Source organism: Dama dama, chromosome 4 (genome assembly GCF_033118175.1).
Source record: "Dama dama isolate Ldn47 chromosome 4, ASM3311817v1, whole genome shotgun sequence".
Taxonomy (NCBI): domain Eukaryota; kingdom Metazoa; phylum Chordata; class Mammalia; order Artiodactyla; family Cervidae; genus Dama; species Dama dama.
The window spans coordinates 59,324,077-59,378,376 of record NC_083684.1 but is presented as its reverse complement, the minus strand read 5'-3'; the positions used below and the strand labels follow the sequence as shown (position 1 = coordinate 59,378,376).

The 54,300-nt window shown below is 52.8% G+C and overlaps 3 protein-coding genes and 1 non-coding gene across 5 annotated transcripts; 3 read left to right on the top strand and 1 right to left on the bottom strand.

Annotated features, from left to right (window-relative positions):
- The first annotated feature begins 2,831 nt into the window (after nt 1-2,831).
- On the top strand, nt 2,832-6,805 carry GNG8 (G protein subunit gamma 8). Of its 2 annotated transcripts, none has more exons than XM_061135970.1 (3): nt 2,832-2,835; nt 6,139-6,224; nt 6,571-6,805. In XM_061135970.1, exons 2-3 carry the CDS (start codon nt 6,141-6,143, stop codon nt 6,697-6,699), a joined length of 213 nt encoding a protein of 70 aa, XP_060991953.1. In that variant the 5' UTR covers nt 2,832-2,835; nt 6,139-6,140; the 3' UTR covers nt 6,700-6,805. The 2 variants fall into 2 exon arrangements, with proteins under 2 accessions (XP_060991953.1, XP_060991943.1); XM_061135960.1 differs by lacking the exon at nt 2,832-2,835 and adding an exon at nt 4,888-4,934.
- Nucleotides 6,806-13,521: 6,716 nt separating this feature from the next.
- Nucleotides 13,522-17,241, top strand: PTGIR (prostaglandin I2 receptor). The gene is made up of 2 exons (XM_061139662.1): nt 13,522-14,628; nt 15,706-17,241. The coding sequence occupies exons 1-2, from the start codon at nt 13,861-13,863 to the stop codon at nt 16,090-16,092; spliced, it is 1,155 nt and encodes a 384-aa protein (XP_060995645.1). The 5' UTR covers nt 13,522-13,860; the 3' UTR covers nt 16,093-17,241.
- Nucleotides 17,242-22,964: 5,723 nt separating this feature from the next.
- On the bottom strand, nt 22,965-32,153 carry CALM3 (calmodulin 3). The gene is made up of 6 exons (XM_061139661.1): nt 31,998-32,153; nt 27,753-27,783; nt 25,453-25,596; nt 25,191-25,297; nt 24,675-24,810; nt 22,965-24,591 (listed from the first exon to the last, which is right to left on the bottom strand). The coding sequence occupies exons 1-6, from the start codon at nt 31,998-32,000 to the stop codon at nt 24,563-24,565; spliced, it is 450 nt and encodes a 149-aa protein (XP_060995644.1). The 5' UTR covers nt 32,001-32,153; the 3' UTR covers nt 22,965-24,562.
- A 14,226-nt stretch (nt 32,154-46,379) lies between these two features.
- On the top strand, nt 46,380-46,451 carry TRNAA-AGC (transfer RNA alanine (anticodon AGC)). Its single transcript has one exon. It is a non-coding gene; the product is annotated as a tRNA-Ala (tRNA).
- The last annotated feature ends 7,849 nt before the right edge of the window (nt 46,452-54,300 follow it).

The following is a 54,300-nucleotide window of genomic DNA, read 5'->3' as shown; positions in this document are numbered from 1 at the left end:
TGTATTCTGGATGTTAATCCCTTATCTTGTACATGGTTAGCAATGCACCCCATTCAGTAAGTTGCCCTTTCATTTTGTTGATGATTTCCTGTGCAGAAACTCTTAATTTGATATAGTCCCACATTTATTTTTGCTTTTAGTGTCAAATCCAAAAAATAAAATAGTATCTCCATATCTGATGTCAAGTAGCTTACTGCCTATGTTTTCTCCTAGGGCTTTTGTGGTTTCAGTTCTTAGGTTCAAGTACTTAATTCATTTGAGTTAATTTTTGCATAAGGTGTAAGATAGGGGTCCAGTTTCATTCTTCTGCATGTGGCTGTTGAGTTTTCAGAACACCATTTATTGAAGAGACTATCTTTTCTCTATTGTATATCCTTGGCTCCTTTATTATAAATTAATTGCCCATGTATGCATCAGTTTATTTCTGGGCTTCCTATTCTGGTCTGTTGATCTATGTGTCTGTTTTTGTGCCAGTACCATGCTGTTTTAATTACCATAGCTTTGTAATATAGTAAGAAATTAGGGCACATGATGCCTCCAGCTTTGTATTTCTTTCTCAAAATTGTTGTGGCTATTTAGGGTCTTTTCTGATCTCACACACATTGTAGAATTGTTTGTTCTATTTCTGTGAAAAATGCCATTGGAATTTTGGTAGGGATTGCACTGAATCTGTCAATTGCTTTGGATAGTATGGATAGCTTAACAATATTAATTCTTCCAGTCCATGAACACAGGATGTCTTTCCATTTATTTCTGTCTTCTTCAGTGTCTTTTATCAAGGTTTTATCAATGGCTTTTATTACAGTCACAGAGTTGTCCTGTGATTATATTATCACCACAGTAAATTTCAGAACATTTCCATCACTCCAGGTAGAAACTCTGCATCCCTTGTCTGTCATCCTACAGTTTCCCCAGCCGGTGGAGATCCACTTTTGTAGATCTATTTTTGTCCTTATAGAGTGGCCTGTTCTGGAAATATACGTGGAATCACGCAATATATAGTCTTTTGTAACTGTGTATTTCACTTAGCATAATGTTTCAAAGTTTATCCATGTTGTAGCACATATCAGTACTGCATTTCTTTTTATTGCCAAATGATAGTCCATTGTTTGAATAGACCACATATAGTTTATCCATTTATCAGTTGATGAACATTTGGGTCATTTCCACTTTGGGGCTTTTGTGAATAATGCTGCTATGAACATTCAAATACAAGTGTTTGTGTTACTACATGCTTTCATTTCTCCTAGGTAGATACATAAGAGTGGAATTGATGGGTTATTTGGTAACCCTGTAATCTTTTGAGGAACTGCCAGAGTATTTTCTAAAATGGCAGCATCATTTTACATCCCCACCAGCAGTGTATGAGAGTGTCAGTTTCTCCATATTCTCACTAGCACTTGCTACAGTTATCTTGGGACTTTGTTTTAAACAGGGTCCCTCTGGCTGCTCTGTGCCTAACAGGCTGAGGGAGACAAAAGTATTAATAGAAGCTGGAGACCCAGTGAGTAGGGACTATAATTGTCCAAGTTGCAGGGCATGGTGCCTGGACCAGAGTGGAGGCAGCAGAGGAGGTGAGAAGTGACTGGATTGTGGACAGACTTTGAAGATGGAGTTAATGGGATTTGTTGCTAGAGCAGTTGTGGGGTGTGAGAAAGGGAGGGAGGATCAAGATTGACCATCAACTGAGATGAATAAGACTGTGGTAGGAAAGGGTTTGGCAGGTGGAATCAGCTCAGTTTTGGGCAACTGAGTTTGAGATACTGCAGACGTTCATATGGAATGTGCGGTAGGGCTTGGGTATACCATGCTAGATTTATCGTTGGCAGTCACCGCACGTTTCTTTAATAATTCAAGTCAGAATTGAATCTGCAATCCAGGGTCTCAGTTTCTCCCTCCAGAAAATGGGATCAGGAGTACCGCTGTCATGAGGTTGGGGAATTCCTCTGCAGCACAGGGAAGGATTGCACATCTGGAAACCAAGGTAATGCGTAGAGTGGAAAGGTCTGCAACCGGGAAGAAAAATGGAGGTTACGCTTGGTTCAGACAGTGTCCGCCTGTCCGTCTCCCCGCCCCCAGCCTCTGGCTGCCATTAGACAGGGAGGGAAGATTGGGTCGTCACCCTGTCTTTCCCCGCTCTGAGCCGTGTTTCCTCCTCTGGGGCTGCCCGGGCCAAAACTGCTGATGGAAACCAGCTGCGGGAGGCGCCGAGGTTAGGCGTAAACCCAGGCCCCTCCCCGGCGCCGGCCGACCCCGCTAAGGGAGGGGGACGGGGGCGCCGTAACTCCCCTCCGCTCTTCCGCAGCCGGGCCCGGGGCCCTGGCACGTCCGGCGCGCCTGATGCTTTCCAGATGTGAGCCTAGTTCCCCTCCCCCCAACCCGGCCCTGCTGCTCCCGCGCGATAGGGTGTTGGGGAGCCAGGGTCCGATATCCCACTATCAAATTGGGGACCCAGGCCCGTATCCGCTGCCGGCCGGTCTCGCTTCCCTGTTCAGGCGGTAAAAACCGAATTGGGATGGAATGACAGCAGTAAAGACGCTTCTCTCCCCGACCTCCACCTCTTCCCGGGGTTCGGCGGCCTCCCCTCCCGCAGCCAGCTAGGGAGGCGAGGTCGGGAGCTGGCCCCAAGACCCGCCCCTCGCGGCAAACCACACCCTGGACACGCCCCAAATACCCGCCCCGAACACGCCCCCTCTAAGCCCCGCCCCCGAACCACCGCGCCCCTTCGGCGGCCCTGAGGTCTTGCCTCCGCGACGCGCGTCTGCAGTCTGGTCCCCTGAGGAGGGCGCGGTCGGTCGTGTCTGTCTCTCTACCGCGTTCTGTCTGTGTCTCGGTGTCCGTATTTCTCAGTCAGTTTCTGACTCTACTTTTCTGTCTGTGTGTCTCTACTGTACCCTGCACGTCTCAATCTCTGCCACCCTCTGCCTGTCTCTGTCTCTCTCCTCTCCAAATTTCCGTCTCTGTGTCCCTATCTCTGACTCTGTCTCTCCCGGCATCTCTCTCTCCCTCTCTCTGAATTTCTGTGTCCCAGTCCATCTTCAGTGAGCTTTCTCTAGCTCCCTCCACCTTCCTGTGTCTCTCCCACCTCTAATTCCCAGCTGGCCGGCGGGGGCGCTTTGCCCTCCGGGTTTCCACCTCCTACGGCTTTGGCGCCGGCTGGGTGGGCGGTTCGGCGGGCCGCGGGCGCCCCCGTGTGGCCGGCAGGGAGCTGTCAGGAGACGACTGCGGGCTGAGTGTGCCGCGCCCGTAGGGGTGTGTTCAGGGCAGGATACTGTGGGCGTCCGTGGGTGACACTCGCTGTGTGAGTGTGTCTACTTTGAGATCGCGCGTGGCGTCCAGAGGTTGTGCGTAGCTGTGTGACCTTGTGAGATTTTCTGTGACAACCATAAACTGGGCGCGTGACTGTGTGAAATCGTGTTCAGTTCAGTTCAGTCGCTCAGTCGTGTCCGACTCTTTGCGCCCCCCATGGACTGCAGCACTCCAGGCCTTCCTGTCCATCGCCAACTCCCGGAGTTTATTCAAACTCATGTCCATTGAGTCGGTGATGCCATCCAACCACCTCATCCTGTCGTCCCCTTCTCCTCCTGCCTTCAATCTTTCCCAGCATCAGAGTCTTCAAATGAGTCAGTTCTTCAGATCGTGTTACATCGAGACATTGTGTGTGACCGTGTATGTGACATATCGGTGACTGCATGTGACATCATGAGTTTGGGTGTCCATGAGACACTATCTGGGGGACTGTGACATCGAGAGATCATGTGTGAGCAAGAGGTCATGTGTGACAATGTGCAATATGGCGAGGATGGGAGAGTTGTGTGTGTCCACGGGGAGATGGTGTGTGAGAGAGGGCAAGAATGAATGAGAATGACCCACCAAGTAATGATGTGAGAAGCAGTGTGAGAGACCTGTGGGGAGGGAAGCTGAGTGTGAGTGACCTTGTGAGTGTGCAACAAAGATGTGTCAGCCACAATGGTGATGTGTGAGATGCCGGGTGTGACTGTGTGTAACACAGATCATGTGGGACCCTGAGAGACTGGCAGAGTGTCATGTCAGTGCATTAGAGAGTGTGCAACTGTCCAGGGTGCTCAGATGAGCGTGCAAGAGAAACCTCATGGGTGTGAGTTGTGACACTGGGAGGCTGCGGTGTGAAGGCAGCACCTGTGTGTGATACAGACTGTGTGAGGCTCAGCAAGACATCTTGAGAGGTTGTGTGTGATCCTGTGTGGAACTGTGTGTGTGTATACACTGGATGCTCAGAGGTCGTCCCTTTGACTGTGGTTGTGTAAGATGTCACTGGTGGTGATGGGCCTCTCAGATTGTGAGGGACTGTGTGACATTTCGAGAAGTCGAGTGACTGTGGCCCTGCGGAAGGTTAGGGTGGTTCAGGAGACTGTACACAGCGAGGAGCTGTGCATCTCTGCGAGTGACTGTGAGTATGATTCTGTGTGCTGAGAGGGGATCATCTGGGATGGGGTGACACGGAGGTTGTGGGTGGGACAGGGTGGCAGAGCATATGTAATGGAGTGTGAGGCTGTGTGGGACCCACAGGAGAGATTTGGATGACTGTGGGATAAATGCGGCAGAGCGGGGGGACTCATCCTAAGAGACTCTTTACCTGTGAGTGTGTGTGTGTGTGTGTGTGTGCGAGTGTGTGAGTGTGACAGAGATAGAGACAGAGATTGAGAAGGGAGACAGACAGAGAGAGAGGAAGGGAGAGAGACACAGACACACAAAGACAAAGAGAGAGATAGACAGACGTAATGAGAGGACCCAGAGAGAAAAGACGCAAGGGTGATGGGGATGCTGGTGGCAGGAGGAGGCGGGTCCTCAGGGGCTGTGCCCCAGGAGAGGGGGCGGGGCAGAACTGAGGAGGGGGGGACCCAGACACTGTGTCTCTGCCACCCGCCTGCCTTCCCAGCCCTGAGCAGCAACAGGTAGGATGCTGTGGTCCTGAACCCTGACAGCTGGTCCCTCTGCCTGGGAATGAATGAATGCGTGAGTGAATGAATGACTTTATCCTTGCTCATCTCCATCAGCCTGTCTTCCCCTCTGTCTCTCCATGTGTCCCCTCCTGCACCTCCACTTCCTTCTGTCTGCCCTGCCCTTTCTCGCCTCTCTCCCCTCTATCACTGTCCCTCCCCCTAGTGCTCTATGTGCCCCTCTTCCTGTTCTCTCCCACCTCCGTCTCTCCATCTCTCCCCAAGCCTTCCATCGCCCCTTCTCTTTCCTCCCTCTGTCCTTTCGTCCGCTCTGTGCTTCTCTCTCCCTGTACCACTCTTTCCTCACACCCCTGTCTCCCTCCCTCCCTCTGTCTCTTCTCTCTCCATCGCTCCATCCCTCTCGCCCGTCTCTCCATCTTTCTCTCCTTCAGTCTCCTTATTCCCCCCTCCCCCTCCGCGTCTCTCTCTGTTTGTCCCCTCTGTTTGTCCCTGTCGCCATCCTCCCTGTCCCTCTCCCAGTCCTGGCTGGGTTGCCCCCCTCTCCAGCCCTTTCTCTGGCTGCTAATGAGCAGAGGAGCCTTTGAGGTGGCCAGGGCTGGGATGGGGGGCTCCCCGAGGGGGGCGGAGGGGGCAGCTGCTGCCAAGGCCCTAATGAGGCCCCCTCTGCGCCCCTCCCGCCGTGATCTTAATTCCTTCTTCTCCCTGGAGCCAGCGCTAATTGGCCTGGGGAGGGCCCCCTTCTGGCTCATGTGCTCTCTCCAGGAGGTGAGGACACCTGGATCTCTGGATCCAACACCTGTGTTCCTTCCTTCTGTCCCTCCCTCCACCTGCTTCTCGGCCTCCCATCTGTGCTTCCCCCCCTTGCCTTCCCTCTCTTCTCTGTTCCCTCTGTCACCTGCCTCTAGGTACCCCATCTGTGCACCCCTCCAAGCCTTCTCTTGGCCCTCTTGGCCCTGTTCATTGGTCCCTCTTTCGGCCGGCTTCTTGGTCCCCCATCTACGCAGATCTCCATCTCTCCCCTTTTCTTCTGTTTTTCTGTCTCTTCCTCCACTCTGGACACCGCATCGGTGAGCCCTTCACGCACGCCCCTGTTAACTGGGTTCCACCACCACCACCAACCCTATCTGGGGACCCAGCTTTGCCCTAGCCTACTCCTTCGCCTCCACTCCCACGGGCTTTTAACCTTTTCCCGCCGCAGCCATGTCCAACAACATGGCCAAGATCGCGGAGGCCCGGAAGACCGTGGAGCAGCTGAAGCTGGAGGTGAACATCGACCGCATGAAGGTGCTGGGTCGGGGTGGGGAGGAAGGCCGCGGGCTCCGGGGCTGGAGTCTGGACTGGTCAGAGTTGGGAGTGGAGCCGGGAGTCCGAGTGGAAAGATCCCCTTCGGAACCGAACTGGACTCCAAGGAGGGGGGTTGGGAGGGTGGGGGGGAGGGGCTGGACCGAGAAGGGGCGGGGCCAGACATGGGGCGGGGCCTGGCCGTGGGAGGGGCCCGGGCAGGGGGCGGGGCCTGACCAGGGCCGGGCCTGACTAGAGGAGGGGCCCAGGCGGGGGCGGGGCCCAGGCAGGGGCGGGGCCCAGGCAGGGGCGGGGCGGGGCGTGTACATCTCCCACTGGGTGCCCGCAGGTGTCGCAGGCAGCGGCCGAGCTCCTGGCCTTCTGCGAGACTCACGCGAAAGATGACCCGCTGGTGACGCCGGTACCCGCCGCAGAGAACCCCTTCCGAGACAAGCGCCTCTTCTGCGTCCTGCTCTGAGCCCTCCCGACAGTTTGACCCCCACCCACCGTCAAAATATGAATCCAATAAACGTGGTGACTGCGGGGCTGCCTGTGCTCTCGGGGAAGCTGAGGCACGTGCAGAACTTGGGGCCACCATGGAGGAGCCCGTGTCCCTTCTCATTCCTTCTCCGTGTGTGTGGAGTGGGGGCGTGGGGCGAGGTTATGTGGATGCGGGGCGGGGGGGATGTCAGAGGATATCCTGCGTCCTGGCTCTGGCCTCCACGGAGTGTTTCCGCAATCCTGAATTGATTTAATCGTCCCAACAGCCCCAGAAAGAAGTTGGCTACTTGTATGAGGAAACTGAGGCAAAGGAGGTCCCTTACTCAGAGTCACAAGATAGGAGATAATGGGGTGAAGACTGGACGCTCCCGCTCTCTGAACCTCTCTGCTGGCAGCTCTTCTCGCCTCTCTCCTGGGTTGGAGGTCCTTAGAATACCCAGTACCCACCTTTCTCTTCCCCCGAATGATTCCAGCCCCTTTTTTCACATGGACCTACTCCCTACCAGAGCCCCACACCCACAAGTACTGAACTTGTCTCTGTTCCTTTTTTCATTCTTCCAAACACTCTTGGTCCTGTAATGGTTGAAACAGGGGTCATGGACACGACCAAGACAGCCCTGGCCCTGGGTTCCTGGGGTTCAGAATCCAGTGGGAGTGACAGACCTGTCCTCGGATAGTGATGATTCAGAGTGGGCAGGGCTGGGATGGGGGAATTCAGAGGGAAGGCCTGACTCAGCTTGAAGGTCAGGGAGGGCTTCCTGAAGGAGGGGACATCTGAGCTGGTACATGGTGGGAATTAAACGTGGGGACCCAGAGAAGAGAGAAGCAGGACTACAGGAGACAAATCAGTATGTACATTCTTTTCTATTTCCTTTTTTTGGGGGGACATGGATTACTGTGACAGCCCTGATTCCTCTTCTGTGTTTCTCACCTCACACACTGGTGATCTCCAGGACCTGTGTTTGTTGTTTAGCCGCTAAGCTGTGTCTGACTTTTGGGGACCCCATGGACTGTAGCCCACCAGGCTCCCCTGTCCATGTGATATTCCAGGCAAGAATACTGGAGTGGGTAGCCATTTCCTTCTCCAGGGGATCTTCCTCACCTAGGGACTGAACCCATGTCTCCTGCATTGCAGGTAAATTCTTTACCACTGAGCCAACAGGGAAGCCCTTTAGGACCTTTATAGCCTGCAGGTGAATGAGAGTGCTTCACATAAAAGCCCATCTTGATGGCTTCTTCCATTTGAAAGGTCTGGGTGACTTCAGAACTGCATAACCTCCAGGGTGACCAGAGGCTATGAGATGGGGCCCTGGCTTTCCAGTTTGCCAAAGTCCCCACCACACCCTATTGTCTCCCAGTGAGGGACACTGGGGGTCAGATACTATTTATCACAGGGTCTGTGCCAGGAGCTTCTTACAGAGAAACGAAGAGAAAGGTAAAATGCCTTGAACCCATGATTCTGTTGAAAATAAAGAAATGCAGACTGGGTGAGCTATGGGCTTAGTTAATTATTTAACTTGGTTGGTCTGAGGTCCACTGAGTTTGTGACCCCTCCCCTCTCCACATGCCCCCTTGTCTTGAGTCTGCACCCCTGGATCTGGTCAAGATGACTCCCTGGGCCTCCCCTTCCCAGAGGGGCTGTGTCTGCGTCTGGCAAGTGCTCCATTATTCACATTGAATTAGGGTCCCCTGGGCCCCAAATCTGAGCTTCCTGTTGAATTGAGGCAAGAGACGCTGTAATTACATCTCCCTCCTGCCTCCCACCTCTCAGCCTGGCTCCGGCCCTGGTTGCATCATGTCTGTGGGAGCCCCGGGGGAGATGGGGGGACAGAGACAGCCAAGGATGAGCTGAAGGGAGGAGGAGTGATGCTGAGGGGAAGTTGCCAGAAGGATTCTGGAATTTCACAGACTCAGCATCCTTGCATCTTAGAACCTGAAATGCAAAGGAATCTCAGAAATTCAGAGGGCTGGAATTCTGGAGTATTTGAACCCTGTGGGGCCAGGATGGTGGGGTCCTGTCCCCTAATTGGGCTAGGAATTGGGAGCTTCACACTTCAGAAGTGTATGGACTTCTTGAGCCTGGCCTGTTAGACCCTTTGAACCCTGGGATCTTGGAGTTGGTCTTGGGGAATGGGAAGCTGGGGAGAAGCAAGTGGGGTTAGCTGACCTAGTGGTGGGGCAGGGAGCTGGAGGAATGTGTGCCTGCCTGGAGGAGCAGGGCTGGGTGAGCCTGTACCCCGACTGAGGCTGGGAGAGATGAGAAGCCAGAAGGGAGCAGTCCTGGGTGACCAGCCTCCAAATCGGATAATCTCATTAGTGGGTATGATTCTGGGGCAGCACCCACTTCTGTTTCCCCTATCCTGCCACCCCCAGCTGTGAGGTCAGCTCTGGGGTCAGGCTCAGGCCTAGTCAGAGCCAGGCCAAAAGGCAGAGGTGAATACCTGGGGAAGAGCTGGCATTCAGCAGTTCCCTCCCACTTCACCCCAAATCCCAGGGCTTCGGGCTGCCCCACCCAGCTGTCCTGCCTCCATATCCCACCCCACATGCTTGGCACTGAGGGGCCGGAGAGTAGGAGTGGAGATAGCAGAGCCAGGAGGAGCCACAATCATGGCCATCACTTATCAGGAGTCCGGTTTCACAAGCCCCATCTCCCTCCATTCTAATGGCAGCTCCCACAAGGACTCTGCTTACCCCCATTTTACAGACATGGAAGACCCGCACGGAGAGAGAACCTGGTCAGCTGGGGCTTGAGGTTGGAGTGGGAGGAGCCAATGGATGACCTCGGGAGGGGCCGGAGGGGTTCAAAGGGGGCCTTGAGGGACAGAAGTGAGGGGATCCCAGGGGAGGCACCCAGCCCAGACAAATGCAGGGCAGGGGCGGCAGAGTAGGGACACCAGGGGCCGGTGAGGGAAGCGGCAGCTAGTAGGTGGGCAAGGGCCCATTGTAGGGTGGAAAACGGGGTGGTGGGCAGAGAATATTGGCCTCTAGCTGTAAGGGCTGGGGCCTGCTAAGGAGGGATGGGTCAGGATGGACACACGGCAGCTCCTCACAGCAGTGAGTGGGCACAGATGACAAGCGGGCCTGGCAGGCATGAGCAGCTGGTGGCACGTGGTGGGGGGGGCGGGTACGAGGTGGGGCCAGCTTCCTCCCAGGGCACGGCCTGGAGGACGGAAGCCCGGGAGCCGGGAGAGGGTCAGGCCCAGGGCAAGCTGGCATCTTCGGTCAACAGCGCGACCAGATGCAGGCCTGGGTGGGCAGCTGTAGGCACTGGCCGGCAGGAGTGGGAGAGCTTGTCCTGGTCCCATTTCCTGGCCTGCTTGGTGCTTGTCCCCATGAGGACACTCGCCCAGATGGAATGACTCAGCCGAGGGCCTGCCCAGGCTCCAGCTATGACCTTCCACTCCCACGCCACTTGCACGCCACTTGGGACTACGCCCACATCGGATGGTACCATCTCTGAGTCCCTCAGCCCTATACACATGCTGGTTTGTTGAGTGAATAACAACCCCACCAGTAACTGTATGAGAGCTCCCTAAAAGCAGGCAGAGTGAATTCCATCTGTAAGCTAGGTCCATCTAGTCAAACCTATGATTATGCCGGTAGTTATGTAAGGATGTGAGAGTTGGACTATAAAGAAAGCTGAGTGCTGAAGAATTGATGCTTTTGAACTGTGGAGTTGGAGAAGACTCATGAGAGTCCGTTGGACAGCAAGGGGATCAAACCAGTCCATCCCAAAGGAAATCAGTCCTGAATATTCATTGGAAGGACTGATGCTGAAGCTGAAGCTCCAATACTTTGGCCACCTGATGCGAAGGACTGACTCATTTGAAAAGACCCTGATACTGGGAAAGATTGAAGGCAGGAGGAGAAGGGGACGACAGAGGATGAGATGGCTGGATGGCATCACTGACTCGATGGACATGAGTTTGAGCAAGCTCCAGGAGTTGGTGATGGACAGGGAAGCCTGGCATGCTGCAGTCCATGGGGTCGCAAAGAGTCAGACATAACTGAGCGACTGAACTGAATCTTTGTTCAGCGACTGAACAAAGTACAACATGTACTTTGTTGTACTTTGTACAACATCCCAACAAAGGCAAGGCAGCCACTTGATGAAGACCATCAAGATACATACAGACACACGTGGGCTGACACAGCCATGAAGAAACACGTGGTCACCAATGAACAGACACAACACATCAATAAACACAGATACACAAAGAGACCTCACAGGAAAGAATACCTACCCACCGCTCACACACACACCATGCTGATACAATGCTCACTTAGGTGACCCAAACCCACACATGAAGTTCACAGGTCCACAGTCTCTAGCACGCTCTCTTCCGGGTACCCATTCCTCCCCTACGCGGTGCTGCATGTCCATTCCCAGTCCTCCCGGGGTTGTCCTCTCTCTTCTGCAGTGCTGCCCCAGGGTCCCTCTGGGGAGGCTCGAGTCCCTTCTCAGCAGCGCGTGGCAGGGGGAGGGTGCTGACTCACCCATCCAGAGCACTTCCCTCCCACAGCTCTTCCCACCCCCAGAAGCTACCACCCCACCCTCCAACCCAGACCAGCTGGGGTGACCTCTCACAGCTGAGCAGGAGGCTGGGGGCTCCCCAGAAGATGAGCGTGTCTGACCCGGCATGGATCCCAGGGATTCTTAGGGAGGAGTGATAGTCATCACCTCTCCTGCCTGCTCTGGAGCACAGAATTCATATCAAGGTCGCCAGGGCTTCTGATCCTCAGCGGCAAAGGTGGGGAAACTGAGGCCAGGAGGGGGGTACTGTCTGAGACCCCGCGGGTCAGAGGAGCAGCATGGACTTCCTGAAAGCTCGACAGTGCCTGGCGGGGGCGGGGGGGCAGGAAGCCAGTGACAGAGAGGCTCCAGGCAGCAGAGCACCCCCTCCCACCCCTGCAACTCCCCTGATGCTGAGACAGGACGCTAGCCTGCCAGGCGTCATCCTTCATTAATATGAGAGAACTTCCTGAGTTCCCTTCGGTCAGGCTGGGGATCGCGCAGAGTATGAGGGGGGGACCACGTGGCCAAGTAGGCCTGAGACAAACACCAGCACCCTCAGAGCAGCGCTGAATGGTCACTCTCCAGAGCCCCCGGTGTGGCCAGAGCTGGGGCACCCATCCTGGCGGAAGCTGGGAGTGCCAGCTGGGCGTGGGTGATAGCGAGACGGAAGATGGGGGAGAGGGGAGGGGATCGTGGTCATGGAGGCAGGGGTGACCTGAGGACAGAGAGAGGAAGTCAGTAGCTGCCCAGGATCCAGTCCTCGGGGTCAGGACCATTCTTCCTGGCCTTGGATGTGCTATGAGATCTACACAGGTTCTCTTCTTGTTCCACAGAGGGATCTGGGATGGGCCACTGGCCATGGTCAGCCCACCAGGCTCACGGAGTCAGTGTTGCCCCACTGTACAGACAAGGAAACTGAGGTCCCCTGGCTTCCCTTCCTGGCCTTGGGACCATCCCACAGCAAGGAGGTGGTTGAATGGGGACAGAAACTCCAGTCAAATGGCGTAGGATCTTGAATTGGTCATTTCTGCATTTAAATGGCCTTCCTGAAAAATAAGGGGCATCTGAGAAGGTCTCTGAGGTCTTATCTGACCCTTGGGTGAGGAGGCCACATGGGAAATGGGCTAAGTGGGAAGAGGGACTGGTGACCGCTGTGCTGGCCGCGGGCACACACAGGCGGACCACACAGGCGGGAGGGTGGTGCCGCTGGCAACATGTCTGTGGAGGGCTGGGAGACGTTCTGGAAGAGCAGTGTTGGAGCCCTGGACTGGACTGCTGTCTGTGGCTAAAATATTATTCCTTGAAGTCAAGGTCACCAGCGCTTGGCCTGGGGCCCGGGAGGGCTGCTGGGGTGAGAGACAAGAGGGCAGGAGGGCACTCCCCTTTGATACTGACCAGTGGAAATCCTGGCGGGGGGAGCTGTCCCCTACCCGTGGATGTCAGGTCCCTCCTCCCCCCACCGACGGGGCTCCAGGGACTGGCATTTCTTTTTTCTGGCAGGGCCACCTCTTCCCCCAACCTTGTGGAAGGAGTGAAGTTCGTCCAGGGAACAGAAATCTCAGTTGCGCCTGGAAAACACTACATAAGGGAAGAATTTCCTGGTCGTTTCTCAATCCTTAGGCAATGTCCTAACCCCGAGGGGCCTGAGCCTAGAATAGATGCCAGAGGCCACCCCCAGACCGCCTCACAGACTGGCTGTCTGTGCCGCTCAGGTCCTGTCCGGGTCCCCACGGGTGAGCTCCCGATTCTAGGGAGATGATGACTCGGGTGATCCCCACCCGGGGTGCCGCTGGGCAGCGCTGGGAAGGCGGAAGGGTGCAGAGTCATAAAGAGCGAGCCGGAGGAGGTGGCAGGTGGTTCAGGACGGGGTCCGTGAGGACGCGAGGAGGGAGAGGGGGACGCGGGAGATGGATGGGTGTCTTGGGCAGGGGGGTGGAGGGGAGCGCGCCAGGAAAGGCGGGAGGGAGCCAAGGGGCCTCCTGGAGAAGGCAGGGGGAGGGAAGGCGGGGCAGAGAGAGGAAATGAAAAGCCAGGGCGAGTGATCGGGGTTAGATGAGTTAGGGAGGGAGGAGGGAGGGACGTCGGGAGAAGCTGCCACTCGGAGCCAGACCCAGAGAGCAAGACCTGGGAGAAGGAGCGCAGGGGGACAGAGGGGCTGAGAGAGTCGGCAGAGGTGCGGTGAGGAGGGGCTGGGCAAGCAGAGGTGCAGAGGAGGGGATAGGTCGGGAGAGGCAGGGAGGGAGGGAGGGAGAGGTGAAGGGAGTGGACCAGGGAGGAGACTGAGCCAGAGCCGGAGCCAGAGACAGAGGAGGAGAGAACAAGGGGCTTGGCAAGGGCAGGATTAGACGGAGAGGCAGAGGTAGCGGAGGAAAGAAACGGGAGAGAGAGTCAGGGAGGGAGCCTGGGGACACAGGGGCAGAGAGAAACAGACGCCCCAGAAGTGCGGAGGGTAACCTGGGCCTCCCCTCCGCCTCCAGCTGCACCGAGGACCGGGGGAGCAGGGAGTGAGGTGCTGGGCATCACAGGGGTGGACCCGTCTCCCCTTCCCTTGCCACCTCCCACCCCCCACCTCCCCAGGGACCCCTCCTGCCCCGCTCCCCGGGAGGCAGCTGGAGGCCGGGGATGGCGGATTCATGCCGGAACCTCACCTACGTGCGGGACTCGGTGGGCCCGGCCACCAGCACCCTGATGTTCGTGGCGGGCGTGGTGGGCAACGGCCTGGCGCTGGGCATCTTGGGGGCGCGGCGGCGGTCGCGCCCCTCGGCCTTCGCTGTGCTGGTCACCGGGCTGGCGGTCACCGACCTGCTGGGCACGTGCTTCCTGAGCCCGGCCGTGTTCGTGGCCTACGCCCGCAACAGCTCGCTGCTGGGCCTGGCCCGGGGCCGCCCGGCGCTGTGCGACGCCTTCGCCTTCGCCATGACCTTCTTCGGCCTGGCCTCCACGCTCATCCTCTTCGCCATGGCCGTGGAGCGCTGCCTGGCGCTCAGCCACCCCTACCTCTACGCCCAGCTGGACGGGCCCCGCCGCGCCCGCCTGGCGTTGCCGGCCATCTACGCCTTCTGCACGGTCTTCTGCTCGCTGCCCCTCCTGGGCCTGGGCCAACACCAGCAGTACTGCCCTGGGAGCTGGTGCTTCATCCGCATGCGTTCGGCTGAGCCGGGCGGCTGCGCCTTCTCGCTGGCCTATGCCAGCCTCGTGGCCCTGCTGGTGGCCGCCATCGTCCTCTGCAATGGCTCCGTCACCCTCAGCCTCTGCCGCATGTACCGCCAGCAGAGGCGCCACCAGGGCTCGCTGGTCCTCGGCCCCCGGGCGGGCGAGGACGAGGTTGACCACCTGATTCTGCTGGCCCTCATGACGGGCATCATGGCCGTGTGCTCCCTGCCTCTCACGGTGAGTCCCCTGGGCAGCTCCGGTGGGCGGTGGGGAGGAGGGCAGCGCCCAGTTCTAGCTGCCACTGTTTGCGCCCATTTCACGGATGGGGAAACTGAGGCTCAAAGAGGTCAGAGACTTTGTCCACAGTCAAACTCCAAACTTTACAGAGATGTTTCTCCCTGCTTGCTTCTGCTCCATTTGACTCCTCCTGACCCTTGTCTCCCCTCTTCCACATCCCTAGCCAGCCCCTGCCAGTGCCATCCCCTCCACCAACCTTCCCCTACCCCTGCAAGACTAATAAGATCCATCATTCAATATTGCACTCTGTCTACCCTGTGCTCAGTGGTTTAGAAATCCCTTCTCTGATCATCTCAAGAATGATCTTACGCATCTATTCCACAAGCATTTAGCAAGAAATGTGATGAAGTTTCTGTCGGCATTTCTACAAAGGAGTGGTGATGATGTCTTTTGCCCATGATCACACAGAGGCAGGGCTGCACCCTGGGCCCCTCTGATGCCAGGGTCTGATCTCCTTGCCACCCCGCTCCCCATTTCTCCAGCCCCACCCATGTAGCTGCCCTTGGGCTCTCCTGGACTCACCCCTTCCCTGCAGGAACTCCTGCTGTCCCTCCCAGAGGGCAGCATGGCTGATCGTGGTCCTGGGCCCCCAGTCCTCCTGATACTGTCTGGACCTCAGCTTCTCTTTCTGCAAAATGCAAGGGCTAGGGTTAGAGTTGAGAGTCACCAAACCTTTGAGGGGGTGACAGGACTCAGAGATGGCGCGCGCGCACACACACACACACACACACACACACACACACACACACACAGACACAGCCGTGGGACCCAGCCTCGCGGCCCCACCTCTCCCCCTCTAGGGCTTTGCTGACTGTCTCCTGGGGCTTTCTCTCCCTCTGCCCCTGGATGCATTTTTTATTTAGCTCTCATCTTATTTCTTCCCCTTCAGACAGGCCGCGCCTCCCTCATTTCCGCCAGTGAGCAAGGGAGAGGAGGGGGTCCAGAGTGCGGTGTGTGTTGAGGGGTGGGGCAGAGGAGTCCTGGGGTGCTTCTTGATCGCTCTCCACTTGCCCTCAGATCCGCGGCTTCACCCAGGCCATCACCCCGGACAGCAGTGAGATGGGAGACCTCCTGGCCTTCCGTTTCAATGCCTTCAACCCCATTCTGGATCCCTGGGTCTTTATCCTCTTCCGCAAGTCCATCTTCCAGCGGCTGAAGCTCTGGTTCTGTTGTCTGTATTCGAGGCCTGCCCAAGGCGACTCTCGGACGTCCCTCTCTCGGTCTGCCTCGGGGAGGAAGGACTCAAGCGCCCCCCCTGCTCTCGAGGGGAAAAAGGGGAACTGGGTGCCTTTGTCAGCCTGGGGCGAGGGGCAGGGGGCGCCCTTGCCAGCCGCACAGCCACCCACCAGCACCGTGGGAACACCCTCCAAACCGGGGTCCGAGGCAGCCTGCTCCCTCTGCTGACATCTGCCCGGTGATCACCCGCCCTGTCTTCCGGCCGCAGCTGCCAGATATTCAGGGACATGACCGATGGCTGCGGGCGGATCAGCCTAGAGATGGTTCCTGGGGCCCTGCCGGCCAGAACACGGACCCTCTGGATTCAGGGGATGATCAGCTGCTATTCCTCCTTCCTCCGGGTGGCCGCGAGGGGCTGCAGGAGGAGGGAGATGTGGAAAGGAAGTATCCTGGAACATAAAAAGAACAGTTCTCTCAAAATATCCGGTGGCTTGGCTGGCCTGGTCTGGCCCTCACTTGCCCATCCATCTCACTGTCTAAATATTTAGAAGGCAGAAATGTTCCCAGCGGCTTCTGTGCGCTCAGGTCTGCTCTGGTTAGGGTTCTGCCTCTGATCTTCCTTCATTCAGGGTGCCCTGATGCCCACCCCAAGGCCCCAGTGGACACCCCTGAGCCTGGCTCTGCGTTGCCGGGGGGAGTTCCCCAAGAGCCACCCTCTCTCTGCCTCATGAAAGCCTGGGGTTCCCTGACAAGTTCCCTGTCTCCCTTTCCTTCCGATTCCCGTTGGACTTGGGAGGCCTGGTCCACCCCCCTCCCCACCAGGGCAGAAGGGGTGACTGTTGCCTTGGGAGTGACACCACTGGACAGTTGCCTGAGAAAAACTGCATGGCTTGGTGAGTTGCAAGATGTGGATGGCAGGTGGCAGGAGAAGCTGGAGAATGATGGGGTGGGAGCTACAGAACCCATCCTTGGATAAATAGCTGCCCAACCCCCCAACTGCCCCTGCAGAGCCTGACCTCATGCCCTGTGTCCTCGGAACCCTCGCAAAAATGTCATCCATCCATTCATTCATTCAACAAATAGTGAGCCCTGAATCTACCAGGTGCTGGGGACACAAACCGATCTCAGCCCCACCTGGGACTCCTCTAGGGTAATTTCCAGCCTTCAATTCCCCTTCTGATAGCCGGAGCTTTTCCAGCCATCCACCCCTCTCTTGTCACAGCCATCCTCTGCCGAACTCAAGGGTTTTCCAGGAGTGAGCATGAAAGGAAGTGGTTCTTCGGGTGGTGGGAGGAGGTGAATGGGAAAGCCCCCAGACTCTCCCCGGCCCTGATTCCACTTTCTCACTTGCTTCAGGGTTAAAGCAATCATTCTGCCTCTGGGAGGGGTGAGGGTGGGGGTGGGTGGAGGAATAGATGAGGCAAGAACTTCCTATAAAGACGGGCGGCTAAAGTGAGTCCTCTCCACCTCGTGAGTTGCACCCTCCCGGCTCCAGCCTACTATTATTAGAGCCACTCTACATAGGCTGGAATCAAGGTCCAGAGAGGGCAATCACCAGCCCCAGGTCACACAGCGGGGAGAAAGAGCAGCCTGCAGGTGGAGCTGTTTTTTTTTTTTTTTTTCCCTCTGGCTGTGTTGTGCAGCTTGTGGGATCTTAGTTCCCCATTCAAATCCAGGGCTCTTTGCAGTGCAAGAGTGGAGCCCTAACCACTGGATGGCCAGGGAATTCCCTGGTTTACCTTTTTATCTCCTTAATCCAGATTGGGTTAGTGAGATTGCCTTGGTTTCCTTTAGAATGGTGATCGTAATCTAGTACTTAATTTACAGGGCTAGCTGAGGATTAAATGATTCAATTTAATCATTAAAAAGCAATTTAGCATAAGATCTGGAGCAAAGCCCACAATATGTGTTACTGTTACTGCTGCTATTGCCTGGCTATTGGTATTTATTGTCTTTGGCATCTGAGCACATGTGGCTTGAAAACAAAACTTTTATCCATTGTTCTGACATTGTTTCACACCCGCTCCCCAACCCCAAGTCACTTTGTTTCATTTGAAGGAGTGGCTGTGAGAGTTAAAAATAGATCAAGATGACTGCTTAATGGGTAGGGGGTTTCCTTTTGGGGGAATGAAAATATCCTGGAACTAGAGTGTGACGGTGGTTGTACAATGTCCTCAACGTACTAAATGTCACTGAATTGTGCATTTTGAGATGGTTAAAATGGTACATTTTGTGTTATGGGTATTTTACCACAATTAAAAAAAAAAAAACACGTGTAATACTGGAAAAAATTGAGGAAGTTTTTTTTTTTTTTTAAATTGAGGAAGTTTAGAAACTTTTATAGCAGTCTTGCCAGAGTCATATTGTATCGCTTGAATTCAATAATAAACATGTTGACTTGTACCAAAACAAACCAGAAAACAGGTCAAGCAACATCAGAGGAGGGTCTGGCCTTGGTTACCAAATCTGCCTCAACAGGAACCAACTCAAGGGACCTGGTGTGGAGGGGTTGTGTTTCAGGCAGGAGTCAAGGGTGCACCCCCCAGCCCCACCCGCTACCTGTCCAGCAAGATTCCCTGGGAAGTTGGGGGGGGGTGCGCATCTCCTCTCTGGGCCGCCCCTGAAGGTGGGTCCATTCTGGCCCCTCAGAACTCGCTGAATGGCAGCGCAGGGCTGGGCTTTTCAACCCCCAGCACCCCGAGGTGGGTGCCACTATCAGTCCTCTTTTTCGGGTGTTGATTAAGGGAAGGAGAGGATTCAGTGTTGAAGCTGGTTTTCTGCTGACTTTTACCCACCAGGCCTAGCATCTCAGGATTCCGTCCCCTCCTCTGCATCACACTGTGGATGTCTAAGCTGTCCGCCAAGGGCCCCAACTCCCGCCCCATCTGCCTGGATCTGGAAGCTCCTCTCCCCGCTGGTTCCTGGGGTAGCGTCTCACTGTCGGCCACAGTCCTGTCTGGAGCTCCTGTCTGAGTGGCCCCTCCCCTGCCTGCCAAGCTCCAAGGGCTCCCACTGCCTGGAGGCCAAGGGCCAAACTCCCACGCTCTCTGCTTGGCCACAGCAGAAAATCGTGATTTCCCCAAAGAGCACAAGACCTTTCAGGCCTCCACTTCTTTACTCATTAGGCTCACCCTTCCTGTAAGATGTTTCCCTTCTCCATTCATCAAAAGCACCCTTGCCTTTCAAGGTCCCGCTGAGGCTCCTCCTCATCCTTGAAGGCGCCATCACTCCTCTTAGGTGCTCTAGGCACTTCCGGGGCTCCATGGTGGCCCTCACTGCAGCCTGTAGCACAGACATCTGTTCATTCATTCAGCAGGCTTTGATTGAGGGCTTCCTGTATGTCAGGTTTTATCCCTGTGATGTTGGGGACACAGTGATGACAGATAGCCTTGGCTCTGCTCTCCTGGAGCTCACTCTTCAGAGTGGGCAGGGCTGGGGGATTGGGACCAGGGAAGGTGGAGTTTAGGGAGAAGATCAGGGAGGGCTGCATGGAGGAGGAGATGGCTGAGCCAGGATGGATCTGAGGACTCTAAGAAAGTGAACCAAATAAAGAGGAGGGCTTCTGTTGTGCTCAGGGTTCTGACTCTGGTTTCTAATGCCTCCTTTCTTTCATCTCTCATTCATTCATCAATTCAACATGCATTCCCTTGAGCCTGCTCTGGGCTCAAGGCAGCTCTGTGCCGTTAGGGAGATAGCAGGTGTCTGATGTTGCCTTGGGCTTACCTTGCTCACAATCCAGTGGGAGTGACAACTTTTTCCCCCCTGCAGCATGTGGGATCTTAGTTCCCTGACCAGGGATCGAACCTGTACCCTGAGCCAGTGGAAGTGCGGAGTTCTAACCACTGGACCGCTGGGGAGCTCTCAGGGGGTGACAGTTTAATAATCTCAGAAATATATATTACAATAAGCAGTAAAAACACAAACTTATAAGCTGTGAAATGTACCGAGAACAGAGTACGAGGGAGGTGCCAGCTCTGGTCTGGGGTTGGAGTCAAGACGTGAGAGACTAGGAATAAGTATGTCTCCTTCACGGAGACTTTATGCACTTTTAACTTCATTTCTTTATTTATTTCCGATTTTGGAGCACAGATGGGACTTAAGCATGCACGCCCATATCCGCCCTCGCGGGTTCTCGGGAGTTGCCGCTCTCTGGTCCCTCTGCAGTCACTGCGCCACCTGCTGGCCACAGTGGGAATGACACTGAGACGGGGTTCCCGCCGCCACTCCCTCCCGCGAGTGCGGGGAGCCTGGGTTTCTCTCCTGTGGGCCCCGGGTGGGCATGTGTCCCACCATGTGGCCCCCTGCCTAGTCACTTTCTCAGTGACAGGCTTTGAGCTGGCCCAGCGGATCCATGAGCCTGAGTTGGAAATGACTTCCATGGCCAGCATCAGCTGATGCGTGCTCCTCCGCGTTTCCCCTTGTCCATTAGCACTGGAGAGTGCCATCTCTCTGCCTGTGGTTAATAAAGAATGGGAAGGGGAAGTCATGCCTTTTTAATAATGCAGTTTGTATGGGAGTAAAAGTCTTTCAAAAACTAGGGCCCAAGGGGGGAAATAATCGACAGTCAGTAGAGAAGTGCAGGCAACGCGCTGGGGTGGTTAAAAGTGTGGGTGTTTGGGATGTGAATAACCTGGGGTTCAAGTCCCAGTGCAGCCACTTCCAAGAAGAGTGCTGTGAGAGGCTTTACTTCCCAGGCCTCCGTTCCTTTCCTGTAAGCTCTTTAAAAAAAAAAAAAAAAAAAAATATATATATATATATATATATAGAGAGAGAGAGAGAGAGATAGCGAGATATATATATATATATATATATATATATATATATATATGGATACGCCACGTGACATGCCAGTTTCCTGACCCAGGATCCAACCTGGCTGCGCCCCTCCCCACCTCCCCCCCCACCCCCGCAGTGGAGGCTCAGTCTCAACCACTGGACTGCCAGGGACATCCCTCCTGTCAGCTCTTGATAACTTATGCTCATATGCCCACTGGGGAGGATACATGTCATAAATGGGGAAAAAAAAAAAATGGGAAAAAAATTTTATTGGGACTCAACCTGGCCTGGGTGAGATATAAATGAGATGATGTCTAGAAAGTGGCACACCCCTCTGAGGTGGATGTTTTATGTTCCTCCTTTGAGAGATGATTGTTTCCCATTTTGCAGATGGGTAAACTGAGGCTCAGAGAAGTGAAGTCACTGTTCCAAGGTTATGAAGCAGGCAGTGTCAGAGCTAAGACCTGAGGCTTAGTGAGTATAGACACTGAAGTGAGTGGTCACACTGTGTTGGAGCCCAATTCTGTGAGTCACCAAGACCTGTCTTCTTCTGAACTGTAAGACCAGAGTTTTCCACAGGTATTCTGGCTGCTAAGAAGGCAGCTCTCATCCCAGATTCCACTGTTTTGACCCCAGCCTCAGCCTAGCCTTCCCCTTATCTCTGGCCTGTCAGTCACTCAGTCGTGTCTGACTCTTTGCCACCCCATGGCCTGTAGCCCACCCAGCTCCTCTGTCCATGGAATTCTCCAGGCAAGAAATACTGGAGTGGGTTGCCATTTCCTTCTCCAGGGGATCTTCCTGACCCAGGGATCGAACCTGAGTCTCCTGCATTGAAAACAGAGTCTTTACCATTTGAGCCACCAGGGGAAGCCCTCTGGCCTACCTGAAGTCAGTTTTTAAGAGATTTAGTATGTTTGGCTGTGCTGGGTCTTTGTTGCCACGCGTGGGCTTCCTCTCGTTGCTGAGATTGGAGGCTACTCTCTGGGTGCAGTGCTTGGGGTTCTCAATGCTGTGGCTTTTTTTTGTGGAGCACGGGCTCTAGAGTGTCAGTAGTTGTGGTGCATGAGCTTAGTGACCCTGGGTGCATGTGGATCTTCCCCGATCAGGATCCAACATTGGCAGACAAACTCTTAACCACTGGACTACCAGGGAAGCCACCACCACCACCACCCCCCCACCCTTTTTTTTTTTCTTTAAATGACCATTTACTCTGAAGCCACAGGAAAGCCCCTGAGTTTGGGCCTCATGAGGCTTCTCCATCCTCCCAAGGCCAGGCGAAGGTGAATAGGTGGCTTTTTACTCCACTGAGCTGTTTCTGCTCACCTCCTGCCTGCTCCCCATGGTCAAAGAGACGGCTGCTCAGATGTTAGACTGTTGTCTATTGACCGTTCACTCCCACCCCTGAGAGGGAATCAGATGGGTTTTGTAGCTGGGGACTGGGCCTCCCCACTTAATTTTTTTTGATATGGACGATTTTAAAAGTCTTTGACTTTGTTACAATATTACTTTTTATTTATCGAAGGATAATTGCTTTACAGAATTTTGTTTTCTCAGACCTCAACATGAGCTTGTTTTTGTTGCTTTGGTTTTTTGGCACTATGTGGGATCTTTGCTCTCCTTAATTGGAAGGCAAGGTTTAACCACTGGACTGCCAGGAAGTCCCATGCTTTCTTTTCCATAGCTGCGCTTACCTTGGGGAAGTTGAGGGGCTTTCTAGGGTTTACAGTAGTTGTTCTGAGCTTTAGTCCTTTGTCTTTCGGGACTGACTGAAGCTGTGAGCTCAAGAACACCTCTTTTCTTCCCACTGTGTTCAGTTCAGTTCAAACTCAGCACTTAGCCTGCCAATGGGGACTGGTCGCCTCTTGGCCAGAGGGCCCTGTCAAGAATCCCCCACCTGGCCTGGGCCCCCAGTCGGACCTAGCCTTCCTCTCTCCTTGGATGATGCCCTTCTTTCTCCTGGACAGCAGGTGACCATCCATCCACCTTTCAGCTTGTCACTGGTTTGCCCCCAAACCGGGCCGTTGCTGTGACGCGATGGACCTGCCTCCGGCCTTCTTGGGCCTCACCGTGTGGTCCTGTGTGTGGCTGACAGGTGGCCCTATTAAGGCGGGGTTGGTCCTACACACATGTGCAGGCGCCAAGCACTCAAAGCTGACAGGCTGGGACCCCCCTTGTGGCTAAGCCTCCACACTCCCAGTGTGAGGGGCCCAGGTTTGGTCCTTGGCCAGGGAACTAGATCCCACGGCAGACAGACTCTTTTGGGGCAGGGTTTCAGGCCTGTGCAGGGAGCAGGCCCAGAAACCAAGACAAGAAGGGAGGAGCAGTCAGGTAGTCACTGTATTTTATTGGAAAACATTGATATATATTTTTCTTCACAGCTTGAACACAAATATTGCCCGGTTTGAAAAAAAAAAAAGAAAAACCAAAACACTCCGAAAACGTCCACAGCTTCAAGCCTACCTGCCCTTACCCTCAGCTCTTGGCTGGGTCTCCCGCTATGCCCCCCCCCTTCCCTGGAGGCTGGGTGCCACAGGGTGGACGAGAAGATTCTCAAAGCTGGGCAGGTCCCAGGAAAAGCCACTTGATCGACCTGAGGGGTGGGGTGGGATGGGGGTGGGGGCAGATGAAATGAACGGAAAAAGGAAAAAAAGAAAAAAAAAAAAATCCAGACGACCGAACTGCCCATGTTGACTTACTTGTCCCAGAGGCTAAAGTCAGAAGCCAGGTTGCGGATCATGCTCTCCGCTGGGGAGTGTGGGGGCAGGCAGGTGGGCGCACAGACAGCACAGATGGGGCTGGGGAGCCGGCCGAGCCACCACGGGGAAGTGGGAGGGGCCGGCGGGCCAACAGGACTGTTTTATTGCAGGTATGTTCTCTTGAGCGCGTGGTGGGGCACATCCTCCCAATCCCCGCCCCTCAGCTAGCCCGGCATGGTTTCAGACAAAATTAAGAGTTTTTCAGACAAAATTAAGAGTTTTAACGGGTATAAAGAAAAAACGGAAGGATGAGTTGCATGTGACAAAGCGGCCAACCCCACGTGCGTTCCCACGAGGGGACCGGGATGCGGGAGGGCGGGGGTGTCACGAGGGAGCGGCGTGGGATGTTAGCACCAGGACAGCTTGAGATCGCTTCGGGAACACGGGATGGGGGGCAATGTGCAGGGGCACCAGGGGAGTGGTCCCCACCCACCCCACCTCAGGGAGCCAGTCGAATGGCTTCAGAAGAGCAGCCAATGGGATCTGAGCGCTGCCCAGCCTGGCCAGCCTCCTCACGTGCTAAGAGCATGCCAGCTGCCAAGCCTCCCTTGCCCCCTGGCCTCCTCCTGGGCCACATCCAGGCAACACCGCAGCTCTGGGCCCTCCCCACCACCCTCAGTCCTTCTGGAACACCCTGCTGGGCACTCCTGCCCCGACAGGCTCTGGGATGGGCACAGGGTATCACAGGCTGGTCGCATGCAACAGCAAAAGGTGTGCCTCTCACGCCCGGCCCTCCTGAGGGCCTCGGCCCCTCCCCAGCAGGTCCCGGGACAGCGCCGGCGGCCACCCTGGCACCCCAAAATAAGATGACGAATGAACAGAAACAAACCAAAATGGATGCGAGCCACCCGGGCTGGAGAAGGAGGAGGGCAGAAGCCCCCTGAAGGGGACTGGGGGCTCATCTTATGAATGCATCAGGCCTTGGAAGATGTGAATGGAAGGCGGGAGGGCTGAAGGAAGAGATGGCGGGGGCCTGGAAGGAGACTCGGGAGGAAGAGAAAGAGCAATCATGCAGCTTGGGACAAATCTTTTGTTGCTTTATCAGATTCTCAGTCCATCAACTGGTGTTTGCTAAAACCGGGATAGGCAGGGAGTGTTGAAGAGAGTGCGCGCGCGGGGAGAGAGAGAGATTGAGAGAACGGGCATCACCAGCTGCCCGGGGGCCTTCACTTTGCAGTCATCATCTGTACAAACTCTGTGGAAGGAAAGACAGGGAGGTCAGCAGAGAGTGGGGTTCCCCTAGCTCCCGCGGGCATGGAGACGGGGCTGGCGGCTCACCTTCATAATTGACCTGGCCGTCCCCGTCGATGTCGGCCTCCCTGATCATCTCGTCCACCTCCTCGTCGGTCAGCTTCTCACCCAGGTTCGTCATGACGTGGCGCAGCTCTGCAGCGCTGATATACCCATTGCCGTCCTGCATGTTGGGGGACAGACAAAGGCGCTGAGCATGAGGCATTCGTCTGCCCGGCGTTTTCTTGGGGGGCAGTGGGAGAAACCCCAGCACATGCCGTCCTGGGTGTCAAGGGACAGACAAAGGCTCCAAGCTCGAGGCGTCCGTTCGCCCGGCTCTCCCCTGGGGGGCAGCGGGAGAAAGACCCCAGCGCAGGGCCTGTCAGTCACCTCCCTTGGCATAGGCAGGGGCTTCCTGCGGTGGCAGAGCAAGCTGGCAGTGGGGCTGGCACTGGAACCCTGGCCTCTGGAAGTGGTGACGCCGGTTAGGCTGGGTGTCCCGCGACCCCACCTGTCCTACTCTCTGCCGGAATGCCAGCGCCCCTCGGGGAAAGGCCTGCTCACCTTGTCAAACACACGGAAGGCCTCTCGGATCTCCTCCTCGCTGTCCGTGTCCTTCATCTTTCTGGCCATCATGGTCAGGAACTCGGGGAAGTCAATGGTCCCATTCCCTGCGAGGTGGGGGAGGGAGGGAGATGCTCTGGGCCTGAGCCCGGGGAGATGTCCCCAGAGCCCTGGCGGAGGAGACGCTGGTCGTCCACCCCGGAGGGCGGCTCCCCGGGGGCACTGGGAGAGGGCTGCCCTCCTGCCCTGGGTGTGGGCTCACCATCTGCATCCACCTCGTTGATCATGTCCTGCAGCTCCGCCTCAGTGGGGTTCTGCCCCAGGGACCTCATCACCGTCCCCAGCTCCTTGGTGGTGATGGTGCCATCCCCGTCCTTGTCGAAGAGGGAGAAGGCCTCCTTGAACTCTGCGGCGAGGAGCACAACGAACCAGAGGTGAGGGCACGGCAAGGCCTGAGAGTCAGGCCCGCCTCAAGAAACCAGAAGGGGATCCGATGCCAGCCCAAGCCTCTCGCCTCTGTACTGGGCACAGGCCGCTTCCTTCTTCCCTTCACCCCTCACGGAACGTCTGCTCGGTGACGGGGAAAGTTGCCTGCTCCGCCCGGCTCACTGAGAACACTGGGGAAAACGGGCTGACGGTGGCCTTAGATCCTCTACATTTCTTTTTGGTCCCTGGCTTCAGTCTCTCCCTCGAGCGATGAAACGGACCATGTCCCGGAAGGGAGGAGAGCCAAGGAAGTCTCCGTCTGAAGTGTGCCAGACAAGGTCAGCGGGCCAGGAGAGGAAGGGCAGGAGGGACTGCAGGACAGCGCCGGGTGCCACGGCATCCCGCGCGACAGGGACTACCAGCCCGGCTCTCAGTTTCCAGACCCAGCGTGTGGGTCGGAGTGTGGGGGCGGCCGGCAGCAGGGCGCGGCTGATGGACTGTGTGGGGTAGGCGGGGTGGCGGGTGTGGAAGGAGAGGGGACGGCTGCCAAGCCAGGAGGCCGAGGAGCTGGGGGTGCTGAGTGGGAAGGCCACAGCTGGGGCCGCATCAGGAGCGGGAGGAGAAGCACGTGTCTCCTGCCCTCCCACTGGGCCCATTTTGGCACCTGGTGCTCCCTGCCCCCAAACCCTAGGGGAACAGATGCCTGGCAGCCTATTCCCAGAGGGTGTGGGCTGGGGTGAGGCGGCGGACAGTTTGCTAATGGGGACGGGGGGAGGGTGGGGGCGATGTGGAGCGTGTGTTGGTGTCAAGCGAGGGCAGAGCTGGGGCTGTGGGTGGCCGGTACGGGAGCCACACGTACAGCCGAAAGGCTCAGCCCCGGCCCGAGCCTCTGGGCCCTGGAGACTCCGAGTCTCCTGGGGGATGCTGGCGCCTCACTGTGCCGAGGCCTTGTTGTTCTCAGGGGTCACGCGGGCACCCTGCGCTCAGGATCACTGCACAACAAGGCAGCTCTCTGCTTTTCCTTGGTGGGTCTCCAAAGTTCAGAAGCTGAAGATGTGGGGGAAGGAGGAGGAGAGGGGAGTAAAGAAGAGAAGGCAAGCCCACGCCCGCCTCCCCCACTTCGGAAGCTGGGCTCTCTGTGCGTGTCACATGCAGCCTGTGGACCCTGACAGCAAAGCCGGGCTCCAGGGGATACTTCGTGCTGGCCCATGGCTGTGGGACGTAACTGGGAGCTGGTCTCTGTCCTTTAGTAGTAGCTCACAGTCTAGGGGGGCAGGGGTGGGGGGACAGGACACGGAAACCTTCTCAGCACACAGTACTTCCTGTAGCTGTGGCCACAGGGCTTTAGGGGAGCCTACAGAAATGAATTACATAGGACTCAAGGACTTCTTTAAGCTTACTGGAAGATATGTGATCGTTCCCTTGTTCATTTAGTTATTTAGCTAACAAAAATGTACGCAGCAACCATTATGTTGCAGGCACCAAAGGTACAGCAGGGACCAACACACAAAAAAGCCCCCAGTGAGGATCTCATCTAGTGACAGGGAGATGCAGTCGGCAGACATCAGAGATTAATTTCAGATGGTGAGAAAGGCTAGTAAGGAAACAGAGTGATGAAAGGCTGTTTATTTGAGATGGGGTCAGGGAAGGCCTTTCCAAGATGACATTTGAATCAAGACCCAAAAGAGGAGAAGGAGTTGTCTGGTGCAAAGAGCTGGGGGAAGACACTTCCGGCCCAGGAAGAAGTGAGTGCAAGCATGCGCGAAGGGGAGTGCAGAGGTGGGAGTGACAAGCCTTCCCCTGGGTGGCTCCTGAAGTGGGCCAGGAGCCCTGCAGGGAGTTCACCTTCTGAGCCTAACTGGCAGGAGCCAGGACAGATGGCTGGGCTCACCCTGCAGCCACCGATTAAACGGCCCGGTGACCCCTGGCCAGGAGAGGAACACGGCCCTGCCGCCTGAGGAGGGCCTGGCTCAGGACTGTGGGGTCTGGTGTCACTGTGCGCGCTCATACACATGAGTTTCTGTCAGATGCTCCTCCTGGCTGGCCTAAGATTTGGCTGGGGATGCAGAGGCGTTCGTGCGGCAGGGTGAGGGGAGGAAAGGGGGATGGGGGAGGGAAGGAGGGAAGCAAGCTCACCTGCGATCTGCTCCTCGGTCAGCTGGTCAGCCTGGAAAAGCAGGAAGGAGAAAGTTAGTCACGGGCTGGCACATCTTTCCTTGCTCAGCCCGGCCCCCGCTGGTGCGGCCAGCTCCACATGGCAGTCCATGTACCTGGGCAAGAGCGGTCATGCCAGAGCCAGTACTGGATCAAGCCTGGTGATTCGTGAGGCTGGAGACCCAGGCCAGCCTGACCCAGGGCCCTGGAGCCAGCCCCAGCCCAGCTGCACCTGCGCCGGTTCATGTCTCAGCGCTGTCACAGCCGCTGGGAGCCCCAGAGGCTGAGTGAAGGGAGCAGTTGCCCTGGAAGCCTAATCAAGCAGCTCTTCTAGAAGGCTCCAAACTGAAGCAGGCCAGGCCCAGGGTAGGCAGCCGGCTCTTTCCTAGTTTCTATGTCACCAATTTGGAAGCACCAGGTCCAAGCACTGCAGACCCAACTGGCAACAATTCTGCCAACTAGTGTCTGTGGCGTGCCTGAAAGAACCCTGGGCAGGCAGGGGGGCAGCCCCCAGTCTCTTTGGCACGGGGCACCATTCACTCCACTGCTCCTTTGGGGCAGGAAGGGTGAGTGTCAGGGAGGGGACTGCAGCAGGCAAGGCGCTGGTGGCAGAGGCTGGAGGACTCAAGTCACCTCCCCCTGCTGCGCTGCAGTTTTTAACCCTTGCAGGCCCTGGCCACTCTGGGGAATGGCCCGTCGGGGTCGGGCAGCCCCTGCTGCCCGCCTGCCGGGCTTGGGGGCGGGGCAGAGGAGAAGCAGAGGCCAGCCTGTCCTGAACCAGCCCAGCAGAGGGATCCTCTGGGGGAGGAGCCACGCGGGAATGGGGGAGCTGAATCCCAACGTTAGCTTTAGGCAGTAAAACAGGAATTTTCCTTGGGGTCCCTGAGTGCTGCCAGAAGGCACGGCTCGCCCTTGGACCACTGCCCCCTTCCTCATTTCCTCTTACAACTAGGGGAAGGGGCTCCACATCTCCAGCAGGCTTCCAGCTCTGAGTCTGATAGCCCCTCAAACTAAGGCGTGCCACTGTGTGTACTAGTGTTATTCTACACAGAGATTCCAGAACTTCCTTGGGAATCTAGCAAGAGCCCCACCCCCACCCTTCTGCCCCATCCCAAATGTGAAGACCAATCACATTAGAACAAGTCTGACATGTCCTTTTTCTTTCTCTTAAATATAAAGGAAGGAGGACTCGAGGCTAAGCCCCAAACAGATAGAACAGGAGGGGAAATCAGGGTGATGATTACAGAAGGGAAATGGCTAAGGGCGGGGGAAGCAGGAATGTAGAGAAGGAAACACAGCACACATGCACATTCTGGAAAAGTCCAAAGTCTAAAGGGAAGGTTAGGAGGCCAAAAGGAGATACTTCTGCCTCGCTTTCAAAAGAGACCCAGGGCTGCCAGGCTCCTGCATGCCAGCCTGGCAGCCCCAGGCCCACGAGCCCTTTGCTCCTCTGCTTCCCTTGGCTTCTATGGGCAAAGAAGCTGAGCCGATCGCCTAGGTCCTGACACCCGAGGAAGCTGCTGGGGGAAAGTGAGAAGACAGGATGGGCTTCTGTTACCAAGGCCAGGCAGCGCCAGGGGTGGGGAGGAGGGCCGGGGGGAGGGCTGCCCTCCCCCAGCTCTCATCCATTCCCCTGGCTTACGTGGTAAGGGCTGGGCCAACCAGGGCCCTTCGAACCCCTGCCACAGGATCTTGGGCAGCACCCGCAGGGGCTGGGGGCAAGGAGGCTGGGGCAGGTTGCGGAATGCCCGAGTGGTGCTGAAGGCTGGTTGTCCACCGCTCCCTGCCGCCAAGCTGCAACGCGCAGAGGAGGCACTGCCACTGTTCCAGGCTTGCTGCAAATAGGCGTGGCTCTGCCTGTAGGGCCGTCACACTCCCTTCCTCCCTCTTAGGAAGACCCTCTCCCCTGCGCGGGGAAAGAAAAGGGCCCAGCTCCCAGCTATAGATCTCAAAGCAAGGCTGCTGCCCAAAAAACTGATCACTGCTGGGGATCCCTTCCTTCTCAGGGCTTTTTCCCTTTCCAGATCTGCAGATTTTTAGCTTTCACCAAAAACTATCTGCAAAATAACCCAGCTGGTCCCCTGCTTCCCCATCCCTTTAGGCTCCAGCAAGATGTTGGACAAGGAAAAAAAAATCCTGGGATGGGGGAGGGAAGAGGGTATAATTTCTCTTCCTTGCCCCAGCCCCCAGCCAGTGCCAGAGAGCAGTGTTAGATGAGATCAGAAACCAAGGCCAGGGCCCCTCACCCGGGCCAAGGAGGAGCCACAGGGCTCAGGCCAAAGTCCAAAGCCAGTTAACAGTGACTTGTTCCACCCATACCTTGCTGATTACAAAGGGAAAGAGAAACTAGTGGGGCCAAAGCTCAGGTCTTATTTGGCAGGTGGGGGCCTCCTGGCTCCTGTCAGTGATTCGGCGCCCGTTTAGCAAGGCTCTGCTGGGGGAAAATGGGGTAGCGGCGAGAGGAGCCATCAGGCCTGTGTCAGCAAGTATGAGATCTGATACACAGCGGCGGCTGCCTGTTTTCCCCAGCCTTGCCAGGGAGGGTGGCTGCACACGGCTCCGAGGCTGAGCCTGGGGGGGGCTGGGGGCTGGGGGTGGTGGGGACCGGGAAAGAACTAGTCTGCTGGTTTTCTCTCAAAGCCCGAGCTGTGGGAATTAACAGAAGCACTTAGGGAGGGCCCCGAACGGAACAAGTGGCCCTGGGGCTGATGAAGGGGTCCCTCTGGAGGTCCTCTCTGCAGCCCCCACCCCCGAGGCCATAGGAACAGGCATGTGATTGTCACCGACGCCACACTGTACTGCACTGTCATTTGGCACAAGTGAGGAGATGCAGAGCGGTGCGTGGAGCTGGAGACCAAGTAAAACCAGCATTTCTGTTTGGAAAAAAACAGCTCTCTGGTCTGAAAGGGGCAGCAAGCAGGTGAGGTTCAAAGCTTTAAAAGCTGGTTCATTTGATGCATCCTAAACTTTGCTCCTCCCCACCCCCATTTCATGCGGCTTCAGTGCGCAATAGAGGCCCCAACAACTCCGCCCACCTGCTCCCACCGCCTGGTGCCTCCTGCCCAGCCCCATTCTTCCTGGGAAAGGGACCCTTGAGCCACTCCCTCTGGCCTCTGCAGCCCACTCCCCATCCAGACTGAACAGTCTTTGTCCCAGCTTTGCCCTGGAAACTTCCAGGGAGCTACCCACCACATCCACCTCCAACCCTAGGCCCACCTCGGCTGCCATTCATTTTCTTTAACATGTCCCCGGATCGCCTTCCATCTCACCTCCTACCAGAGAAGCCGAAGTTCTCTCCCACCCTTCACTTTGGAAACCCACCTCTTCATGAACCCAAACACAACGCCCCCCTTCCCCCCACCAAAACCCCCAATTTCCCTTCCTAGTTCAATAGTCTTAACCCAATAGGAACCTCAGAACCTTCTCTGGCTGCCCCTCACATTAACCACGAGGCGCCCTGTCCCCCCACCACTGACAAGCTCACCATCCCTTTTTGACCCCTTCCCCGACCCCATCCTTTTCAGTCCCCGTAGGCTTCCAGAGCATCTTCTAACCTTGGCTGCCACCCACCCCAGGCTCTTCCTTCCAGAGCATGCACCTCACCCTCCTCCTCCTTCCTCTGCAATGTCGGTCCTTGGAGAACCCCCTTTTCTTCCCTCAAGGGTCTGATCTGCAGAAGCGACCCTCCTCCCTGCCTCCCGGGAGGGCTCCCCCTCCACCCAGGCCCAGCTATCCACCACCCCCTCTCAGGGAGTTTCCCAGCAGCCCGGCGTCCCTCCGATCCCCCTTCCCTGCTACCTATTAGGACCCAAAAGCCTTTATCTGGGCACAAGTCACCTCCTTCCCTAGCCAATGACTCCTACCTCGCTCCCCCGGAATCGAAACACCCCACCTTAGCGACCAAACGCCCCATCCTGGGTCCAAGAGTCCAGATGCTCCATCCTCGACTCAAATGCCCCCTTGGAGGGCTCAAGTGCCCTTTCTGGGGTCTAGACACCCCATCTGGTGCTAACTGTCGCTTCTGGAAGCCCCCAACTCCCTTTGGGGATCCAAACGCCCTACTGTGGGTTCAAATGCCCCCGATCGAGAGGCAGAGAAGGGTCCAGAGGCGCTCTCCGGGGCCCAAACGCTCCTCCCCCTCCATTCTGAGTCCACTCGTGCTCTCGGGGGTCCTCTGCCGTGTCCGTCTCAGTGCCCCCAACCTCGGCGGCTCTCAGTCTCACTCACCATGGCGAGGGCCGGGTGTCCGGAGCGCGGGTATCAAGGGTCCTCCGGCGGCGGCAGCAGCTGCAGCAGCTCGAGCTCCGCCGCGCGTCTGCGCCTCCACACTCACTGCCTGCAGCGCGCGCCGCCGCCGCCGCCGCCGCCCGCCCCAACGGTCCCTCAACGGCCGCCGCGCGCGCCCCGCCTCGCCCGGCCCCGCCTCGCCCGGCCCCGCCCCGTCCGGTCCGCGCGCCGCCGCACTGCGGCTCCCACGGATCCCTCCGCGCCTCTCTCAGGACTGTCGGGCCCGCGGCCTCTCACTCCTCACAGGGTTGGGTTTATGGCCGGCCGCGCGCGCGCGCGCGCACCCGCCGCGGGACTACTTTCCGTAGCCATGCGCCCCGCCCCCTGTGCCCACTCTACTTTCCTCCTCGGCGGAGGGGCACCGCTCGGCTGGCGCGTGACGCGTCCCTGTGTGAGGCGCACCGCTATTGGGTCCGGGCCACGGCGGAAATAAGAACGCGGTGCCGATTGGTCCGGCCTTCCCTGCAATGCGTCAAACTGGGGCGAGCCACTGCGTGGTGGTGGTGGGCAGCCTGAAGTGTGTGACTGTGTGGAGCCATGAGGCGTAGTGAGGCGAAGGGGGAAATTGTATGACTGCTAGAGAAGCAAATACATCGTCTTCGTGGTCAGGGAATGGTAAAAAGGGTGGCAGAAGGTGCAGAAGTACTTTCTTGGTTCTCCCCTCTGACAGATGGAAGATGGTGCAATCCAAAATGCTGGTCGGAAGCCCCGCCCCCAGGGCCCTCGGGGTGGCGGGGTCTTCAAGGTTCAGCTTTTAGCCTGAAAGGTCCACTCATCGCCCGTAGGGGCAGGTGTCTGCACCGTGAGACACACTCCACAGGTGTGCGAAGCCCCTCTCCTCGCTTCACTTCACTTTTAATCGGTTCAGGGTCTGTGAAACAGGCTGTTCCAGGACAGCCCTGGGAACGAGGTATTCAGTCATTCATTCAGTAAGCCTCAGTGGGGTGCCTGCTGTAATTCAGGGATCTGTGCTTGGCTGGGCGGGGGAGACCAAACTTCCCAGCCATTGTCCTGCTGTCTTGTAGACCACCTGAGTCTTGCACTCCTTGTTCCAAGTTTCCAACCACAGAAGGAAGAAGAGTGGGAAAGTTAGCTGAGACTATTTACGGGCGCTCAGAAACGGCACCCCCCCACCCCCGCCCCCCAATTTCTCTTGTTTTGAATTAGGGCTATATTTGCGTCTGTGCTCTACCCCCTCTCGGTGATTGGCTGACGAGTGGCAAGTGAGTCAAGCTGGACCAGTCTTTATGTTACACCTGGAACAGCATGTAGGCTGAGCCAATGAGAGGCCTTCCCTGGGTTTTTGGATCTAGACTTTTGGGGGCAGGAAGTCTTTTCCTTTTGTGTGGTGAGGCTGTGAAGAAATAGGTCTGGACCTATGACATTTTTCACACCCAGAGGAGAAAATAAAACTGATTCCAGGGAGAAGCAATGAAGAGGAAGAGTCCTGTTGCCATTCCCTTCACTGATTCCAGCTTGAGGCCAGCTGCCTCATGCCAGGATTTTGATATGAACTATTAAAATGTCCCATTTATCCCAAGCTGGTTTGAGTTGAGTTTCTGTCACTTAAAACTAAAGAATTTCTGATGGATGTGACCAAGGCTAAACTTTGTCTTGGTCATCAGCATTGGCCCTGAAACAGAGAGGGCCAAGGACCCAGTCATCATTTGCTGAACAAATAAGCAAAGGAAGTCACACTCATGCTCTCTCTCCCTGTTTCTCCTCTCCCTGTCTCTGAGTCTCAGTTTCTACCAGGAAGACCTTACCTTCTGAATTACTTAGGTGGGCTTCCCTGGTGGCTCAGAGGTTAAAGTGTCTGCCTGGAATGCGGGAGACCCTGGTTTGATCCCTGAGTTGGGAAGATCCCCGGGAGAAGGAAATGGCAACCCACTCCAAGTACTCTTGCTTGGAGAGTCCCATGGAGGGAGGAGCCTGGTAGGCTACAATCCATGGGGTTGCAAAGAGTCAGGCACAACTGAGCGACTTCACTTTCTTTCTTTCTTTCTTTCACTATGAAATGATAGATATACTACCAGCAGCACGTTTGAACACATACTGTGTTCCAGGCACCATTTCACCTGCTGTTAGTTCATTTAATTCTTACAACCTCCCTATGAATTTGTTACTTTCACTTTCCACCGTTTGAAACTTTTATTGCCGCTGGAATTAGATGAGATCTGAGAGGTATAAAGCCTTGACCAGGAACAGAGAAGGGAAGTAGCTTGCCTCTGGTCACACAGTAGGAGGCAGAGTCAGGATTTTAACCCCAGCAGTTTGACTGAAAACCTCACACTCTTAACCACATTGTACGACCAGTGAGAGAGACCTTACTTGGTTTCCATTATCCATTTCCCCTGTTTCCCAGCCTAATAGAATTTTAACTGGGCACATTGCCATCCTAAGTAAAAACGACATTTCCTAACCTTCCTTGCAGTTATGAGTCCTCATCTGACAGAATTCTGGCCCAAAAGGATGTGAGCAGAAGAAATACATGAAACTTCTGGGTATACACTTAAAGGGAGAGGACATACCTTCCCTTTTCTTCTTGCCTGCTGGTAAGGCAGCCATGAGACCAACGGTGACCATACTCACCTGGGACTTTGATGATTTTCCTGAGGAGAGCCCACCTTTCCTTCCCCAGGGCCAAACTTCTATTTGAGAGGGAAATAAACTTCTATATCACTTAAGCCACCGGTATTTTGGATCACTTGTTTATAATATATACATGTCCTCTCTTTGGTTACTGCCCTTGTTTTGGTGGAAGCCGACTCTTGTGCCTAATTTAGTGAGAGGTCATGTGGTTCAGGTGTTAACCACTCAGCATGTCCTACTTCCATACCTCTGACTGCATCAGAGCCAATTGTATGACTTTTTCTCTCTTTTTTGTATTTTTTGCATGTGTGACATAATTTACACTCAATAAAATGCCACAGATCTTAACTGTTCAGTTGAATTGTGTACACCCATGTAACCACCACCCAAGACAAGTTATAGAACACTTCCCTCACCCCAGAAGTTGGATCCCTGTCGCTCTTTCCAGTCGATTCCTGTTCCCCTCAAGCAACTGTTGTTCTGGCTTCTGTCACTGGAGATTAGTTCTGCCTGTTCTAGAATTTTGTAGAAATGGAATCCATATAGCATGCATTTTTCTGGTCTTGCTTACTTCACTCAATGTAGTATTTTTAAGCAAAAGTTGCATGGAACATACTTACACTAAAATATATTTTTTGTTGATTTGGAACTCAAATTCAACTGGAGTCCTGAATTTCTAATTGCTAAATCTGATGATCCTAATCTCAAAGCGCTTTCTTTCCAGGATTGGGAAATGATTTTAAGTGACTGTACAGGGGACCACCTGGATTTCCAGGCTTTGGGGTGTCTTATGCTATATAGCCCGGCAAGAATCTTGACAGCAGCTTCAAGTGTTCTGAACTTTAGGAAGGATCAATCAACTAAAGCTCAATCCCATTATTGTCAGGGAAATTAAAATTAAAATCACAATAACACACCAGCTCACATCGACTGGCCAACCACGGAGCCCAATAATGCTATCTGTTGCTGGGCCCATACCAGCATCTGGTGACCTTGTTATTTCTCTGACCTCATCTCCCTACGCTCTCACCTTCATGCTCTCTCTTTCAGACATATCAGCCTCTTTCCTTGACACATGTGGCTGATCCCTGTGTATGACCCTCTGTATTATTTCTTCTCCTTCAAATGCTCTCCCCACAATAGTCATGTGGTTTGTCTCCTCCTTAGCTTTGTTCAAGTGACACGTCCTCAGTGATGGCCTCCCTTGATCATCCCATTTAAAATTGTAACCCAACACTCCAAATTCCCTTTCCTTTGCCTTATTTTTTCACAGGCGTGACAACCTTCTCAAATAAGATATACTTTTCTTATTTATTCTATTTACAGTTTGATTCTCCCACTGGAATACAAGCTCCATGAGGTCTGGTCTTTTTTTTTTAATTTTTGTTTATTTATTTATTTACTGTTGCCTGTTGCTGCACGGGCTTTTGTCTAAATGCAGAGAGTGGAGGGCTACTGTCTGGTTGTGGTGCATGGGTTTCTCATTGCAGTGGTTCCTCTTGTTGTGAAGTACGCGCTCCAGAGTGCTGCGGGCTTCAGTAGTTGTCATGCCTGGTTTCATTAGTTGCAGCTCTCGGACTCTAGATCACAGAATCAGTAGTTGTGGTGCACAGGCTAAGTTACTCTGCAGCATGTGGGGTCCTCCTGGTTAAGGGATCAAACCTGTGTCTCCTGCATCGACAGGCAGATTCTTTACCACTGAACCACCAGGGAAGCTTGGGTCTGGTCTTTCTATTTTGTTTACTGTTGTATCTTCAGTACCAAAAGCAGAGCCAGAAATATAACAAGTGCTCAGTAAATATTTTTTAAAATAACTAGATAAAAATGGGGAGGTGGAAATTCTCCTGCAGTGCTGCTGGGAGGATATATTGATACAGAGACTCTAGTGAGTGTCCGGTGGAGAACAGGCTAGGTTATAGTACAGTAACAACTGCAAAAACCTCAATTAACACAGTAAGTTTCTTTCTCACTCACATAAAATCCACCTAGGGTCTTAGTCTCTCCATGGGACAGCTGTCCTCCATGTGGTCACTCAGTGTCCCAGTCTCTTTTCTCTCTCCTGAAGTCCTCTTTGTTGCCACAGCAGGGAAAAGAAAACTGGAGAATGTCCCAGGGAGTTTTCATTGTCTTAGTTGAAGTGACATCTGTCACTTCAGCTCACATTTCATTGTCCAGAACCGGCCACATGGTCCCATGTAACCACTGAGGGATAGAGAAGTGCATTTTCTTGTGTGCCTCCGAAGAAGAAATAGGAAGCAGAACATGGTGACCATATCATGGTCTTGGTCATGGAGCACTAACTGACCACCTCTATAGACAACTTGGACATGTACATTTGCTAAAAATCTAGCAATTCTGCTCTTAAATGTATCCTTGATCATTTCAAATTTTTTGTTTGTTTGTTTGTTTTTGGTTTTTCTTTGGCCATGCCCCATGTCTTGTGTAATCTTAGTTCCCTGATCAGGGATCGAACCTGTGCCCCCTGCAGTGGAAGCATGGAACCCCAATCACTGGACCACCAGGGAAGTCCCTCAAATTGTTTTGGATGAGCTTCACAATAAGAACCACATTTTACATTATAACACAGCCATATTTCATATACATATATATATTTTCAGAAACTATATATTTAGCCTGAAACAAAAATTTCAGAAACAGAACTTAGTCTCATTATGGGCAAGGCACTCTTGATGTTTTTGAAACTATTCCATTTCATGTTTCAGAAGTTATGCTCATTGTGACCTACTGATTCTACCAGCCTCATCATGTGTGTGTAGGTGTGTGTGTGTGTGTGTGTGTTAGCACTTCCTTACTTTCTTGCCTTATATACTGTTTCAGACTCAAATTGTATAGTTCCTGCTTCAGTCCTAGAATCAATCATTTCTCTAAGGAACCTTGGCCCCTTTTGTTGGAGAATGATGTTAGAAATGAAGATCTGGGCTCTGAGTGTCCTTGTTGCTATTGATGATTGCTTTTTTGAACTCTACCTCTTTGCATTGTTATAGTTATTGCTCCAAGTATCCTTAAATTGATCACCTATCTGTAATTACTACTACATTAACTTTTCTTTAAAAATCTTAATGGTTATCTCACGTGGTCTGGAGGCAGGTGAGACCAGGATTGGTTCAGTGGCTCGATGATGTAACATAGAACCCAGACTTTTTTCTCCTTCTGCTCTGGTATCTTCAATATTTTCTGTCTTCAAGCTCATTGCTTTATGGTGGCAAGATGGCTGCCACAGCTTCAGACCTTACTTCCCAAGGCAATAACTGAATTCAGGATGGAATGGAATAAGATTCTGTTATTTCCCTTTATCAGAGAGAATAAATCTTTTCTCAAAACCCCTTCAAGTTTAATTGGCACATAAAGGATCACATGATCACACCTAAGTCAATCACTAGCGAACAGGAACAAGGTTTAGACCAATCAGGGTTCACCTTTTGGGACAAGACTGGCTTTCCTTGAGCACATTGTTACCTGACACCTGGTCAATGCTGGGGCTGGGTTAGCAAGAGAGAGGGATGTGTGGTGGGAAAAAGGTCCACCCCATGGAAATGTTTTGGAATTTTCTTGGGAAATTCCTGGGGAAAAAAAAAAGGAGGAGAGTTAAGTTGTCTTTGATATGGGGAGACATTCTTAATCCCCTTCTGTGTGTGTGTGTGTGTGTGTGTGTGTATGTGTTAGTCTGTCATGTTAGCTCAGTCGTGTCTGAATCTCTGTGATCCTAAGGACTATAGCCCGTCAGGCTCCTCTGTCCATGGGATTCTCCAGGCAAGACTGCTGGACTGGGTTGCCATTCCCTTTTCCAGGGGAATCTTCCCAACCCAAGGATCAAACCCACATCTCCTGCGTTGTAGGCAGATTCTTTACCATCTGAGACACCAGGGAAGCCCAAGCCCCTTGCTTTTCTTGTTTCTATTTTGTCTCCAAACTTTTTCTCCCAAAGCAGTTTCCTCAAATTCACCTTCTTCCTTCTGAAGCTGATTCATCTCAGCATTACTGTGTGAGGGCATCCGGGGCTGGAGGGTTGGCCCTACTGTCTTCTACGTGTGGCTTCCACCCAAGCAACTGTTACAGTTGCTAAGTAGGCTAAGTCACTTCAGTCATGTCTGACTCTTTGCAACCCCATGGACTGCAGCCCTCCAGGCTCCTCTGTCTATGAGGAGGTATTCTCCAGGTAAGAATACTGGAGTGGATTGCCATGCCCTCCTCTGAGGGATCTTCCTGACCCTGGGATCAAAACTGCATCTCTTATGTTTCCTGCATTGGCAGGCAGGTTCTTTACCACTAACGCCACCTGGAAAGCCCCAATTAGCAGGAAGGCTAAAAAGGCCAAGAAGGGCATTTAGGGACTTCCCTGGTGGTCCAGTGGCTAAGACTCCATGCTCCCCAATGCACAGGGCCCAAGTTTGATCCCTGGTCAGGGAACTAGATCCCACATGTTGCAACTAAGAATTCAGATGCCACAACTAAAGATCCCACATACTGCAGTGGAGATCGAAGATCCCACCTGTTGCAAAAAAGACCCAGTGCAGCCAAATAAATAAATATATTTTTAAAAGAAGAGCATTTAGGGTTGTCACTGAGAAGATTCAGTAGTTAGGGTAAGTAATTTGAGATGCTGAAACAAATAAACTCCTAAGTCTCAGTGTCTTAACACAAAACTATATATCTCACTTACCCGATGTCTAACATAGCAGTTCCTTTTAAGCAGATGGTCTACAGGGCCCCAGTTCCTTTTCTTTTATAGTCCTGCTCTCCCCAGCGGGTTTCCCAGGTGGCGCTAGCAGTAAAGAACCTGCCTGCCCATGCAAGAGATAAGAGTCGCAGGTTAGATCCCTGGGTCAGGAAGATCCCCCAGAGGAGGGCATGGCAACCCACTCCAGTATTCTTGCCTGGAGAATCTCCACGGACAGAGGAGCCTGGCGGGCTACAGTCTACAGGGTCGCAGAGTTGGACACGACTGAACAACTTAGCACGCATGCATGCATCCCCTGCACACTCAGACTTCTCTTCTGGATCCTCTGTCCAGCCAGAATTTAGGAAAAGTGAGGGCATAGAGCATCATGTGGTTACTTGTCCTGGAAGTAGTGCATGTATTTTGACCGCATTTCATTGGCTAGAACCCAGACCCATGGCCAGCTGTAACTGCAAAAGAGACTGGGAAACCTATCTGGCCGTTTGCCCAAGAAGAGGAAACAAAATTCGATGGATAGTGGACATTTATTGCCACAGGAGATGACCCAGACGTTGCAAATGTCACTTCTGCTTGCATCCTGTTGGTCTAAAATTGTTCATGGCCACTTCTAGCTGTAAGAGAGGCTGATTTTGTAAAACTGATACTTTATGGATCTTCAAAACTATGATCGTCTTAACTTTAAGAATTAACTTTGGGGAAGAATTGGCATGTCTTCTTTTGAAATTTCCTCATTTGACGCCTACTAATGTGGGATAGTCTAGTCAAGGCTATGGTTTTTCCAGTGATCATGTATGCATGTGAGAGCTGGACTGTGAAGAAAGCTGAGCACCAAAAAATTGATGCTTTTGAACTATGGTGTTGGAGAAGACTTTTGAGAGTCCCTTGGACTGCAAGGAGATTCAACCAGTCCATCCTAAAGGAGATCAGTCCTGGGTGTTCATTGGAAGGACTGATGCTAAAGCTGAAACTCCAATACTTTGGCCACCTCATGTGAAGAGTTGACTCATTGGAAAAGACCCTGATGCTAGGAGGGATTGGGGGCAGGAGGCGAAGGGGACGACAGAGGATGAGATGGCTGGATGGCATCACCGACTCAATGGACATGAGTTTGAGTAAACTCTGGGAGTTGGTGATGGACAGGGAGGCCTGGCATGCTATGATTCTTGGGGTCGCAAAGAGTCGGACACGACTGAGTGACTGAACTGAACTGAACTGAATGTGGGATAGGATTATTTCTAGGTATTTTAAAGTATTTTTGCTAACAATGTGAAAGAAGCCCAATTTCCCACAACATTCTCTAGTAGCCCACGGTCTATTGACATGGTGATTTTTTATAAGTGATCTTGAATCCAGCCTCCTATTGAAAGCATTACTTGCTCAGTCATATCTGAATCTTTGCCATCTCATAGACTGTAGCCCGCCACGCTCTTCTGTCCGTGGAATTCTTCAGGCAAGAATACTGCAGTGGATTGCCATTCCCTTCTCCAGAGGATCTTCCCGACCCAGGGATCGAACCCGGGTCTCTCACACTGCAGGTAGATTTTTTTGCTGTCTGAGCCCCCAGGGGAGCCTGCTACTGAGGTCGATTCTAATACTATATCAGTTGTTCTCTGGATTATTTCTAGTTTACTGCAGATTCACATTTTTGCTCATGGTCATTGCTGCTCAAGATATTGTTCTTTCTTTCCTTTTGCTTTTTGGCCCCACTGTGCAGCATGTGGGATCTTAGTTCCCTGACCAGGGATGGAAGCTGCGCCGTCTGCATTGGAAGCTCAGAGTCTTGAATGCTGGACCACCAAGAAAGTCCCAAGACATCATTGTCTGTGCCATCATGATGCAACCATTCTTAAAGCATGCTCTGTTTTTGTCTCCAGGATGTTCTTCCAAGTCACTGTCACCCATGCCCAAGGTTAGATATATGCAGAGGCCAACGACATCTGCAGGTTGACTGCTGCCTGACTGACATTTGTCGAAGAGGAGGTTTGCATTCAGACACGTTATAACGAGCAACCGAGAATCAGTATTATTCACGCATACGTTTATGTACATATTTTCTGGATCATTTGATAATAAGTTGCAGACCTCATGTTAGATTACCTCTAGATGCTTAAATGTGAATTTCCTAAGAACAAAGACTTTTGCTTATACAATCATTGTTTGTGTGTGTTAGTTGCTTAGTCGTGTCTGACTTTACAACCCCATAGACTGCAGCCCACCCGGCCCCTCCGTCCATGGGATTCTCCAGGCAAGAACACTGGAGTGGGTTGCCATTTCCTTCTCCAAAAGGAACTATAGAAAGAAAGAAAGTGAAGTTGCTCAGTTGTGTCCGATGCTTTGCAACCCCATGGACTGCAGCCTACCAGGCTCCTCCATCCATGGGATTTTCCAGGCAAGAGTACTGGAGTGGGTTGCCATTTCCTTCTCCACCAGGGATACATAGATAGTGGCAAAACTTGGGTTTGGACATGGCCTGCCTGGCCCCAAAGGCTGGGATCTTGTTGTTGTTCAGTTGCTAAGTCATGTCCGACTCTTTGAGACCCCATGGACTGCAGCACACCAGGCTTCCCTGTCCCTCACCATCTCCCTGAGTTTGCTCAAACTCAGGTCCATCAAGTCAGTGATGCCATCCAACCATCTCATCCTCTGTTGCCCCTTTTTCCGCTTGCCCTCAATCTTTCCCAGCATCAGGCTCTTTTCCAGGATCTTGACCTTGGTGCTATTCTGCCTCTGGAATTATCCAGGAAGTTATCTGAAGGTCTTTGATAAACTATTGAATAAAAGGCAGATCCAGCCCATGAATCCTTAAATATTCTCCCAAAGAGATACCCTCTCCCCAAATGACACCTTTTGTCCTCAAAACCATTTTTAAGTTCTTGGATTCTTAGGGTTTCAAGACCAAAGCTAGGCAGAATCTTCAGCCTCCCATCTTCCCCCCAGTAAAATGTCCCCTCCTCCTAGAGAGGGAGCAAGGAGAGATGCAGGGGGAGATTTCACTCTGCCCTAGGCTGCCTTCAAGAGTATGGCAGATCTTCTTTTCTGGAAATGGCTGCAAAAACCATCTATGGCCGCAACAAGGCTTCTAGAACCTTGTTACTCCTGCATCAAGAGTGGAGTCTGTCTCCTTCCTCGGGAACTGAGAGAGCCTTGGTGACTGCCTTGACTAATAAAGTGGAAGTGATGTTATGTAATTCCAAAGCTAGCTCACTTCCGAGTTGTTCTCTTGGGACACTTGCTCTTGGACTCCAACTGCCATACTGTAAGGAAGCTCAAGTAGCCAGAGGAAGAGGAGCAAATGAAGCCTCAAGCCCTCAGTTCCAGCTGAACTTCTCACGTGAGTGTGCCATTTTTTTTTTTTTAAATTTTGGCCATGCTACACAGCATGTGGGATCTTAGTTCCCCAACCAGGGATCTAACCTGTATCCCCTACATTGCAAGTGCAATCTTAACTGCTGGATGGCCAGGGAAGTCCCCCAAAGTGTGCCATCCTGAAAGCAGGTGATGCCGTGTGGAGCAGAGTACTGTCATTACCTTCCCTGAATCGCAGTTTTGTGAGCAAAATGAATAGCTATTGTTTTAAGCCAGCAGGTATTGGGGGTGATTTGTTATGCAGCAATAGATAACCGTGACACACACACAAAACCAAGTAGCTACCAGTTGTCTCTCGGTCTCCACAAGGGATTGGTTCCAGGATCTCGCCCCCGACTCTCCCATTAGATGCCAAAATCCTGAGATGCTCAAGTCCCTTACATAACATGGTATAGTATGTGTGTATAGGCCATGGATGTTCTCACATTGACTTTAAATCATCTCTAGATTACTTATAATGCCTAATACAGTGTATTTGCTATGTACATAGTTGTTGGAGCAACTATTCCCAAACTCAAGCTTTGCTTTTTGGAGCATTCTGGAATTCTTTCAAATATTTTTGATCTGAGGTTGGTTGAAGCCATGGGTGGGGAACCCATGGATACAGAGGGGCTGTAATCAGAAAATGGCACAGCTGTCGCCTAGGTCCAGAAAACACTTTTTGCATCAAGTCAGGGCCACGCTCTCATCCAAATCCTTCAAAAGAGCAGAACCCTTGGAGTCAGGCAGATACGAGTTATCCATCAGGAGAATTTAGTAAGATTATGTATCTCAAGTGCTTAGCCAAGAATATAGCATGTAACAGGTGCTCAATAACTGTTAGTCACAATTTACTAGGACTGTTCTATGGATGGATGTTGAAAGTCTCTTGCTGGATATTCTCTCTCAAAGGTAAACTGGGAGGTTTCTGAAGCCCACCACACTTCCTTTGGGCTGAATTTCTCTGCCTAGAGTCAGAGAGCTTGCATGCTCCCTCAGTGAGACCATGGACTGCACTCTGCAGACTGTAATCGAATTTTCCAGGCAAGAATAGTGGAGTGGGTTTCCATTTGCTACTCCAGGGGATCTTCTAGATCCGGGAATCGAACCTGTGCCTCGTGTGCCTCCTGCATTGGTAGGCAGAGTGTTTGCCACTGAGCCACCTGGGAAGCCCAGAGTCAGAGAGATCTGGGTTTAACTAACTTGTGGCTCCTCCAGTTTCTGGCTGTGTGACTTTGTGCAAGAGACTTAACCTCTCTGTTTTTGAAGTCCACATCTGCAGAAAGTCAATAGGTCATATTCCCTCCTTAAGGGGTTGCAATGAGATTGGCTAGTGTGGAAGGCTTAACACAATGCCTGGCATAGAGTAGGTGTCCATACTGTGTGCTGAGAGACGAGGGGGTATTTCCTCCACCCTCTGCAGAATCTCCAGGGATCTCCGTCCTCTCTCAGTCCTCCACCGCGAGTCTGACCAGGTAGGTGGTGGTGGTGAGAGGTCCAGAAAGGAAAGGAGGGGAGGGGTTCTTCCAGCCGGGTCAGCCCTGTTGTTCTCTCGTTTCCCACCAGCAGGCGCTCTGATGAAGTTAGGATTACAGCTCATCGCCATTGCGGTGACCATAGCTAGCCCCGTCTGTGCAGATCTGACTGCACGCGGCTGAGTGCTTTGGCTCTCTTAAATGAGACAGGATTCTCAATGTCTTTCTTAAAATTGAGAAATCTGGCAGAGTCACGGGCTTTTATATTCACTATATTTGTGGAAGAAAAATGCCAACCATCCTCTTCTGATGGAGAGAGAAAACCGACATGTATTTATTCCTTTTAAAAATAGAGATGATGTTATCACCATGGCAACAAATGATCAAGGAAGACAACCAATCAGAACTGCAGGTTTCTCCCGGAGGTTATTTTTCTCAAGACATGGCAACAATTTTTAGGAGACTCTCAACCACTCTTTTGTTCAACTTATCCTTCAAGGACAGTCTTAAATGAACAGACCAGGTTGGTGACCTCCAGGTTGCGCAGGAAAACCAGTTGGTTGTTCTCAGTTTGCTTCCTTATGGGATGGATTCTTTAGATGTTTTATTATGCAAAACAACATCTCTGTATGTAGCTAGCTGCAGGGGAGAAAGAACATCTTTACCTCTTTTTTACATTCTAAACATTATTTTTATTAAAAATTCCAAATCGCTTTTTCACACTCCCTTGGTTAATAGCTGGGGACTTGCATGTTAAAGAGCTGGTTCTGAATCTCTTGGGTTGACATCACAGAAAAAAGCAGCACCTTGATCTTGGACTTATCAGCCTCCAGAAGTGTGAGAAAATATACGTCCGTTGTTAAAGCCACCCAACTGTGGGTCTTTTATTATGGAAGCCTAAGCAGACTAAAACATTGAGTTCCCTTCTTCTGCCATGGTCTCAGTGGCCCACAGACTAACACACACCTCTCTTTCCCCTCTGTCCCCTAAACACTCCTGAACAAGGGATTTTGTCCCAGATGAGCCTGAGTGGGTAGAGGTTGAGAAAAAGTTCTATTTTCCTAGAGTTCTTCTCTGGTTGAGGCATTGTCATAACAACCACTCTTCATCTTCCTCCCTTTCCAGCTGTGTTGTGTACACAATAAAAATACAGAAATTGAGCTCTGCAGAGCTGCAGCTTCTCAACAGAAGCTACTCTAAGTATTTTGAGCAGAGAAAATTTAATGCAAGAGATTTACTAGAAAGGTGTCCATAGGATCAGAAAAGCGAGAGCTAGAAAGAATGGTGGGGGCAAAAAGAAGTAGCATGTATCAGTCCTTCGTTCCTTTTTATGGCTGAATAATAGTCCCTTGTAGGGCTTTCCTGGTGGCTCAGTGGTAAAGAATCTGCCTGCAATGCAGGATACAGTCTTGGTGTCGTGAAGAGTCGGACACGACTTAGCGACTAAATAACAGCATTCCATTCTATGGATATGCTGTACTTTGGATTTTTTTTTAAAATATTTATTTATTTGTGGAGAAGGAAATGGCAACCCACTCCAGAACTCTTGCCTGGAAAATTCCATGGACTGAGGAGCCTTGTAGGCTACAGTCCATGGGGTCACAAAGAATCGGATACAACTGAGCGACTTCACTTCACTCACATGCTGTGTGCTGTTTTGGATCTGTCAGGAATCTTCTGGTCCTTATTAATTCCTGTGTGAGTTCAGTCGTGTCTGACCCTCTGTGACCCCGTGGGCCGTAGCCGGCCAGGCTCCTCTGTCCCTGGGATTGCCTAGGCAAGAACACTCGAGTGGGTTGCCATTTTCTTCTCCAGGACATCTTCCCCACCCAGATTCCCCACCCAGACTGTATCCTGCATTGCAGGCAGATTCTTGACCACTAGCGCCACCTGGGAAGTTCTTACGGTAGTTGCTTTTCTTACATGGCGGCTCAAGTCTCCAAGAGATCAAGATGGAACTGCTTGTCCTCTGACAAGCTCGGTCCTGGACTGGCATAATGCCACTTCTGTCATATTCTGTTGGTCAAAGCAGCCAGGTATTCTGGCCCAATCAGTCTAAGATTACCAGGAACGAGTCTGTTGTATTATTCATTAGGATTACCACAACAGTGTCTACAGCAACTTAAGTAAATTCAATCCTGCTGTTCTCCCACTGACCACCAGATAGCGCACTGGATTTAATATTAATACTTGCCATTGGAGAGAGAGTTGGGGGGTATAGCTCAGTGGTAGAGCGCATGCTTAGCATGCATGAGGCCCTGGGTTCAATCCCCAGTACCTCCATCTTCATGTTTTGTGCTTCCCTAATGGCTCAGACGGTAAAGAATCTGCCTGCAAGGCGGGAGACCAGATTTCATTAGATCCCTGGGTTGGGAAGATCCCCTGGAGAAGGGAATGGCTACACACTCCAATATTCTTGCCTGGAAAATTCCAGGACAGGGAAGCCTGGCGGGTTACAGTCCACTGGGTCGCAGAGTCGGACACGACTGAGCGATTAACACAACAGGTAGAAGAGCAGACACTGCTAAATACTTTTGTTAATTTAGTTGAGATGAGACTTCTGATTTCTTTCTTTTAAAAATTTTATTTATTTTTAATATATATTTAAATATATTTTAATTTTTAATAAATAATTTAATAAAATAATTTATTAAATTAAAAATATATTTATGTCTTTGTATAATTATTATTTAATATGTTTAATAATATAATTTACTTATTTAATATAAATTTATTAAATAAATAAACTTATTTATTTTTGGCTGCACTGGGTCTTCATTGCTGTGCTTGGGCGTTCTCTAATTGTGGCGAGACGGCTCTAGAGTGCAAGCTCTGTAGTTATGGTATGTGGGATCCTTCCAGATCAGGGATGGAACCCATTTCCCCTGCACTGGCCGACTGATTCTTAACCACTGGACCACCAGGGAAGTCTGAGTCTTTCCATTTCTTTATCTAAAAGCAAGTCTATAAAAGACTTGGGCCTTTATTTTGTAATGTTTGTGTAAAGATAGAAATAATCTTTTCCTGATTTGATAGAGAAGACCTACAATTATTTATTCTTTAAAAAAAAATACACAAAGGCTATTTAGTCTTGCTATCACCATGGCAACAAATAATCAAGGAAGACAGCCAATCAGAAACCTAGGCTTCTTTGAGAGGTTATTTTTCTTTGGAAATTGCAACAATTTCTAAGAGAATCTCCCAGACTCCTGTTCAAAATCTCTTTCCCAGGACAGGCTTCAGTGAACAGAGAACAGAAGAGGTTGGTAACAGAAAAATTCACTCAAGCCTTCTGGTTGTAAAGGAAAATAAGATGGATGTTTTGGGATTATTCTCAGTCTGTCGATTTATCAAAGCTGATTTGATTTATTGATTGATTGATTGTCTTTTGGCTGCTCCAGGTGGCTTGTGGGGATATTGGTTCCGTGACCAGTGTCCTTGACAGTGAAAGCACAGAATCCTAACCACTGGACTGCCAGGAGTTCCCTTGTCTGAAGTTGATTCTTTAGAAGGATTTATGATGAAAAATAGAATCCCTCTCATTGAAAGTGCAGGAGAGAAGGGACATCTTTATCCATCTCTCTTTCTTTTACTGTTTAGAAATTATTTTGGCACTGTGCATGAATTCACCTCAGTCATTAATAATGTTGATTGGATAATCTGACAATCACTTCCAACCTCTTCCCATGTATTGTTATGATACTATAATAGGTGATGGACAAGGAGGCCTGGTGTGCTGCAGTCCATGGGGTCGCAAAGAGTCAGACACGACTGAGAGGCTGAACTGAACTGATAATAGCTAAAAAGGTCAGCTCCACTGTTTTCCAGACCTACTTGCAGCTACTGGTATGTGGTAACCTAGTTCTGGGCAATGAGTGTGCTGGAAGCTTTGGGGAATTATTTTTGCTGCTGGATAAAAGAGGAGAGGCATGAGAGGAAAAGATGCTGTCATCACACCTACCTCCCTGCTTTTTTGCTTGTTGTATGAGAAGGTGATGTCTGGAGCTTGGCAGCCATTTTGTAACCATAAGGCAACAAGGTGGAAGGCAAAAGCCAACAAGCAGAGGAATAGATTCTTGGTTCTCAGTAACATGCTTGATTAATTAAATCCAAAAGCCTCTTTCTTCCAAAATTTTAATTAAAAAGCTGAGAAACATCCTTATTGTTTATGTCTGCTGTCAGTTTGGTTATCTGTAACTTGTAGCCAAGACACACCAGGCTGATCCATGTTCCTTCCCAGATTATGCTAGAGCAGGGCTCCCAAGCTCAAATATCCACAGAGACCAGGTAGGTGATGTGAAAATGAAGCTGTTATAACCTTATTTTCCTTTTATTTGCATAAACTTATAAAAGGAGAAAAAAAGCACACATCCATTTCTTAATGCCAGGAGACTCCCCACTTTCTGGACAAAATGAGTTAATTATAACAGGATCAGTGATTTTTTTCTACAGGGAGTTAAATATTTGCAGCTAGAGCAATGAGCTTTACTTCCTATTTTAAAAACATGCAATGGATAAATAAAATTTCCCACCCCCAACATTTAGAACATACTTTGTAGGAATTATGACTACAGGGTGAAAAGTTACATTCCAGAAGAGATCAACCCCAAACCAGTGGGGTTAAAGTGGCCTCTGATAGGCAATCTTCTCATTCATTCATTCATTTATTCATTCATTCAACTAACCCTTAGCTTCTCCTGTGTGCCACACACAGTTCAAGGCGATGGGGACACAGCAGTGAACAATCGGGCACTGGTTCCTGTTTGTTTGGATCTTACATTCTTGAAACCTAATCGGAACCTTCCCCCACCTGTCTGGGAAATATTTGTGTCAACAGTCTCTCCAGGGGACTTCCCTGGTTGTCCGGTGGTTAAGACTCTGTGCTTCCAACGCAGGGGGTGTGGGTTCAGTCCCCGGTTGGGGAACTAAGATCCCTTATGCCTCATGGTATGCACCCCCCACCACCAAAAATAAAACCACAACAGTCTCTCCAGGCCCAAGTTTCTTATTGTTATGTGCTGACTTGTGTCATTCCCCAAATTCATATGTTGAAATCCTAACCCCAGCACCTCAGAATGTGACTGTATTTGGAGATAGGATGCTTAGAGAGGCGATTATGTTGAAATGAGCTTAAATTGGATTACCAGGTCCTAATCCGATAGGACTGGTGGTATAAGAACAGGAAATTAGGACACGGACACATACACAGGGCGCAGCTTATGAGGACCAAGGCAAGGCAAGGAGAGCTACCTCAGAAGAAACCAGCCCCTGCTGACAGCTCGATCTCAGATTCCTGGCCTTCAGAATTGTGAGAAAAATTAATTTCTGTTGTTTCAGCCACTTAGGCTGTGGTGCTTTGTTCTGGCAGCCCAAGCAAATAAATACACCCATCAGCACTTCTAAAAAGTTTTTAATTTTAATTTATTTATTTAGTTGCCTTGGGTCTTAATACAGGGTGTAGGCTTACTCACCTCGAGGCATGTGGAATCTTGGTTTCTGCACCAGTGATCCAACACACGTCCCGCGCATTGGAAGGTGGATTCTTAACCACTGGACCACCAGGTAAGTCCCCCCCATCAGCACCTTTGAAACTTGCGGCCAATGGTTTCAATCCTAGTTGTAATCGATTCAGAATCTAAGTACTCGAGACTTATTTTTTTTAATTTCCAGGAATACCCTGACGGTCCAGTAGTTAGGATTCTGCACTTCCACTGCAGGGGGCATGGGTTTGATTCCTAGTCGGAGAACTAAAATCCTACATGCTATGGTGCTGTCCAAAAAAAAAAAAAAACAACCCTGGATTAAAAAAAATTCCATGAAAAGATGAGTCATTCATCACATGCATAGCACCCAAGTTTTCTGTCGACTGTTCTATGAATTGTCTGAACATGCTTCCTATTTATCCTGAGAAGTCCTTCCCTGAACTGTTCCCAAAAGGCTTCAGATTTGTTCACTTTCCTGGGGGCATAGTAAACCCAAATCACAAATATGTAGTATTTGATTGGGCTTCCCAGGTGGCGCTAAAAGTAAAGAACCCACCTGCCAATGAAGGAGACGGCAGGTTCAATCCCTGGGTCAGGAAGATCCCCTGGAGGGGGGCATGGCAACCCACTCCAATATTCTTGCCTGGAGAATTCCATGGACAGTGGAGTCTGGCAGGCTGCAGTCCATGGGGTTGCAAAGAGTCGCACATGACTGCAGTGACGTAGCACGCGGCAGTATTTGATTCTTTCAGCCATTAGATCTAAATCTTCTGCTACAAGAGATCTGTTCTGGGTGGGATTTTTTACCCTCCATCAAATGGTATAGTGTAGATAAGGGGTGTACAAACTCTCAGTGCTTCATCTGCGATGGTCAGCTGCAGCATCTGCCCACGACCTCTCCATGTGGCTGAGGCTTCTCAAAACTTAGCAGTGGGTTTTCCAAGACGCTTTCCCAAGAGCGAGTGTTCCAAGAGCAGAAGCTGGCAGCCTTAATGTCACCATCACTTCCTTCTTAATAAACTCCATCTCCAGATGGGGAGGCCACCAGATAAGGAATTTTCACTTACCTTTAGTTCATCACATTAATCTAGTAATTTTATATGCATTAGCTCAATCAGTTCTCAAATAACCTCTTCACCGTGTTGGCATCACCATTCCATCATTTTTAAAGAGGTTCTGAGATGGGGAGTGGTCCCTGGTCTGGGCAGCCCTGCTGTTGTGTCATCATATTCCAGCAGAGGGCGCTCCACACAGAGTCCCCATCCTATTCCTCTGGCTCCTAACAGCCACAAAGCCAAGGCTTATGTTTACCTCCTGCCTGTGAAAAAGTGAAAGTGTCAGTCACTCAGTCGCGTCCGACTCTTTGCCCACCAGTCTCCTCTGTCCATGGGATACTTCGCACCTGGGGCTGTACCGGATATTTTTCTTGAACGATCACAGCTAAACTTCGTAAGAACATCTGAGGTTGAATTTTACAGATGAGGACGCTGACGCTCAGGGAGATAAGGGCCAAGGCCCATAGTCAGTGGCAGTTGAGGGGCTCAGCTGAGGACAGCCCAATCCCCAAACTTGCTGTCCCAGGAAGGTTCAGCCAGAGGGGTCCCATCTCCCAGCACGACCCAAACAGCAACTCCCAAGTTGGCTTCTGTCCCTGGGTATCCAAGGAGGGGCTCGGACAGTCCAGCTGGGCTGTGGGGACACACCCAGGCCTTTGTGCCTCCCTCAAGATGTGCAGGGGTGGGGGGTGCCTCCTGACCTCCTGGGGATGGGGTCTTGGTCACAGATACACAGATGGCTCCAGGACAAGAGGACCTGGAAGAGCAGAGATGGAGATGGTGATTCAGGGAAAACATTGCTCTGGGCAGTGGGGGCTGGTGCCTATGTCACTACAGGGATGCTTCTTCCAACCCAGAAGCATCTGCACTTGAGACAGTGTGTGCTGGTGCTCTGCAGAGCCAGGCCGGGTTACCTGGGTGGACTCTAGGGCCAGGCTGCGACTCCCTTCTGGGGACATTTCCTCCTCTCCTAAAGACGGGCCCTGGGGCAGCTTCAACACTGGCCCAGACCAGCCTCAGCCCCTCACAAGTCCCTGCTAAGGGTCCCTTCTGGCATTTAATTCACCCAGATGCTGAACTGGGGAAACCTATCACCTTAAATTGTCATCTTAAGTCAGGGGCTACAAGATCAGTGCTGGGGGTGGTGGTGCGGTGGACAGCCAGCCGAGGGACCCACAGACCTGTGGGAAGGGCGATGCCCATCATTGCTACTGAGAAAACCTGGAAATCTGGATTTTCCGTGAACTGCTCTGAATTGAAAATCTTTGCAAATAATTAGGGTTTCTGTTAAACACTAGGCAGGTCGAGTGTCAGATTCAGCCTGTGGACACCAGCAGGAGGCCTTGGCCCTGAGAAGCTGGTGCGTTTGTACCAGCTGCACTTCAGTTGGCCAGGGTCTTTTCCTCTCCTCCTTCTCCTCCTTCCCTGCTCCTGGTCCCCTGGTCCCCACCCCTCCCTTCCCCTCCCCCCTCCCCCAGCTCTTCTCCCCTCCCCCAGGAGCACACCCCCCTGCCTCTCAGGCTTTTCTTCCTGGAATCCTCTCCTCCCCCAGCAGGAGGTTCAGCCTCCTGGCTCAGCTGCACCCTGACACCCCCCTCGCCCGGCTGGAACCTCCATCACACAGGCCAGCCCCCATCAGACTGGGGTGGCGGACGCTGGCCAGAAGCAGGAGTCTGGAACGAACCAGGGCTCCAGGGAGATATGGAAGAACGCCCCGGCACTGCTGGGCTCCCCCGGTGCCCGGTGTCCACGGACACACTCGCCCCTGTGCTAAGCCGGGAGACCCAAAGCCAAGCCGCCTGGGTGGGCCCTGAGACCGTCCCGTCACCTGGGGCTGCTGCCTCCGCGGGCGCTCATTACACGTTACATTCTTCTTAAATCAGGATCGCTCGCGCCACCTGCAAAGCAGGGACTGAAAGGACCAAAGAGCGAGCGGTGGGCGGCGGGCAGAGAAGAGCCGGGAGTGCATGGTTCGACCGGAGTCGCCTCCGCGGCGGGGAGGGCGGGGGGCGCGCCGAGCTGGGGCCGCACCGGCAGCTGCAGCCTCGCCCCCTCGGGGCGGCCCTAGCTGCACATGGGGTGCAGCCTCCTGCCCCAACCCGTCTTCTTCCCACGCGCCGACTTGGAGCCCGCGGGCGGCTGAGCCCTGGGCCGGCCTCGGCCTGCGTCCCGGCTCCCGCGCGCTCCTTCCTGCTCTTGCTTCCCGCCGCTTCCTCCTGGGTTTTCGTCTCGGGACGGCGCCCCTCCAGCCTCGGCCGCCGCTCCCCTCCTCTCGGGCTTTGCGGGTCCCTGACGGGGCGGGAGCTGACGCCGCCTGCTCGACCCAGGGCCCTGCAGGCCGTGCGGGCCCGCTTGGGCCAGGGGCTTCCTGGCCGCCGGGTCCTCGGACTCGGACTCCTCGCTCTCCGCGCCCTCCAAAGCCTCCTCCGAGCCTGTGTCCTAAGCCCCCTCCGACGCCCCCTCCGACTACCGGTTCCCGCGGGCGGCCTGCAGCGCCAAGGCCTCCCCCAGGTGGCCTTTGGAGAATATCAACCTCCCGCCCTCCCAGACCTTTTCCTTTTTTCCCCTCCATCACCTCAGCCACGTCCTAGGTCTCCGGGAGGGCCGCGAGCTCCAGGAGCCCCTCCCCCATCTTCCTCCTCATCCCCCCAGCTCCCCAGGGGGCCTCGGGGAGCCTTCTTCCCCTTGGGGGGGGGGGGCTCTGGGGCTCAGCCCTGGTGGAAATGCCTTCCAGCAGGTTCCCTAACATTTCAGGCATTCCTCAGGACCACGGAGGCCACCTGGCGGCCTGCCTCCTCGACCTTCATGCGATTCCGAGGTGTCCTCGGCCATGAGGACAGGACCTGGAGCAGGGTCTCTTGTCTTCCTTGTCCTTCAGCCCAGCGACTCCATCACAGAAACCATTTTCAACATCTCCCTCCGAGTTTTGGTGTCTGATGAAATCCCATGGGCCACGATGGCTAGAGCTTGGGGTCCTCCACATCCTTCTGGGTGACCTGGCCGTCTCACTTCTAGGACCAACCTCCAGAAGAGTCACTGCCCTCGAGCAGCTCATCAGGTGTGTCCCTCTTGACCACAAGAACCACCAGGTCAGGATGTCGCTCCTGGCTCCTCTGACGGACAGGCTCATCAAACCAAAGGGCTCTTTCTCTGTCACCTCCTTCTTGGTTTTGTCCAAAAGAGTCACATGGCCAAGAACTCCATGGGGACTCTGCCTCATTCATGTCTCTGCAGGCCTTCCTTGCAGCCCGTCTGGAGTGTTGTGTGCGGCACAACACTCGGGGACTGTCCTTGTCATTTGTCCCCACCCAAGTCCTCCTCTTCCACCTCTGCCATCCTGATGCAGGCTCTGAGGGAAGAAGGGTCCTTCGAATCACTTTCTGCAGAGGTACATGGCTGCCCTCCTCGGCCCCTTTTTTGGCCTCTGGCTCTATTTCTGTGACCCTCAGCTTACTACCGTGCTAGCCTTGCTGGTTGCTCCAGAAAGGGGGACCGGGTCTTCTAATTAGGAGGGGTGTCCCCAGGGGCTCTGCCCTCTGTAGCTTGTGGGGCCTTCCAACCAGCAGCTATCGTTTCATCTGCCTCAGGGCACTC

Coding starts and splice junctions, on each gene's coding strand:
- GNG8 (XM_061135970.1), top strand. CDS start 6,141: ATGTCCAACAACATGGCCAAGATCGCGGAGGCCCGGAAGACCGTGGAG. Junction 6,225..6,570: donor TGAACATCGACCGCATGAAG/GTGCTGGGTCGG, acceptor GGGTGCCCGCAG/GTGTCGCAGGCAGCGGCCGA.
- CALM3 (XM_061139661.1), bottom strand. Junction 25,597..27,752: donor GACCGAGGAGCAGATCGCAG/GTGAGCTTGCTT, acceptor TCCTCGCCGCAG/AGTTCAAGGAGGCCTTCTCC. Junction 24,592..24,674: donor CGGCCAGGTCAATTATGAAG/GTGAGCCGCCAG, acceptor TTCCTTCCACAG/AGTTTGTACAGATGATGACT.
- PTGIR (XM_061139662.1), top strand. CDS start 13,861: ATGGCGGATTCATGCCGGAACCTCACCTACGTGCGGGACTCGGTGGGC. Junction 14,629..15,705: donor TGTGCTCCCTGCCTCTCACG/GTGAGTCCCCTG, acceptor ACTTGCCCTCAG/ATCCGCGGCTTCACCCAGGC.